Source organism: Dama dama, chromosome 1, assembly GCF_033118175.1.
Source record: "Dama dama isolate Ldn47 chromosome 1, ASM3311817v1, whole genome shotgun sequence".
Lineage (NCBI taxonomy): Eukaryota > Metazoa > Chordata > Mammalia > Artiodactyla > Cervidae > Dama > Dama dama.
In genome coordinates, this window is record NC_083681.1 from 30248361 (window position 1) to 30307566 (window position 59206).

General features: G+C 56.0%; 2 protein-coding genes across 10 annotated transcripts; one reads left to right on the forward strand and one right to left on the reverse strand.

Annotated features, from left to right (window-relative positions):
- The first annotated feature begins 9554 nt into the window (after positions 1-9554).
- CXCR5 (C-X-C motif chemokine receptor 5) lies at positions 9555-20789 on the forward strand. Its single transcript, XM_061145620.1, has 2 exons — positions 9555-9693; positions 19541-20789. The coding sequence occupies exons 1-2, from the start codon at positions 9637-9639 to the stop codon at positions 20606-20608; spliced, it is 1125 nt and encodes a 374-aa protein (XP_061001603.1). The 5' UTR covers positions 9555-9636; the 3' UTR covers positions 20609-20789.
- Positions 20790-22144: 1355 nt separating this feature from the next.
- On the reverse strand, positions 22145-50643 carry BCL9L (BCL9 like). Of its 9 annotated transcripts, none has more exons than XM_061145580.1 (11): positions 49944-50643; positions 43705-43760; positions 37846-37994; positions 35125-35226; positions 33496-33881; positions 32630-32749; positions 29370-29580; positions 29130-29214; positions 26746-29029; positions 25985-26266; positions 22145-25551 (listed from the first exon to the last, which is right to left on the reverse strand). In XM_061145580.1, the coding sequence occupies exons 4-11, from the start codon at positions 35148-35150 to the stop codon at positions 24458-24460; spliced, it is 4488 nt and encodes a 1495-aa protein (XP_061001563.1). In that variant the 5' UTR covers positions 35151-35226; positions 37846-37994; positions 43705-43760; positions 49944-50643; the 3' UTR covers positions 22145-24457. The 9 variants fall into 9 exon arrangements, with proteins under 9 accessions (XP_061001563.1, XP_061001557.1, XP_061001558.1 ...); XM_061145574.1 differs by having other exon boundaries at positions 37846-38030; XM_061145575.1 differs by having other exon boundaries at positions 37846-38046.
- Positions 50644-59206: the final 8563 nt, after the last annotated feature.

The following is a 59206-nucleotide window of genomic DNA, read 5'->3' on the forward strand; positions in this document are numbered from 1 at the left end:
CCAGACTTCCCACCTCTCCTCCACTGGCCACCCTCTCATACCCTCTTCATTCCTTCGTTCAGTGAGTCAGTCAATCAAAGACAATTACTGAGCACCTACTAGGTGCAAAGCTCTTTGGGACAGTGGGGAAATGGCTCATAAAAGACTTGGTCACCAAAAACTCTCTTAGCCTAATAGAAGAGTATACATAAATAATTATGATGCCAGGTGAAAAGTAAGAAATGTAGATAAAGTGCTAGATCAAGTTCAAGGAGGAAAAAATTACTCTGATTTAGGAGAATCTTTGCAGAGAAGGGGCACTGAGATGGGTCTTGAAGATATTCAGTTTTGGGTCCAGCAGAGATATGGGGAAAGGACTGCTGAGATTAAAGGAAACACATTCAATAAAAGGTGGAGGCAGGAAGGGGTGGAGAAAGGAAGGGGAAAAACTACAGGAGTCTGTGTGGTTGGAAGATGATGTGCCTAAAGGGTAATAGCAGGCTTAAGTTTTAGAAATAGACAGTGGAGGGACTTCTCTGGTGGTCCAATGGTTAAGAATCTGTGCTTCCAATGCAGAGGGCGTGGATTTGATCTCCGGTAGGAAACCGGATCCCACATGCCATGTGGCATGCCCCGCACCTCTAGAAAAAAAGAAATAGACTGTGGACATTCTCTAAATATTTACTACAGAAAAACAGTACATTTGGGCCAGATTACAGAGAACAAAAATGCCAAATTACAGAATCTGGTGCTTGTTTTCTTGTTAACAGGGAGCCATTACGGGATTTTCCCAGCATCCCCCTTTGATGGGTAAGGCCAGGTGTCTGCCCCGTCTTGGCCTCTCCCAGCCTCCTCCTCAGCAGCTGGAACCACAGTGTCAGCAGCCCTGTCCCCCGCTGCTGTGTCATCGTTTACTCTCTTTTAAGTGCCTGGCCCACACCCAGCAGCCCCCACACAGCAGCCCAGAAGGCTTCCTTCCTGGGGCAGCAGGGCCGAGTCATTTGGAAACCTCTCTCTGATGAGCTCCGTGATCAAGGTGCTGATACGGCAGGTGGGCCTGCCTCACCGTGTCCCCAGTCTCGGAGGTGAACGCGGCGGTGAGTTTCGTTGGCCCATCACCTCCGCCTCGGCCTGGTTCACTTTCACTGCTGGAGACGGAGACGGAGAAGGTGTGATGTGGATGCCTTTGACGATGCCCGCTCACGGTCCTGCTTCTTGTTTCCTGCCTTTGCCTTTCAAGGCTGCTCTGTCCTGCCTACCCCATTCTGGGCCATCCCAGGCCAGGCCCCTAATCTACCCCCTTACTGACCACAGTTCCTTGCTGTAGCCTCACTGTAGAGGCTCTGAGAACGTGTAGACAGGGAAAATGAACTTTTTGCCACTTTTCATCTCCTCTAGAACAAGCGGGCTAACTGCCCCACTGGGGGCTGGTTCATCTCTTGCTCCTTGGAGCAGAGCACTGGGTCTGGAGTCAGAAGAACTGACTGAGCTTCCTTTCCTACTGGATGGACTCAAGCAACTCATGAGACTGGCTGAGCCTTGGTTTTCTCAGGACATAAACATACTGTTGACACTACATATAATTAGATAACTAGTAAGAACCCACTGTACAGCTCAGGGAACTCGACTCACTGCTCTCTGGTGACCTAAATGGGAAGGATGATCCAAAAAACAGGGAATGTATGTACATGTATAGCTGATGGCTATGGTTTTTCCAGTGGTCATGTATGGATGTGACAGTTGGACTGTGAAGAAAGCTGAGCGCTGAAGAATCGATGCTTTTGAACTGTGATGTTGGAGAAGACTCTTGAAAGTCCCTTGGACTGCAAGGAAAGCCAACCAGTCCATCCTAAAGGAGATCAGTCCTGGGTGCTCATTGGAAGGACTGATGCTGAAGCTGAAACTCCAATACTTTGGCCACCTCATGCGAAGAGTTGACTCATTGGAAAAGACCCTGATGCTGGGAGGGATTGGGGGCAGGAGGAGAAGGGGACGCCAGAGGATGAGATGGCTGGATGGCATCACCGACTCGATGGGCATGAGTTTGAGTAAACTCCGGGAGTTGGTGATGGACAGGGAGGCCTGGCGTGCTGCGATTCATGGGGTCGAAAAGAGTCAGACACGACTGAGCGATTGAACTGAACTGAACTAACAGCTGATTCACTTTGTCTTCCCTGGTGGCTCAGGGGTAAAAGAATGTGCCTGCGATGCAGGAGACACTAGTTCAATCCTTGAGTCAGGAAGATCCCCTGGAGGGGGAAATGGCACACTCCAGTATTCTTCTCTGGGAAATCCCATGGATAGAGGAGCCTGGCAGGCTACAGTCCATGGGGGTCACAAGAGTCGGACATGACTTAGCAACTAAATCAACCACCACCATAGCTGATTCACTTTGCTGTACAGTAAATACTAACACAATATTCTAAAGCAACTATACTCTAATAAAAATTAATTTAAAAATAAAAGTAAAATAAATAATTAAAAAGTAATTGAGAAAAAAAAAAAAAGAGCTGAAGAACTCCTGGCTGGTTTTCTCCACGGGCTTTAGATGAGGTCCTTCTGAGACAAAGCATGGGGAAGGACTTCATAAACTAAATTAATCTGGGAGTGTTCTGATTGCCGTTATTAGTTTGCAGAGATTGAGTTCACATTATTGTTCTCTTTCTGGGAATCTTGTTACTTTCCTTCAGAGCACTTACAGACTTTTATCAGATACTATAACTACTGAGCAAATTGTTGGCTTGTTGACTGCCGACCTCCCCTCCAGAGTGTAAGTTACGTGTGCAATCAGCAGAAATCATGTTTAGGGTTGTTTCTTTTTATTTTCCCAGTATTGGGTGCAGTGCAAGCCTAAAAAATAATGATTTGAGGAACCATTACCCATCCTCCCAAGAGACATCTGGGAGGCTAGTCTGTCTTGTTCACTGCTTCACCTTGGCATATAGTAGACGATTAAGTGTTTTTTGGAAGCTGAAATGATCAAACTTCCTTAAATTCCATCTTTGTTGTGAAGTTCTGTTGCTGAAGAAGCTATCACGTTTCCCAGTTTCTCCATCTGTGATCCAAATGCCTAGACAGGCTCCCTGTGCCTCCCCAGAACCCACCTTCCCGGCCTCTTGTCCTTCTCACACATCTTCCTTGGCTCCAGTCCAGACAGGCTGCCCACCATCCTTTCCCCAAGATATGCTTGTACCCACCTACGGACCTCTGCTGGGGCTCAGGCATTCCCCATTCCCTTCCCTCAAAGTCCTGCCTAAACCTCCTTCCTTTCCAAGCCCCTTTAACAAGCGTGTGTGTGTGTGTGTGTGTGTGTGTGTGTGTGTGTGTTTTGGCTGCACCAGGTCTTAATTGCAGTGCACAAACTCTTAGCTGCAGCTTGTGAGATCTAGTTCCCTGACCAGGCATCAAACCCAGCCCTATCTGCATTGGGAGCACAGAGTCTTAGCCGCTGGACCACCAAGGAAGTCAGAATGTGTGTGTTTAATAGCAGTTTGTACCTATGCAGGATTTCTATTTGGAAAAAAGAGACATTTTACATATATGATATCATTCAAGATAAATAGTAGCAAGATTGGCAGTATAGGCACTTCATAAGCATACAGATTAGGAAGTTAGGCTCAGAGAAGTTTTATTTGTAATTTCTATACCCAGGGAGTGTACTTAACTTGTGGATGCATTAAAGCAATTTGGTGGATTGAGTTCCACTGAAGAAAAAAAGGAACAAGGAGAGATAGACTAACAGACTGAGAGAGAAGCAGAGACAGAGGCAAGAGACCCAGAGGGAGGTGGGGAGGAAGAAAGGAAGGGTAGAAAATATGAGTGTGTCACACATACTAAGAATAAGTAAAGAATAAGTATTATTTGGGAAACATGTGTGTGTGTACACATGCCAACAAGTCTGTGATATAAGATATATTTCATACTATGGGCCACGGTCAAAGTGACTGGGTTACACAGTGTGCTGAAGGGTTAACCAGAAGGACTTAAGCTTCACAAATTCTTGTGGAGGCCGAGATGGACAAGAAAGGGGCCAGAGATGGGAGCCATGACCTAAATTTCAGCAGTGCCAGCTTGGGGCCCAGGGAAGCCAGTGCTCTGGGGGAAACCAACTGTGGGTTGTGGTTCCTACTGTGTGAGGTGAGTTGTTCTAGAGAAGCCTTAGCCATGGCAGTGTTTGTGTGGAGAGGCTGAGAGCCGTGCTGGGTGGGTTGGGCTGTGTCAAGGCCAGCCATCTCCAGGTGCCTATGCCATGTAGCCTAGGGCAGCAGTTCTCAAAGTGTGGGTCCCAGGCCAGCAACATCAACATCACCTGGTCACTTGGTAGGAATTCGAATTCCCAGGTCCCATCCCAGACCTCGGGAATCAGAAAACCTGAGGGAGGGCCCAGCCATCTTTTTAACAAGCCTTCCTGGTGACTCTGAGGCAGGATGTTTGAGAACCACTTTCCTAAGGATGCCCTGTTTGGCATTCTGTATTTTATGTGTCTTGGAATATCTAGGCAGATCTGGTCTAAAAGCAGACTTGTTGGAAAATGGAAATGCTGGGCCTCCAGTCCAGGCCTTTTGCTACAAAACTTGGCTTTCTTTCCACAGTTTACGCAGCATATTCACACACAGGACATGTAAAGGAATACTGGGTATATACTTCCTACACTGTGTACCTTCCAGACTGCTGGACTTGGCCTGCACTGGGTTCAAATGCATGCATGTATGTTGCTTTGAAGACGTTCTCAAGTTACACGTGTAGATGAATGTGCGGACGGGTGCATGCTGGACAAGGTTCTCCCAGCGCAGAGCCTGAATCCCACCTCCCTCCATCTTCACATCACCCCTCTGGATGGGGCTCAGCCGTGCTCAGCATGCAAACACCTGATCCAGGCACCTGACTCCCTCTCTAACCCTGGTCACAGAGCCCGCCCCAGACAGAAGTTTCCCAGACACGCTCAAGGCCCCTATAACCTTGAGGCAACCTTGATGTACCTCCCCAGCACCTGCAGCTCATTTCCTCCCCGCAGGACTCCTACCTGTTACCTAATGAGAGAGGAGCTATGCGTGGGTGCTGGCTCCAGCACTGAGAACCTTCACCACCCCACTTCCTGTGTTGATTTTTATTGTGCTTTTGGGTCACTGGTGACTGAGTGAGCTGTTAACACTCACAACTACTTCCCACTACTGCCTGAAGCTCAGTTTCCACATGTGTGATAATGTGATAAAAATACCTAACATATAAAGACTGTTCAGAGGACCATAGGAAATGATGTGTGCGAAGAGCTTAGCAGTTCATGGCACACAGTAAGTACCTGATAAACAGCCCATAAATTTACGTGGAATTTTCCCCTCAGATGGCCAGGTACGTGCCTGTCCTTTGCAAAACTGAATCTCTGAGAGAGGGTTGTGTGGTCTGGTGGAGACACTCCCGGGTTTGGTTTCAGGCCCTGTCTCTTTGCCCATTACTCTCCCTGTACTCACAAGGGAGGAACTGAGGCTCTGTTTCCTCATACCTCCCCCACCATAAAGTATGGCCACGGGTGATGCATTACCTGCACAAGGAGTTTTGAGGATTAAATAGAGTTAAATGTGAAGGTAAGGATAAAGGTTAAGGAAAGCGAAATATTAAAATTGTGCGACTTTGTAGATTGGTAAATACTGTCTGAAAGTTACTGTCCTATCCTAGACAGATACCCAACACTTCCTTGGGCTGATTTGCTAGGTGGGGACCCGTGGAGCTTTGTTCTGAACTGCTGGGGGAGACCCAGAGAAAGAAGAGAGCAAGATCTCAGTCCAGGTCAGAGAGAGGCAGCATCCCAGGATAGTGAAAGAATAGGGGAAAACCCCAACCCATTCCTTGCCCCCCAGACACTCTGCTGCACAACTTAACTTTTCTGTGGAATATAGGAAATGAACTCCAAGACAAGTGATGGAGTCTAATATCGGAAATAAAGAGAAGCAATTAATCCATGAACTGTGAAGCAAAAATCACTGAGAAAAATCTGCCTGAGCTGGTATTAAGCCACCATCTTGCCTAAGGCAGACACAAGTCTACTCTTGTCAGAACCATCAGTGGTTGTTTTGTTGAGAAGACTGGAAAACAACACTGCCTTGGGTAGGCTACCCATGGGTGGGGACTGGGATCCCACATGAAGAAATATAAGCAAGTTGCACGTTGAAATGAAGTTTGGGCTGCCTTATCTGGAAATGTCCCCCTCACACACTGGTGGAACTCCTGCCAGCTCCTCTTTAAAATCAAGGGGTCACAGGCTAGGCATTGCCCTCTCAATTCTAGGGGGCTTAGTCTGACTTTATCTGTTTGAAGATCACCTTTTCTCCTAGAGGCAGTTACTCTCTGAACCTTCTAAGATAACATTAGAACTCATAGTCAGCAGGTATTTATTCATTTAGGGCAAACCCAGCTGACCATCAAAGGTCAGTGACTGGGACAAGTGGGCCCTGGGCACCTGAAGTATCTTCCAGCATCTGGAGAGACGGGAAGGGCCATCTGGATGGCCCAAGATGCACAGTAAGATAAGGGACTGCAGAGGAGTTCGGGAAACAGGCACAGGTTTCTCGTCTCCATGAAACCCAGGTCAGTCACTGAGAAGTCAGATGCCTTGCTGCCCACAGCATCATGGGGCAACCACAGTCATAGCCTGCTGCCACATCTGAGGAGTTATCCTGAGCCTCTTACCAAATTCCTCTTCTGAGCCTGCCACACATCAAAGTGAATGGAAAACCCTGGGAAGAATAAGCGAGAAGGCCATGAGAGCAATTCCTACCTTGTCCAATGTACACTCCAACGTCCTCCATCTTCTTGCTGCTGCCGCCCCCCCCCCACCCCCCGCCATACCATCATCATCATCACCACCACAACCACACCCATTACATCTTGAGTAATTATTTCCACACACTTCTTCATGCAGTCCTCATCATCTCCCACGCCCCCTACCTCACACCCTCCCCTCCAAGCACATCAGGTCACTCTATCCAACCCTCCAGAGTCTAGCTCATGTCCTTCTTCATCCATGAAATCTTCCCTGACTTTTGAGAATGGTAGGTCTCTAATGGCATGAAGCAGGCTTCTGTTTTGGGCATTGTTCTGTCAATATTTCCCATCAGGACTTAGATAGACCTAAGGATAGCAGGCTTATCTAAGTTAGCATCATATCAACAAAGGACTGAATCAGGATTTCAAGTTTCCCTTTATAAGCTGAGATGATGGACTGTGTGTGCGTGCTAAGTCACTTCAGTCATGTCCGACTCTGTGACCCTATGGATTGGGGCCCGCCAGGCTCCTCTGTCCATGGGATTCTCCAGGCAATAATTCTGGAGTGGGTTACCATGTCCTTCTCCAGGGGATCTTCCTGACCTAGGGATTGAAACTGCATCTCTTGCGACTCCTGTTTTGCAGGTGGATTCTTTAGTGCTGAGCCAACAGGGAAGCCCGATGATGGATTGAAACCATTGAAATGAAATTTGTTAGGCATTTTGTCAAGGGGAATGGGAGCCCCCTAGAAAGACCATTTTAATTGCAGTTATGTAGTATGGAACAAGAAAACTTATCTTCCTATATTTTGTCCTAGTGAGATTGTATCAAAACCATTAACCAGAAGTCACACAGAGGTCAAAGAATAGATTAAGTCATCCTGTATTAAAACACGATCTCTTGAAAGGACCAAACTTCTCACCCTTGTTGATGTTTGACTAATACTGGGTGACCATCTGATGAGGATGTAGTGACAGGAAACGTGAATTTGCTGGGGGTGGGGGAGGGGAGAATGAGAATGGAATGGTTGCTCTTCCAAATTCCCTTCCTATTCCTACATGATTCTGGACATGTGTGTGTGTTAGTCACTCAGTCGTGTCTGACTCTTTGCACCAAGGACTGTAGCCCACCAGGCTCCTGTGACCATGGGATTCTCCAAGCAAGAATACTGGAGTAGGTTGCCAATTCCTTCTGCAGGGGATCTTCCCTGGCCCGCTGATTGAAACTGGTCTCCCACATTGCAGGCAGATTCTTTACCAACTGAGCCACCAGGGAGATTCTGACCAGTTTCCTTAGAGTAGCACAAGCTAAATGGAATATATCCATGGACTGGAGGGGCAGAGATATTGGGATGGGGGACTGGAAGAATGGGAAGCACGCAGGCAACACTGGAGCAACCCCCTCCTGATGATTTCAGGAACGGAAATGCAGAAGAGGAACTCCGGCCCCTCGTCCTGAAATTCTTCCTCTTTCAAAAGCTGTTACTGAAGGCACTGAATGGAGATTGAGGAAAGAAAGACCTCAACACTAAATAGAGAGGCTGAAAACTCCTCAGGTTGTTGAATTCCAAGGAAGACATATCTGTTGGGGATGATGTGGGGGAGAGAAAAGGGGAAGATGAATATGGAAGAAAAGGAGAAGGAGGACACTAGAACAAGTAGAATCCCAGCAAATGGCAATTTGGCTGGAAGGGGAGGATGAGGTGGGGCCAGAAGGAGCACATCATGTGTAGGTGCCTCTGTGTGTGTTCTCACTGATTCTGGATCATTGTGGACCTTTCCTGGAAGAAAAAGCGCAAAGGTGAGCCTTGGAGAAGTTGATCCCTGTCTACAAAGGAGCTTCTTAAAGGTAGGGGTCCACAGAACCCTTCAACTGCCCTTCAACTCAGGGCAGAGTTGAAGGAAAGGAAAAGGGTTCTGACAAGCCTGTAAGAGCAGCAGCCTGGTGCATTAGAGATAATACTGAATATGGAGTCAGGAGGCCTGGGTTTCAAGTCCCAGCTCTGCCACTGGTTACCTGTAGGTCCTGAGCATCAGGGTCCTCCCCTGTAAAAGTCTACTCTAGCTGGGAAGTCTATGACATTTATCATTTATGTGCCAACCAAGTTCATTTATAGCTGGAACATCATTATTTTTGAGTCAGAAAATGACTCTTCTGTGGCTGTTTTGGTGCTTGGTGATTCGGGTAATTTCATTTTTGTCTGCCAGTAATATTATAGTGTTGTTCCCTTTGAAAATTTCTAACCTATCTCTTTTGAACTTGAGCTGGAAAGGGAAGGGGTTTTGCCCCTGTGTGGACAAAAGGATGATGGCAAATAGGGTGTCCCAGTCTGCCTTGGACTGAGGGGTTTCCCAGGACCAGGGACTTTCGGTCCCAGGCACACTGGAGGCTGGGTTGCCATAGTGGTGAGAAAGATGAGGGCTGGGAGGCAGCTTGGAGGAGGGGGCCTGCAAGAGCTCACCTCCTGTTCCCTTTCTACGTGGAGTTTCCCACGAAGCACCCCTGCCCAACCGGTGTGGCAGTTTTCATTACCAGGCGTAACTAACTCCCTGCTGGGAGGCTGGTGGAGATACAGGGAGGAGAAGTGAGGGGCAGCCTTCAGACCAGTCATAAGCCCCACCTGAGATAACTATTGCCAGGAAAGAAGCTGAAATGCTTGACTAGCACTGATGCTGTGGGGATTTTCCCTTTTTCTTCAAAAAAACAGAAAAGACCCAGTGGAAAAAAAAAAAAGTGATGAGTTGTGAGACAGGCTTTGGGCCCTATGCAGCCCCAGGAGACAGTGCGCAGTTCATTTGTTTAAATTTGCAGCTGACGGCTGCCACCTCTCTATAGGCTCCAAGCGGAGAAGCTCTCAAAATCAGAGAGTGGCCAGTCTGCTGACATACGGCTACAACCATGAACTACCCCCTCACCCTGGACATGGACCTCATGAACTACAACCTGGAGGACCTGGTGAGTACAGACAGGTTGCCCAGGAATTCTAAATATCCTGGGCCTGGGGCCCAAGGGAAGATGGGATAGTCCCCTCTCACAGTGGATCGGCAGACTCTAGACAGGCTCCCTGGCCCCTGCCTTTTAAGGTTTGATTTCTCATTCCATGGATGCAGCAGATAAATAGAGCTTATGGTTTACATAGACATCCTTTATTTAAAGGGAACTGGAAGGATGGGTTTAGGTCTTGCATCCTCCCTGGCATGTTCTGGGACCTAGAACAAGTCACTTTGCCTCTCAACTCTTCAATAGGATCTCCTCTTCTCATCCCTTAGGGCTGGAATAAGGGGTAGGTGGGAAAGTATGTTGGAACTTTTCTTCATGTCCAGAGGCTGGCACTGCTAGCTGACCGATCAGTGTATATTGAGTCATCTCTTGCTATATGATTGTCTTTGGGGCACAACACACTCTCTTGGGTAGAGAAGTTGAGAACCTGGTGTTGGCCCTTAAATAGCTTACGGGCTAGCCAAAAAGTAAAAATGACTCACTGGAAGCTTGTAGACAAGGATTATGTGCTTAAACTGAGGAGATGGTTGGCAAAGGAGAGGACCCCAGTGGGCTGGGGCAGGTGGTACTGAGCTGGTATCAAGTGCATGGAAGAATCTTGTGTTAATCCTAGAAATGTCTTAGAGTATGTTGTGGTCTCCCTTTGAAGACTGGGCTCTCTAGAGACAAGGTATTCTTGGGTGGGCTGAAAAAAACAGTCCCCAGCATCACTCTCTCACACCCACCCATGCCTGTCCTGTGAAACCGAGGAGCCCAGTTGGCTTGGTCATCACTGGGTCCACGGAAGATGTATGTAGGGGACCACTCAACCAGAGACCGGAGGCGTCTGTGTGAGGGCAGCAGAGGATGGTTTGTACGGATCTTTTAGAAACTTCCTTGTGGCCTTTTCTTCCTTTCCCCCATGGCCAAGGACACTTCTAGGGGAAGAATTTCTCACTCAGTCTGGATTGGATCATGAAAGGTCCAAACCCTTTCTCCTCTACCCACCAGCTCTCCTGGCCCTAAACTCACCCTGAGATGATCCCTGACTCCCTCTCGCTCCCCTGACTGGAGTCTATACTGTAAATCCATCAACTGTGTTCCCACACTTGCTTGGAAAGTTCTGCCTCTCACTTGCCTAGACCCCAAGACTTGGAAGTATACGTAGAACATGGGGAGGCAGGGGAAGGGCTAATTACCCAAAGTCTGGCTTCTCAGATCCTAACCCCCAGATAAAAGCAGAGTCAGAACCATCAGTCTGATCAGACCTGCTGCTTAATTTGTGGGACCCGATGCAACCTGAACATGTAGGTCTCCTATTAAGAGATCTGATGCAACCTAAACGTGTAGGGATCCTATTAAGAATTTCAAGACCGTGACAACAGAGCACCAAGCCATGCATGGGGCTCCTCTAAGTGCTGGGTGCTGCGTGACTGTCCTGGTAGCACACCCATAAAGCTGGCCCTGAGTCCAATCAGATTAAAACCCCACAGCCCTGACAAGGCAACATGCTCTCGCCCTGGCCCCCAGCCCTGGCCCCTGGCCTTCCCTGATTAGGTTACAGGGCATCTTCCTTTGCCCGCAGCTTCAAGCTGACCACGAGCCCTGACCCAGTTGGATATCACAGTAACCAACCCGAGGCCTGGCTGGTTCTGGCTTCTGAGAAACCTCAAGAGTTCCCCTAACAGCACGCCTCACTCCACTGCGTGACCTACTAGAGACAGGTGGTGGCAGGGGGCAGGGGGACAGTGGGGCACATCCCACATACCAAAGAAAACCCGCAGGCCGGGGAGAGAAACCGGCGACTCACTTCATGTCATACCTCAGCTGGGTGGTCTCGGGCCAGGGAACCCAGTGGGCCTGAACCACCCCATCCCCATCAGAGTCCGGCCAGGAGCCAGGAATCCCAGGACCGTCCGGGCCCTGGACTCATCTTTAGCCAGCTCCTAGTGCTTCATCCCACCTATGCTCACCTCCTATATATTCTCTCTCTAGGGCTGTTGTCTTCTCAGAAGCACAGACCCTCTCTCCACCCCCACCCCCTCACAGCAGGACCTTGAGCAGTTTCGACAGCCTACCCCACAGCATCTCCCCACCCAGGGGCCCTGGGATGTCAGGGTGGCAGAAGAGTCTTGTATGCACCTGCCTCTCACCAAGTGTGTGCTGATTCGTGCTATTCTGCTGGGGGTCTCAGCTCCCCATCTCCCTCTGGAGTTAGTCTGGCTTCTATTCTTTTTGTTTCCTGTTCCCTTCCTTCTCCTTGTCCAAATCAAGTATCAGTTCAGCTTCCCAGAACACTGAGTTCTAGACTCCAATGCTGGGTTAAGATCAGTGCAGGGACAGGGGGGCTCTTGACCATAAACCAAGTGTTGGCCATTCTGTCTTCCCTCCCTCTACTTGCATCTATTTTAAACATCTATCAACTGTTTAAAATGTCCATTTTCTTGAGATGGATCGCTAATTTTCGTGAATGGAGGATCCAAATGGAAGACATCTAGATAGCTAGGTGCCAGAAACAAGTAGCCAGGTCCCTGGAGTGGGCACGCCAGGGACCCATCCTGCTGGGAAGGCAGATCTAGGCAGACCGGGAAAAGCCTCTATCCACAGGAAGCTGGACCTGAAAGCATGGAGCCTCCTCTAGATAGAACTAGGACCTGAGGCACCTCCAGGGGCCAGTCATAAGCTGCATCTCCAGCCCCACCCTGCACACCAATCATAGAGTAGGGGGAGCCTGGCCCAGCCCCAGGGCCTGGATTCCCCGACCCCTCCCCAGGGATGACCCCCACAAACTATGACTTCAGCGTGATCAGAGCATCACAGGATGCAAAGGCCGTTCACACGCACTGTCCCATTTCATCAAGGAGGTGTCAAGAAGAGGAACCAAAACCAGTTCAGGCTGTTTCTGGGGTTTACCTTGGGGGAGGGGAGGCTCACCCCCCTCCCAAACCAATCAGAAATTCCCAGAGGAACCCCAGTGGAAGGGGCCCCGCCTGGGGGTGATTGGCAGGGTCCGATAAGGGGGAGACCCAGGGCCAGCCTGGGGAGGGGTTGGTGTGGGAGCAAACCTGGACTCAGGCACACAGACCACAGTTTCCATCAGGAATTCTCGCCTTCAGGGAAGAAGCAGACTGTGGCTGGTCCACTCCTCTGGCAGATTGGCTGAAAAAGTAGCCCTGAACTCACGCTGAAAATCAGGACATAAGAATGAGTCTTTTTTCAGGAATGATGGGACAAAATGTTTCCAATCAATACTAATTCGGGATGTGATATCCTGTCCCTTGGACAGTGTGCCTCTGTCCCCAAAGTGTAAGTTGATTTGGGGTACCAAGGGGGACCCACTGAAGCCTAGAGACTCAGTGCAGAGGTAGGGGTAGCTTAAAGTCTCCACCCAGAACCACACCCAGAGTAGTGTCTTGTTCCTCATGGCCAAAACCCTCGGGTGGAGATGGAAGAGTAGCCTGGCAGGGCACTCTTGAAGGCTGGGGGTGGGGAAAGGGGGGAGATGTGACAAATGGCAAGCCAGAGTCTCAGATGGTCTTTAGGGAGTGTGGGCCCTCTGAAAGAAGAGTGGGTACAGACCTCCACCCTTGCCCCTCCCCCAGTCTCCTTCCTCCAGAACCCCCACCAGATCCCTCAAGCCACTGAAAGTTAGAATAAGAGACGGCCTGGCTGGCCCCACTCACGGCTCCTGACTCTGGCTTGGGAATGTCCAGCCAGGGACATAAAAGGAGATGGAGCCTGTGTGTGCTCCCCACACCTCTTACAGTCAGTATGACTCAGGCCCTTGGAGCCCTGGGCTCGGGCCTGGACTAGCCAAGCCCTCAGCAGCCCTGCCCCCCTCTTGGGGGCTGAGAAGCAAAGTTAGGCTGAGCCATTCCCTCCCTGCAGGCCAGACAACCTGGAGAAGCAACGACTCCCAAGCAAATGAAGATAAGGCTGGGAACCAGCTCAGGGCAGAGCATGACAGCCCAAGACGTGGAGCGTCTGTGAGCTGTGAGCAAGGCGCATCTGAGAGCAGCGCCCAGCCTCCTTTCCAGGCAGGAATGCCTTCCACACACTTGGCCTCAAATATTCCTCTTCCTCCCAAGGGCCCCAACCCATTGTTGGATAGCTAGAACCTGTTAGAAGTTTCTTTCTCCTTTGACTGAAACACCCCTGACCCCAACCTCAGCCCGTTCCTCCCAGTCTACCCTCTAGAACCTCACACAATAAGTCCATCCTACCCTCTTGCCATGGGGGCTCTTTACAGTCCTTGAAGGAGCCGGCTCTCTTTGACTCAAGTCTTCTCTTCCATGGATGCCACAGCCAGCGACCTGGAAGCTTCCTCCCAGGGCGGGGATTTCCAGACCCCTTAACCAGTGGTCACCCTGGTCCAGCCCAAAGGAACTGGGTTGGTGGCAGTTGCCCACCTACAGGTTTCTGTTCACCTAGATAAGGTAACGGAGCCGGCCTGGCAGCCACATCAGTCTGTTGACTCATCTGAAGCTTGCTGTCAACAAACTCTCGGGTCTTTTTTCTCATAAACATTTAAGTCAGGTCTTCCCTCATCTGTCCCTGAAGAGTTAGTTTGAAACCCCATCTCGGTCTCTACATTTTTCCTGATCAATTTCATCTGGTCAGTTTGGGCCTGTAGTTCTGGGTTGTAGCGAGCTCTGCATCGTCTGAACATGTCCCCGAGCTGTGTCACCCAGGACAGGGCTGAGAGTGAGAACAAAGAAAGGATCCAGGACAGACCCCTGGGGAGGGTCCGAGACACTGCCTCCCCCCCCCCGCCCCCCCCCGCCTGCCTGCTGACACAGAGACCCGTCAGCAAATGTTTGTGAGCTTCACACAGGCGAGGGCAGGGCAGCAAGGTAGCCTCTTTATTTAAAGAAGTCAGATGGGGCCTGGGGGCCTTAATTATCCAGGGAGAGGCCTGGGTCCCACAGGGGATCCAGAGGAAGGAAAGAAGGGCGGAGTGGGGAAGGAAGAGTAACATTTGCAATCCCAAGCATTTTTTAAAAAATTTGTATTGATTCACTTTTGAGTGCGCTGGGTCTTCATTGCTGCATGGGCTTTCTCTAGTTGCAGCGAGTGGGGACTACTCTAGTTGAGGTGTGAGGACTTCTCGTTGCAGTGGCTTCTCTTGTTGCAGAGCATGGGCTCTACTGCGCTTGAGCTTCAGTAGTTGCGGCTCGTGGGCTCAGTAGTTGTGGCCCATGGGCTTAACTGCCCTGCAGCCTGTGGGATCTTCTGGGACCAGAGATTGAATCCATGTCCCCTGCACTGGCAGGTGGATGCTTAACCACTGGACCACCAGGCAAGTCTGCAACCCCAAGCACTGCAATCCCACCCTCCCTTCTCCTGGCACCTCAATACCAGGACACAGAATGTTCTAGCCCCCACTCCTGCCCCTCCCCAGTGGTCATAGCAATTTTCTACCTAGATTCCTGGCTCTTTGCTCAGCTTCATCCCAGTCACTGTGTTCTCTTGCCTCCTTTGAGGCCTGGTCCCCAGCCTTTGTTAGGCTGCTATCCCCTGGGCACCTACTCATGCTACATGCTGTCATGGCCCCACCTGGCTCATGTCTGAGGCTATACAGGGTACACACCGCTGTCAGAGGGTGTGTGTGCCTGAGGGCTGTGGGTTCCAGAAACTTGTCATAGCAAAGAATAAGGCCATATCACCCACAATGAACTCCCTCTGGGTGTGAGTCTTGGGGGGTCCCTCCATGCCCCATTCCCCATGACATTCAGGATTCCCAATTTCCGATTTCCCGCTGGGCCAGAGTCAGCCTTGTGCGATTACCTCTGTCCATGATTTGGGGAAGGGTGAGGGTGCCGGATCCCCTGGCTGTGGGAAATGGTTTAACACGTGCCACTCCCGGGCCCCAAAAACCATCTGTTTGACACCTCCTGCTGAGCGGTATCGCAGCCTCTCAGCACTCCTCAAACCAGCTTCCTCCATCTTCTCCTCTCTGCCTGAGCGTTCTGAACAACCACCTCTCAGCAAGAAAGAAGAGACAGTCACCCACTCCCCTAACTCCCTACTCCCATGTGTGCATGCTAAGTCACTTCAGTTGTGTTCGACTCTGTGTGACCCCATGGGCTGAAGCCCACCAGGCTCCTCTGTCCATGGGATTCTCCAGGCAAGAATACTGGAGTGGGTTTGCATGCCCTCCTCCAGGGGATCAAATCTGGGTCTCTTACGTCTCCTGCATTGGCAGGCAGATTCTTTACCACTAGCGCCACCTGGGAATCCCTCCCTCAACCCCCTACCCCAGCCATCCTTCTCTAAACCTGGTTCAGGAAATGGGGGCTCTGGGGTCCAAGGGACACATCTCTCTGTGTTGACTTTAACCCATCAACCTAGATGCTTTAGCCAGAAGGTCTTGAGTGGTCCTGGGCCAGGTAGGCTGGCTGTACTGGGCGGTGGGACCGCCAGGCTCCCACCACGAGGTAGATGGAGTCCAGCCCAGTCCCACTGGCTGCCAAACCCTGCACCTGTGCTTCTGTCTCCATTGCTTTGTTCTGCGTGAAGACAGCTCATCTCACTGCTTTCTCCTTAACTCCTGCTGAATTCCAGGATGAATCAAAGGGTTGTATTCAATGACAATGTTGGAAATAGCTCCCAGTATGGATAGAGAACTCAATAGGCTTGAGGCTGTCAAGAATTTTGGAAGGAGGCAAGACCTGAAGAAGGGTAAGAAGGAGTGTCTGAGTCTCTGCTGGGGCACAGAGAGGAACTGCCTTGAAGTCCTGGAATATGAGGGTCTCTGGTCTTCTTTTGAAACTGCTCTCTGAAGCCCATCCGGCATGTGCAGAACACACGGCCTTGTAAGGGGGACACAGAAGGCCTGCATCCAGGAGCTCGCCCTGTACCGAGGCCATGGACATCCCGGCCCTGAGTGATGTAATAAAGGCACTTGTGACAGAAGAAGAGAGAATGTACTGGGAGGGCCCAAAAGCTTGTTCAGCTTTTTCCATAAGACAGTACAGAAAAACCTGAACAAAGTTTTAGGCCAACCCAATAATTCCAACCAGAAGAGTTAGGAAGGACATAGGAAGGTGGGATTGAGTGGGGCCTTGACAGAAGCATAGAAACAGGTAAGCTTTTGGAAGAAAGGACTCCTCAGCACAAGGAAGAATTTTAGAGAGAGGACTATATTGGAGTGATGGGGGCAGACAGTCAGGAGAGGACTCTAAAGGAGAGGAATAAAGCTATGAAGAGGAAGAGATGAGGTTTGAAAGGTCAGGGAAATATACATTTTGCAACTATGTAAAGGTCCTGTAAGGGAGTTTAGACCTCACCCTACTTCCCACGTGCTACTAGCAGTAAAGAACCCACCTGCCAATGCAGAAGACACGAGGCGTGGGTTCGACGTGGCTTCTTCTTCCTGGGTTGAGAAGATCCCTTGGAGAAGGGCATGGCAATCCACTCCAGTATTCTTGCCTGGAGAATCCAAAGGACAGAGAAGCCTGGTGGGCTACCGTCCAGAGGGTCACAAAGAGTCAGACACGACTAAATTGACTTGGCACACTGGTACTGCAAGCTTATGGCTTTTGAATGAAAGCAGAAGCATATTCTTAAACAAAATCTAGTATGTGAAACACTGCATGTGACAAGGGTGTCCTGGTTTCAAGGAGGCTCTCTCCTTGCCCTCCACCCCATCCCTGGTAAAACCTGCAGAGAAAGTCATGGACTCGTCCTCTATGGGATGCCCTCCAATTAGTTCTGAAATTGAGGGATGTAAGGTACACATCTCTCCCTAAGAAAACATACAGATAAACCTCATCTGGTTTTGAGCACTGCATTGTATTCTGCTGTGTGAATGCACGCATGTTGGTGTCTTCCAACCTTCTATTGATGAACTTGATCCCAAACATGACTTTTTCTTATAATTGGCTTTGCTATTAAATAAGGCTAACACATTTTAAATCAACTATACTCCAACAAATTTTTTTTAAGTATGAAACTGGGGGAAAAAAAAGATAAGAAAATCACTGCTTAGAGGTACCAGGGAACAGTAAAAGATTTTAAGCAGGACACTGATGTAATGAGGTTCGTGGGTTGGAAAATCCATCCTGCCCTCTGTGTAAGAGCTGGACAAGAGTGGAGAAGTTGGTGGGAATGGGACTGTGGGGAGATTCAGACCTGAGCATGAGCATGAAGAAGAGCTGGGGCTTTGGTAGAGGATGCTGAGATTGGGGCAAGCCTATGGCTCTGCCACTAAACTTATGTATCCCCCCAACCCCTTCTTCCAGAACCACCTGCCCCAGGAACCAGAAGGAAAGACCCAGGCTGGAGAATGGGTCTTCCCAACCATTGAGAGCAAGTGGAGGACCCCCAGCTGGGGTCCTGGTTAGCAGTGCAGCCACCCCCGCTTGTGGGGAGACCCTCACTCTCCAGGAAGGAGGGCACCCAGAGCCTGGGTGCCGAGTCCCTGCTCCCATCCTCTCTCTCCCAGGGGTTCATCATTTCTAGAAGTGTCTTTTTGAGCCCACATAAGTTGGTTATGAGTGGTTTTGAAATGCCGTGGAGGGGGGTCTGGTTAGGGGAGGGGTGGGAAGAACAGAGCTGGGAAGTGAGGAGGAGCAGGTGCAGGGGGACAGCTGTGAGTGAAAGGTATGAAAACAGGCACCCTGCCTTCCTTTGCGGTTTGCTCGGTAAACAACCTGAGTGCTGGCAGAGGGGGGGAGGGGGGGAGGAGTGAGCTTCCGGAAACAGAGTGGGCACATGCCCTTCACTTGGAGCCCTCCCCAGCCCCCCCACCACCCCTCTGCTGCAGGTATCCACACCCACACCCCACCACCACCCTCGTGCCTCCCTTACTTCCTCCTATCGCTCTCCTCTGCCTCTGGGCTCTCTGCTTCCGAACTGAGAAGGGCGCAGAGCAAGGAGTGTGCAGGTGACAGGGAGTAGCAGGCAGGGCAGCCCAGGCAGTGCCGTGTATTGGTAGAAGTTACATCAACATGGGTTCAAGCAGACCTGTTCTCTAGCAAAATATCAGTGAAACAGAGATATTACATACCTGAGCTTGTTGTGCACGTTAAACAAAACAAGAGGCTCTCACAACAATTTCAGTTATAAGGAAGGCACTCAGGAAGAAGGGGACAAAATGAGAGGAAGCCAACAGCCCATATCCGCATCCACCCCTTCAGCAGGACCCTGGGCTTTAGTAGGGCTTCCAAGGTGGCTCAGTCGTAAAGGACCCACCTGCCAGTGCAGGAGCCACAGGAGATGCAGGTTCCATCCCTGGGTCAGGAAGATCCGCTGGAGAAGGAAATGACAACCCACTCCAGCATTCTTGCCTGGGAAATCCCATGGACAGAGGAGCTATACAGTCCATGGGGTCACAAAGAGTCGGATGCAACTGAGCAACTGGGCGCACACGCACGCAGGCTTTAGTGCCCCCTGTCCCGTCCAGAATTGGAACTCCTTATCCCAACCAGATTCATTCCCCAAATGGAAGTCCTGATCCCAGGCCCCCGAGCCTGCAGCCTTCCACACCTGAGGACTCAGAGATGAGAAATGACGCTCAGGTGCACGCCCTCCAGAGTTCATGTTCCCGTGCCATGTTCTCTCCTTTAGTCTTCGTCACTACCCAGTGAGGGATGTTTACAGACAAAAACTGAAGTTGGAAAAAGCAAAGTGATTTGTTGGAGGAACACGAAGGGAAACTGGGATTTGACTTGTGGGCAGCCTGGGGGTGCAGGGACAAAAGCAGTTAGCTTGCAGGGTTGCGGGGGAAGGGAACAGGATAACTCTACCAGGGAGTCAGGATCCCTCTCCGAGAGGAAAGACTGGTTCTCAGTTTCTGCTCTCCTGTCTCCTGTCCTTGAAGTACAAGGAATTAGGGAGCTACAATGACAGTACGGAGACCCCCATAAAGGAAAACCACGTCTGCCTCACCGTCGAGGGGCCCCTGCTGACCTCCTTCAAGGCCGTGTTCATGCCCGTGGCCTATGGCCTCATCTTCCTCCTCGGTATGATGGGCAACATTCTGGTCCTGGTGATCCTGGAGCGTCACCGGCAGACGCGCAGCTCCACGGAGACCTTCCTGTTCCACCTGGCAGTGGCCGACCTCCTCCTGGTCTTCATCCTGCCCTTCGCCGTGGCCGAGAGCTCCGTGGGCTGGGTCCTGGGCACCTTCCTCTGCAAAACTGTGATTTCTCTGCACAAGATCAACTTCTACTGCAGCAGCCTGCTCCTGGCCTGCATCGCCGTGGACCGCTACCTGGCCATCGTCCATGCCGTCCACGCCTACCGCCACCGCCGCCTCCTCTCCATCCATATCACCTGTGCGACCATCTGGCTGGCGGGCTTCTTCTTCGCCTTGCCGGAGATCCTCTTCGCCAAGGTCAGTGAACCCCATTACAATGACTCCCTGCCGCACTGCACCTTCTCCCAGGAGAACCAAGCAGAAACCAATGCCTGGTTCACCTCTCGCTTTCTCTACCACATCGGAGGATTCCTGCTGCCGATGCTGGTAATGGCCTGGTGCTACGTTGGGGTGGTGCACAGGCTGTGCCAGGCCCAGCGGCGCCCTCAGCGGCAGAAGGCGGTCAGAGTGGCCATTCTGGTGACAAGCGTCTTCTTTCTCTGCTGGTCACCCTACCAAATCATTATCTTCCTGGACACCCTAGCGAGGCTGAAGATGCTGGGCAGCAGCTGTGAGCTGGACAGCTATCTCTCCATGGCCATCACCATGAGCGAGTTTCTGGGCCTGGCCCACTGCTGCCTCAACCCCATGCTCTACACCTTCGCCGGTGTGAAGTTCCGCAGTGACCTGTCACGGCTCCTGACCAAGCTGGGCTGCAGCGGCCCTGCCTCCCTTTGCCAGTTCTTCCCTAGCTGGCGCAAGAGCAGCCTCTCAGAGTCAGAGAACGCCACCTCCCTCACCACCTTTTAGGTCCCAGCCCCCTCCCCTTTATTTCTGCTTTCCTTGGGGCAGGCAGAGATGCTGGGATCACAGGAGCTGGGATCTGAAGAGCTCGCCTTGGCCAGTATCCTCATATGGGGCAGCTGGAGGAACCAACCCCTCTTTCCAGGACATCCTTACCGGCTCTTCTCCCAGCCCCACATCTAGGCTGGGGTCCAGGGAGGGGACAGCGTCCCAAAGGCAGAGCCAAGGATACCTGTGCCCTTGGGCTGAGAGGACCACACTTGCCTTCACTCATCCTATCCATCCAGAGCTCAGGGAACAACTTTTACTTCTGCCCCTGCCAATAGGGAAAGTCATTCCTCTTCCAGAACGTAGTCTGTCATCTTATGGACCACATACCTCCACAACCACTCGAATCTCCTCACCTCACCTGCCAAAAGAAACTAGAAGCTGAGCACCAGGGGGTGGATGGAGGTTAAAGCCAAAGAAAGGTCAGTTGGCAACAGAGCGTGTGTGGCCTTGACATGTCTCGGTGACTAAGAAGCCCAGACATTCTTTCAGGTCACCAGCCCTGCGGAAAGCTCAGGCTGACCCGGTCCACGTGGCTGCCTGGCTCTGTTCAACATGGCGCTGGGCCAGCCCCACGTCACTGGGCCCTGGGAGGTCTACAGACTGAGGACAGACTCCAGGCACCCTCGGAGACCAGCCAGCGTCCTAGAGAAGATGTAAGGGCAGCCGAGAGGAGCCCAACCAAGGAAAGGAAAAGACTCTCCTTCCCCAGCTCCAAGGAGGCCCAAGTATTCACCAAAGCCAGCTGTCTTCTCTGCCCAGGGCAGAGAGCTCCCAGTGTGGTCCAGGGCCCTGATGGGTCTGGGAGCTGATGCGGAAGGAGAGAGATGCGTTCCCTCCACCCCTCTCCCCGCAAACTATGCTGCCAGGGAAAACCCCTGGAGCCGCAGAGAGAATCCGACCACAGCAGAGGGAGCACTTAGCCAAGAGTCAGTGGAGAGAGAGACCTCCTGAGGAGAGAGACAGACCTAAAGGGTCCCTGGGGGTATCTCACCCAGCCCCCTGCCTGCAGGCCAGGCCATCTCTCTGGGCCTCAGTGAGAGCTGAGGAGCACCCCCTTGGGCTGGGCAGTGTGACAAGCAGGCCTGGGCAGGGAAGTCCCCAGGCTCCAGGAAGCTGAGCCCTGCCCTGAGAGGGTACTACTCAAATGGAACCGGAGGAAGCAGCTCCGCACCTGTCCTGCCCCTGCCCCCTGCCTGCCACCCAGGGAGGGCTCTCCTGCCTCCTCCCCGGCCTCTGGCCTGACCAGATGGGACATCAGGGACTTCTGCACTTGCCAAGGGCACACGTTGGCTGCTCAGGCCCACTCAAGCCCGTCAGCAGAGGTTCCTAAGAAGCCTCTCTGCAGGGAAGATTAGATCTATAACCCAGGGGACTCTTGTCTTCACCGTGGAATACTGGAGAACCCTGGGGTCCCCTGTTCCTCCCAGCCTCCAGTAGTAAGCTGGGCAGTGGAGGAGCCAGACATGAAAGAAGAAAGCAAGAAACTAGATGTTTAATTTTGTCTTTTTAATAAAAAGGCACCTATAAAACAGGTCAATACAGTACAGGCAGCACAGAGAGCCCCGGAACAAGCCTAAAAATTGTCTCAAAATAAAAACGAAGAAGATGTCTTCACATATTGTATTTATATATTTATATTTATATATATATATTTATATAATGGTACAAAATGGCTGGGGGTGTGGCCACGGATGGAGGGAAGCTGGCCTGTGGAGTTCACCTTGGAAAGCTAGTCTGGTGGCAGAGGTGGGACGAGAGGGACAGGGGGAGGGCGTCAGGCCCTTTTCAGTTTGACCTGTCTCTCCTCTGGGCAGGAAACACTTAAAAGAGTCGGCTTGGGGAGTCTTGGGTTAGGGGTGGGAGGCTCAAGGGCAGGGGGCCCAGGTTGGACACAGGGCGGGAACACGTCTGGGGGGCGGAGGGCAGGTGGCCCCTGAACCCAGAGTCCCAGGCCCTGGCCCCCTGGAGAGGGGCTGGGGGAGGCAGGAGCCCACAGCCAGCCCTGGAGGAAGCGCATGACCTGGCCGACGGGGGACTGAGGACAGCACCAGACTGGGAGAAGCGAGGACAAATTCCCTTTGTATCACAGCTGCCAAAGGGAGACCAGGCCCCCTCAGGTCAGGAAGGCCAGGGGCGGGCCATGGCAGAAGACACCTCACCGAGAAACGGCCCTGGGTCCTGGAGGCAGGCACGGAAGGCCTCAGCCAGGGAACTGCCCCGCCACCTCACAAGGCAGGGAAGGAAGTAAGAAAAGGAGAAGTGTTTTACTCCTGGGGCCAAGCGGGGCGGGGGCAAAACACCCAACCGTGTATGGCTTCAGCTCTGACCAGAGGAGGGGGGAGCTCTTCTGGGAAAGGGCCGGGGGCTGACTGGAAGGCAGTGGCTGCGCCTGGGTGGGCAGGGAGCCCCGAGCTCTGGGCAGAGGGACCGTGCCAGTGAACCGGGAGGCAGAGAGACGCGGAGGACACGGCCCTGCTCCGCGCCGAACACTTTCTCTATTCTGTCCTCAGCAGGTGGAGGGAGACAGACTGACTGGGCCTAACCTTTTTCCTTCCTCCTTTGGTGATAGGAAGTAGGTGGCAGCCTGGGGAAAGAGTCAGGGCCCTGGGGGCTACCTGGCCCGGACCCACTGCAGCAGAGGATGCTCACGGCCCCCAGGCTACTCCTCCAAGGCTCCATGCCCGGGGTGGGGGGCCGCCTGCTCAGCCTCTGCCTCATCCTTCTTTCCTTCAGCCCAGACTGGGGACCAAGGACTTCAAGTTCTGGCTTAAGATGTAGCAGCAGGGGACACCAGACATCCACAGCTGGGAAGCCAGGGCCCCCGGGTCACCTGTGTGGGGCAAACACGTGTGCACCTGCACACGCTCTCCTGAATCACTCAGCAGCAGACAGGCTGCTGCCCTGGGAGGTCTCAGCCCTGCTGGGGCCCACCAGGTGGTAGCCTAAGGTGGTCTGACCTCAGTTCAGGTGTGGGGGTAGTAGCTATGTCATTTCACCGCTGGAAGAGGGCACGGGAATGGTATCCTTTCTGGACCCAGAGACACTGCCCTGCAGAGGGTAGGTGTGTTGGACTGCATGTCCCTGGGTCCAGGGGAAATGGAAAGGGCAATCATTTGAAGGGGCGGGGGGTGGGCACGGGGAGGGTTTCTTTTATCCTTTTTTTTTTTTTTTCTGAGTGACTTCTATCAAAACACAGAAATACAGCACACGCACAAACCGGCACAAAAGCGCAGCGCTCTATTTACAGCTACAGTTGGCGCCTGCCCACCTGGCCAGCCGCCTGCAGGTTGGGGTGGGAGAGGGGGTCAGCCACAGCAGGAAGAGGAACCGAGGCAGGAGAAGACAGAAGGAAAAAAATGGGGTGGAGGGGGGCAGAGAAACCAAGAGGAGGAAAGTGAAGCTCCAAGAGGAGAGAGCAGTGGGATGGGGAGAGAGAAGACGGGGAGACTTCTCTCCTTCCAATCCGGCCAAGGATTTGATACAGGGATACAGGATACAGGACTCGGACAGCAAAGCTGAAGAGGGTGGGTGCAGAGAAACAGGAAAGGCTCCATAGGACTTGGGAGAAGGGAAGCGGCGGTCCTGGCGGCCAAAATGGAACCAACCCCACCCCGATCCCCCACCCCACTCTGCCACTTCTCGTAAGCTGCCAGCACATCTGGTTTCCACAAATGCCGCTCCCTACACAAGCCCCCTCCTCCCCACCCCTTGACCCAGGCCATCCCAACACTGGAGGGGAAGAAACTTTTTTTCAGGTTATCATATTTGCAACATGGCCCCAGCTCCAGCCCCTCGCCGGGCCCGCTAGAAGGGCAGGTTGGCCATGCCGCCTGGGGCTGGGAGGTAGCCCATCTGGTTGTCCAGAGACACACTGCGCTGCCGCAGGGGGTGGGACACCATGAGGTTCTGCTGGGGCGGGGGGCCCAGGAGGGAGCCTTGTGGGGAGAGCATGTGGGGGGGCTGGCTGTAGACCTCACCCCCCACGCCCCGTTGCTTCATCAGCATGAAATTCTGCTGGGTCATGAGGCCCTGCGGGGGGGACATGACCCCCTGGTGCAGGCCGTGGGGCACCATGCCCTGCTGCGGGGGCACACCTGTCCTGCCCAGCAAGGACATCTGTCCGGGGTGGCACATGGACATGTTGAGCCCCCGCTGGACGCCCTGCTGGCCCGGGAGGTTGGGGGGCCGGGAGGGGGTCTGCTCCGCCATCATGTTCTGCAGGTTCATGAGATGCAGATTGGGGGGCTGGGCCTTGGGGGGGTGGCTCTCGCTCTTGGGGAAGTACTGGAGGGTGCTGCTTGGCTTCTCCGAGGGGATGATCCTGGACAAGTCGAACTCGGGGATCCCCGTCGGAGTGGGCCGGATCACCTCGCTCAGCTCAGGGTCATTCAGCACTGATGCCACCCCGGGGAGCACACCCGGGGGGTACGTGTCGCCCATGCGGCCGGCCATGCTTTTGCCCATCAGGTGCTGCTGGGGGGGCATGGGGCCTGGCGGCTGGCTGGGCAGGTCCTCTGGGGGCAGGGCCATGCCTGAGGGGTAGTGCTGCTGCAGGCCAGGGCCCCCACCCCCACCCCCACTGGGGGCCATGGCACCGTGGGGCTGCTGCAGCCGAGGGGGAAAGGGCATCATCTGGGAGGAGCTGGGCACAGGCCCGCAGGGGGCACTCAAGGAGTCTGGGGCCCCTGGAGCCATCATCATCGAGTTCTGAGGGGGCCCTCCTGTCCCCTGTGCGTTGGGGTGCAGTGGAATGTTGGAGCCCAGAGGGGTGGGGGAGGGCAGCATGGCAGGTGGGGGCTCATGGGACAGGGGCTGCTGGCCTGGCAGGTTCATGCCCATGGGGCTCTGGGCAGCAGCTGAATTCAGGTGCATCTGGTTGGGCTGGTTATTGCTGATCCCTGTGGGGAAAGAGAAACGGGGGTCAGGAACTGGGTGTACCCAGCTGGGGCAGATTACAGAACTCAGTCCTTTCTCCATGCCCCAGCCAGGCTGGTGCCAGGGATGTCGGCTTTCATCACTGGCCTGCCCTAGCCGCGAGGGCAGGGACTCGAGGCATTTAGGTGAGAAGCCAAGAGACCCAAGCTCTGGCCCAGTTACCCAGGGACACATCAGTAGATGTTGGAAAGACCACTCCAGTGCACCGGGCTTGGTTTCACTGAATGACCAGTGGGAACTGTGTCCCAGGACATCACACCCCCTGATGCCCAGGGCCCTCTGGAAGCACAAAAAAGCCAGCGTGACCACAGGGGCGATCGCTGGCCATGGCCACTCTTCGCCCTCCCAGAGCCCGCCTGGGCTCTTCTCCCTGGGACCCCCTCCCTGTCCTCGCACCTGGCCCAGAGCCCTGCGGCGGTGCCGGCGGGGGTAGCAGGGGCCGGTCGGGCAGCAGCTCGTCGTCTGAGGTGGCGATGGTCTTGATGGCATTGTGGTAGAGCGGGGTGGAGCTGGGCATGGCGTACTTGGACATCTGGGACATCATCAGAGACAGGGGGTTCTGGGATGGCGTGGGGTCTGGGGAGGAAGTGAACGGCAGGCTGGGGTTCACAAGGCCGCCGGGGGGGTTGGCGGGAGGTGCTGAGGAGCTGCTCCGGGGGCCGCTGGGTGGGAGGGCACCTACAGAAGCAGGGAGACAGAGAGAGCAGGGGGGTGGTGACTGGGGAGGCCGGGATGAATTTGGCTGCTCACACTGCGGCTTTAGGAAGAGGTCAGCTCCCAGACCTCCACCTGACTCCCAGGCACAGGTGTCCCGTCCATTTGGGTTCCCCCATGATCACTACAGCCCACCCATCTCTAGGCAGTTCCTGTAGCCTCAGGGCCCTGAACAGAAAGGAGATCCTAAATATGACACTCCCCCCTTGAAATCCCTGCTAGATGAACATGGTGCTCCCTGTGGAAGCTCACACATGGCGGCCAGCAGCTGCTCCTCCAGCAGAGCCATCCCGCTTCTGGGCCCCAGCACAGACCCCTTAACTCACTCACTCACACACACACACACGCACACGCACACGCACACACACACACACACACCGGGCAAGAACACACCCACCTGGGAGGCGAGTCCAGGGCCCGCCTGTCCAGCCCCATTGACTCACCCTGTTCCATGTTGCCCAGGGTGGTGGAAGAGCTCATGTTCAGAGGCGGCTGCTTGTTCTGGGGGACTCCAGGGCTAGGCATGGCTGTCTTGGGTGAGGCGACCCAGCCTGGAGAAGGCACCGCCATGGAGGGAGACTTGAGCCTGCTGGGTGAGCCAGTGGGCGAACGGACGCTGAGGGAGGAGCTGAGGACCTGGGGCGACTTAAGAGGTCCTGGCGGGTTGGCCGAAGGCAAGGGCACCATCTGTGAGGGAGTCTGGGGTGACTTGAGGTTGGCAGAGGGCGAGGTGACCATGGGTGAGTGTACCTGGCTGAGGGTGGGCGACTTCAGGTGCCCCATGCCCGGCGAGCCCATCTGATTAATACTGATGGTGAGGTCTGAAGGCCGTCTGCCCAGCCCCCGGTTCGGGGCTGAATGCACAGAGCCCGGAGGATTGGACGCAGGAGGCAGGGGCATGTGGCTGAGCCGGGTGGTACCCACGTTTCCCATGGGCATTGAGCTCTGGTCGGGGCTGAACATGTCTTGAGTGTTGCCCATGTCCTGGGGCATGGCTTGGTAGGGTCCCTGTCCCCCGGAGAATCCTTGCTGGCCCTGGCTGGGAAACTGCGAGGGCATAAGCATCTTCTGCGGGCCTCCCATCATTCCACCGCTGTTCTGGGCCCGCACCCGGGCCATCTCCTCAGGACTGAGGCCCTGAGGCCCCATCATGTCCCCAGGGCCCCGCATCTTCTGCGACATAAGCATCTGCTGCTGCGGGGTCATCTGCACGTTCAGGTTCATGTTCATGTTCATGTTCACGTTCATGTTCATGTTGAGGTTGCCAGGCCCCATGGGCGGGTCCACCTCTCTTAGCCCAGACTGCCCCATGGGGGGGCTCAGGAGGCCCCGACCTCCGGCAAACTCCATGCCCATGGGAGTGCCCGCCAGGCCCTCGCCGCCGGCCATTTGCCCAGGGAACATGGCCGGATCCATCTGCCGGTGCGCCTGCATCATCCGCTCCACCTCCATGCCCTGCCCCATGCCACTGCCGGCCATGCCCAGGGGCCGCTGCATGCCCATCGACCGCTTCTCCAGCAGCTGGTGCCGCAGCAGCTCCTCACGAACCCGAGGGGTCATAAATCGCTCTGCTTCACCCTGCCCACCTGGGTAGGGCACCGCATTCTGGGCAAAATTGCCAGGCCCCCCCATAGGGGGCAAGTCTTCGGTCCAGCCCATGCCTGGCCTCACAGGCCTCTGCATGGCATTCATGGGCACCTCCATGGGCATACCCTGCATGCCCCCAAACCCTGGCACCCGCTGCATCTGGTTGCCTGGGAAACGGGGGCCGGGGAAGGGGGGTCCAGCCCGGACCTGCATGGGATCTTGGACATCCATGGGCCCCCGCAGCTGGGCGCCCATTCCAGGGGGCCACTGATCCCCCGGCTTGCTGTGGTAGGGGGGCGGCGGCCCCCTCACCATCATGCCCCCCATGCCCATCATGTCCTGCAGCGCGCGGCCCCCGTGCAGCCCGATCTGCTCCTCCTTCCTCCGTTTCTCCTCGTAGTACTCTTCCTGCAGCTTGCGCCAGGCCACCTGCTCGGGGGTCAGGCTGTCCTGGCCCAGCCTCTGCATCATCACGTTCATCTGCCCCACGTCCCCACCTGGGGGGTGCCCCGGCACTTCATGCTCCAGCGGAGGGCCCCCGAGGCTCTGAGTCTGAGAAATCATGGACTGCAAGGGCTCCTCGTATTTCTTCAGCCCGCTGGGCGGGGCCGTGGGTGGCTGCTGGGGCACGGGAGGGGCTGGTGCTGGTGGTCCCCCCTCACCTGCTCCTCCGGGGGGCCCCTTGAGGAAGGGCTCAGTCTCCCCGCTGCGGAGCAGCAGCCGCTCAATGTCTCGAAGCGTCTGCAGGGAGCGCTCCCGGTGCTCCAGCTGCTCCTTGGACAGGCCCTCTGAGCCCACCAGGCTCCGCTGCCCATTACCGGTGGGGGCCTCCCCGAGCAGGGCGGGGCCGGGGGCGTTGCTGGGGTCTCCTCCAGGAGGCAGCGGGTTGTTGGCGGTGGAAGCTGTAGGGGTGTTGGGGTGGGTCCCCCCGGTTCCGCCGCCCGTGCTGGCAGCTCCCACTGAGTTGGGTGTCAGGTCCTGACTGGCATCCTCAGGAGGCCCCTCAGAAGGCAGAGCAGGGGGCGCGCTGCCTGGAGCTGGGGGTGGCGGTGGTGGCAGAGGTGGAGGCTGGGACTGAGGGGTGCCCGCTGATGGCGTGCTCAGGGGTAGCGGTTCCGGGGTGGGCGGCACTTTGGGGGCCTGCGAGAGGACAAAGGCAGACCCATGAGATGGGTCAGGGGAGGCCGTGGCCAGTCCACTGCTCACGGAGCCCCGTGCCCGGACCGGGCGACACACTCACCTGGTCCAGCTTGGCCCGTGGCACATTCTGCTGGTGGTAGGCGAGGATGGAGTCGGCTCGGCCCTGCAGCACAGCCTCCGCAGCCCTGCACGGGAGGGTCAGGCACAGCCAGCTCAGAGCGCTGGGCGAGACGGAGCCCTCCACCTCGCCCACCCCACCCCCAGCCAGCCCTGAACCCCCGCAGGCAGCCAGGACCCCGGGCTGAGGGGTGCTGGGCAAACGGTGGCTGGGGCCACTTACGTGTTGGCCAGGTGGGTGGTGAAGACATACACAAACTGGGAGGGGGGCTTTCCGGGGACACCGCCGCCTCCGCCCCCAGGGGCGTCAGGCCGAAGGCCAGGCGGGGGCCCATGCGGAGGGCCTGGCGCGCTGCTCTCACTGAGGGGCAGTTGGGGGGCTTGGCCGGGACCCAGCTGTGGGGCCGCCATGGCTGGGTCTGCTACATTACAATCTGCACAAGAGAGGAACAGGAAAGAGGCCCAGGTTTAGAGAGAAAAGCCAAGGGGAGTCCCCGCCCCGCTGTCGCATCCCAGAGGTGCCCAGGGACAGAGAGGCTAATGCCCACGGGGTCATCTGGTGCCACCATCTGGCATTTTCTCTAGTCTCGCTTCCAGAGACTTGCCCGAGTCCAGTCTTTGACAAGGATGGCAACTGTGCGGACCGCGTAGAGAAGAGACGGAAACCAATAGGCCCCCATGTGCCTGGCACGCCCTGACTATGCCTCTGGAAGTGACTCCACCTTACCATCACACCCTGGGAGGAAGGAGTCGGTGCACTCCACTCGAGAGAGTAGGAAACAGCCTCGGAAGGGCGAGAGTACCCCCCAAGGTGACAGACAGGCGGTGCAGAGCCCTGCACTTGGCCCGGCTCCGACCCCTCCCGTGGTCTGTGCAGCGGGTGTGTGTTTATGTGTGCACGCCGGCCAGGTGAGGGAAGCAGGCAAAGAGCTCGTACAACTGATGGTCCAAAAGCTGAATGGTGTTCATTCTAGCCTTACCACTAACTGATTGGCAACCTTATCAACAAGACACTTCCTCCCTCAAGGAGTCATTCCTTCATCTGTAAAATGAAACACTAAACTCTAGTCCGGCAGGAGTGGGGAGGGGCTGGCCAAAGAAACGTACTTTTACAGCAAATTCACAACTGGGTCACAAACTAAAACAACTGAGGAACAGAGAGTTACAAACACCTAACACACTGGGTTCATTCCCCGGGATAGACTGGCCACCCACAGCACTGAGGGAGGTTTTCATCCACAGTCACCAACTTGACAGTAAGTCCTAGCCTAGAAAAGATCTACACTTGGTCATTACTGCTTCCCTTGTGGCTCAGCTGGTAAAGAATCCGTCTGCAATGCAGGATACCTAGGTTCGATCCCTGGGTTGGGAAGATCCCGTGGAGAAGGGAAAGGTTACCCACTCCAGAATTCTGGCCTGGAGAATTCCATGGACTGTATAGTCCATGGGGTCGCAAAGAGTTGGACACAACCGAGCGACTTTCACTTCACTTGGTCATTACGGGGTCTAGTGAGTGGGTGGGCCCTTTGCCACCAGTACACGTGTGGCCCATAGACAGCGCCAGGACTTACTATTCCAAGTGGACTCCCTTGAACTGGGAAAGTAGCCACTTTCCCACAGCTCAGCGGCAGGCTCCTATCCTTGCAGAAATCTGCTCTGACTCTCCTACCTCATAACGGCCCTGATCTGGACCCTGTCCCTCCAATTTTACATAGAGCCAAAAGTTTGGGGGGTGGGGGACTTGAGAGCCAACCTCAATGTGTGAGGGCTCTCCTGGAGAAGAGGAAGATGCATACTCAATACACAGAACTAGGACTCCTGGGAAAAAGCTATAGGGAGAGAGGCAGGCCTTGTTTTAGTCTTTCTTTCTTTGTTCTTTCGGCTGCGCCACATAGCACGTGGGATCTTAGTTCCCCAACCAGGGATCAAACCTGTGCATCCTGCGTTGGAAGTACAGAGTCCTAACCACTGGCAATCACTGGACCAGCAGGGAAGTCCCCGGGCTTTATTTCAATATGAAAACTTCTAATACAATGATAACAACAAAAAAAGCTAACACTGTTCTAAGTGTGTTGCATGTATCAACTTATTGACTCCTCATAACAACCCTAAGAGGGAAATATAATTTTTATAGATGAGGAAACGGAGGCCCTTTTCCATCCTTATACAAATGATAAGTAGAAGATCCAGGATATAATCCAAGGGGGGTCTGATTACACAGTCTGTGCTCTTAATTTCTACATTAACTTCTTAACTTCTTCTTAACTTCTGCCCTACCGTTAAAAAGAACTCTTCAAGAATCTAATATCAGTATAACTAAAACAGTAACTGATTGCCGTGGTACTCGGTATGGGATATTAGCAACTTCTTTGATTTCCTTGTGTCTTCATGTTTCTACGATGGTACAGCCTAGTCGTTGTAAAAGTGAACTGAGGAAGGTCTGTCCTAGGAAGCAGTGTCTACCCCCATCTACCACAGAAGGGTTTGGCCAGGGTTTCTGAACCACTAGTCAGTCCCCTGGGGGGTGGGGGTACTGGGACCAGGTGATGTTTAAAGTACCGGCCAGCTGACAGGCTGTGTCTGATCCCAAACGCCATCTCCACAGACATGATCTACTCCTTCTAAAAACATCTGCTGAGTCTGTCTCCTCTTTTGCTTCCTAATAACACCTACCTCACAGCACTGCTATCACAATTAAATAAAACAAAGCAACAAAGTGTCCGGCATAATTTCTCTTCTTCCTTTCTACAGTCCCAGCCTTGGAAAAGTTCCCAGTGTAACATTCTCTGACTAGTTCTTAAGCACTGAGTTGTTGCTCCCCACACACAGATGCAAGCGTGGAGGAAAAGCATCAGATCAACATGCACAGGCTTCCCAAGGGCAGGAGTATGTCTGGTTCTCCCCCATCACTTGTGCAAGGCCCAAATATACACTGATCAGTGCAAGAATGAGAGAGGTGGGCGCCCACCCACACTCACTCCTCGTCTTGGTGATGAGGTGGTCAATTAGAGGTTAGGGAAGGGCGCCAGAAACACAGTCAATGTCAGCTCACACCCAGGCTTCTTTAGCACAGCTTTGCAGGGTCCAGCCAGCTGTCCAGCTCCCAGAGATGCTGAACCCTCACTGCCCTCCCTCTACTGACCAGTAGGTGGCAGCAGAGGCCAGGAAATCACGGGAGGAGGTGTAGCCAGTGTGGCTGGAGAGGCCACCTAAGGTTCCATCTACCCCACCCAGGTCCCTAAGGACAGGGGGCTACTGAGCACCTGGAAGGCGGGGATTGAGCTGTCGGTGCCGGGACGCCGGGAGGGACTGAGTCAGAGATGGGAGAGGAGGAGGGGAGGAGCCCAGGCCCCTGAGTCCTTGCTCCTTTTGGCCCAGCCTGGGTCCTCGAAAGCCCTAGGTGAAGAGAGGGAGGCTCCCTCAGGGCAACTGTTCCCCGGGGACGCCATGGGCCACAGCATCCTGGCAAGGATGGGCACTCACTGTGGGCGGCCCCAAGGGGCTTGTCGTCCTCCTCGCTGTCCGGGCCTGAGCACCATTCGTCCCCGCTGTACGGCTGCTTCCGCTCCAGCACACAGCGCCGCTTACTCCGGGGTGCCACCTCTGCCCAGGCAGGCAGGCAGGGGTCAGGGTGAGACAGCGAGTATCCGCGAGGGCCGGTCCTCCCACACCCGGGGGCCTCCCCAAGCCCATTCCCCCAGATGGCCTCTGCCCAAGGGGCACTGCCCAGGCCACAGGCCACAGTGGGCACTTTGCCAGCCCCTGGCCCCCACCATAACACCATTTGTTTCTGATTTCTCTCTACAGCCTGGCTGCCTGTCTCCCCTCCCCCACCCAGCACCAAGCCCAACGTAATCCCCAACCACAACTGGTTCTAATTAGGACTGGGGGGGGAGGGGGAAGCTGCTGCTACTCTTCCAGGCCCCAGTGCCTGCTCCCACCAGCTGGAACACCAGGAGGTTCCTGGGAGGTGTATGGGTCTGCGCCTCACCCCAGAGCACCTCCCGCCTCACCCCAGAGCACCTCCCGTTTCCCCTCTGGGGGCTTTGGTGGGAAAGCAGGAGAGGCCTGAGGCTGACCGACAGTGACTGACGGGAGGCCCCATCACTCTGTGTGGCCCTAAGGATGAAACATCTCCACCCAGTCCTGAGAGAATGAGCAGATGGGTGGGTATAACCGGGGTGGGGAGGGGTGGGGGGGTGGTAGAGAAAGAGGCTGCCCCTGCATAAACGCTGGAGAGGAATGGCAAGTGAGGATTAGGCCAGGGGTGCAGAAAGATCCTCTCCGAGCCCCTGTGTGTCTAGGACGGTGGACGATGCTGGGGTCTTAGGCATCAGGAAATGGGGTACCTTTGGCCTCTGAATCCAGGGATGGGGTCCCAGCCTCTCGCTGCTCGCCGGAGTCCACAGACACGCTCCGCTCCCTCTTCACCTTGCCCTTGAGCGAGCTGAAAGGGGGTACCCCTGCCTGGGGGTTCTTCAGACTTGAGTTGCTAGGTGAGATCTGGTTGGCCTTGGCCCCATGGTTCCCCGCCCCCACGCCCTTCGAGCCCAGGTTGCAGGTGGGTCCTTGGTTCACATTCTGGTGCTGAGATTGGGCCCCGCCATTCCCTGTCTTGCCATGATTGGTCAACTTATTTTCTGGGTGCATTGGCTTGGCTGGGGCAGGGGGGCAGTGGCCGCGGGGGGACAGCGGCGGGCTCCCTGGAGCTTCTCTCCTCCTGGGGTGGGGTAACCTGGGAGGTGGAAGAGACATGAAAAGTTAATCGCAGTGCCAGGGGTGTAGCAAGCCTGGATTTTCATCACCTCATCCTGCCTCACCTAATGGTTGGGGAGGTGGGAGCTGAGTGGCATCTTAAGACCACCAGCTATCCCCTATCTCCCTCCATGGCTCCTCGGACAAGGGCTAATGCCCTTCTCCACTTGGGGAATGAAGATGGGGCAACCCCTCCACCCCTCCAGTCCCCAAATGAAAACCCGGGCCTTATGTTGGCAGAATCCAACCCAGCCCCTAAGCCCCAGCATCCATCAGATTGCAAGCCTCCATGGCAACCCCCTCCACTAGCAACTGGCCAACTCTTAAGCATTCTCTCTTCAAGGGTTTGCTGTCTTCACATTCCTTCCAAGGCCCCCCAACCTCAACTTCCATGTGTCCCAACACCAGCAGGGAAGGAACCCAGGACCTGGGGGTTACTGCTCCTGGCCCAGCCCCATTTCCCCTTGGGGAAGTGGGAGAAAGCACACCAGACTGTGGTGCCCACTGGTCCAGACAGCTCCCCAGGGCAGGAGGGGAATGCCTTTAGAGGGTGCACCAGCAGGTCTGGCCGGCAGGCAGGAGCAAGAGGAAAGGGGGAGGGGACTGGTGCATGGAGCAGACTGAAACCAAGGATTCCTGCAGCCTAGGCTGCGGGCCCTTTAAGCTCCAGCCCGCTCCCCCCACCGCCTCCCCCTCCCCGGAGACCTATTAATAGCCGCTGGAAAGATCACATCACGGGAGAGGATATTTATCCCCCCTCATTCCACACCAGCTCAGATTTATTTCAGCTCTGCTGTCCTGCTGCTGCCGCCTGGCCCTGTCTGCCGGCTTCTCCCGGGGAAGGGGAGGGAGGCAAGCACCGCCCCTCCAGCTCCCACCCCCAGCTAGACCGAGGCCAGAGGGCGCCAGCGGACCCGACAGCGGGGCCGGCGGGGGTCTGCTCAAACCGTTTTTAAGAGGAAAGGACTGGAAGGGACTAGAACTGCAAGCTTAGCTGCTTGCCATTCCCTTCTGTCCCCTGGGCTCAGGCGCTAAAGCTGTAGGCTCCTGCCTGGGGGCAGGCATTCCGATTCTGACCCCCCCTTTAGCCCACCGGTGGCCGGGAAGCCAGGTACCCAGGGGGTCTTGCTCTCCAAGCCTGCACGGTTCAGCCCCATCAACACTGGGCCCATCCCTTCCCCTCACTCCACACACACATCCCGCCCTCCACGACACCCACACACCTTGTCTTGTTAGCCAGGATCCTCATGGCTCCCACACACAGTGGGGCTACGGCCCCTGTGCGTGCCCAGGGCCCAGCCAGGTACTCGGTACTGGAGCAGGGACTGCAGCAACAAGCCCCAAAGAGAAAACTTGTGACTTGGGGAGGGAGTGCGAGGAGGGGAGGGGAGACGGGAGGACCCAACAGCCCTGGGACTAGGGTACTGGACAGGGTAGGGTGGGAACTGCCAGGAAGGATTCCAGGTCGGGGTCTGAATCCATCCCTCCCGCACTTTACCCTCAGGGAGCTTGCAGTCCCTAGCAAGGCCCCCGGGGCCGCAGGGGCAGAATTCACTAAAAAGATAGGTTGCCAAGGTGCCCGCGTGGGGCGGCTGAGAGGTCTGTCAGGCCCCCGGGGAGGGGGGGGGGACTCCCGCCCCCAGGCACGCCCCTCACCCGGGGGAGGGGGCGGGGGAACCCCTGGCACCCCGCCCCAGCGCTGCGCCCTTCCCCCGGGCGCCGGGGCGGGAAGGGGGCCGGGGGTGGGGGCGATGCCCCGCCCCCAGCTCGAGGCCTAGCCCGTGCCCATCCCAGCAGGCCCGGGCGGGCAGCTAGAGGCCTGGCGGGGCCTCGGGGCTGCAGCTGGGCTCTTCTGGAGACCAGTAACGCTGGCTCAGATTCCTCCCCGACCGCAAGAATGCAGGAGCCTCCCCTCCCCCCGCCCCGGCACCCCACCCCGCCCCCTCCGGCAGAGCCCGAGCGCAGAGGCAGAGCGAGCGAGCTAGCGAGCGACAGAGCCAGCGAGCCGGGGAGCGGGCCACGGGCAGGGCTGCAGCGTGCCTCTCCCGGCCCCGCACGCGCCGCCCCGACAGACCCACGGCCAAGGGCGGCGAGGGGCCGGGCGCGCGCCGCGGCGGGGCCCAGGTTCAGCTCCGCGCCGGGCGCCGCCAGGCAGAAGCCCCGGGAACCCACCAGCACCCGAACTCTAGACTCACACGCACACACACACACTCGCAGCTCACACGTGGACGGGGAGACAAAGACACGCACGGAGCCCAGGAAACTAGAGGCGCGCTCAAACGCCGGCCCGCGGAGGTGTGCGGGATGGCTAGGGAGGCGCTGGCCGAAGCAGGAGCGCAGAAATAGCCGGGGGCGCACGTTTCCAGAGGCGGCCAGAAGGCAGAGAGGGGGCGCGTCGACTCATTGGACAGATGAAAAGACTGAGGCCCGACAACAAGGGAGCCACAGAGAGCTGAGCCCGGTAGTGACAAAGGAACACACACGGGGCCAGAGATACACCAGCCAACAGACTTACACAAACACGGAAGCCTCACCCGACTGCCCCCGGTCCTGTCCCCCCGCCCCTCCCGCAGATCCCAGGAAGGGGTGGGGGAGGGGAGGAGCCTTGGGCCGGGAGCTCCGTCCCGGTGACAGGCCCAGCCAGACACCGGGGCACATTCCCTGGCGGGCTGCTGCAGGCCGGGCTGGGACCTAGGAGGCCCTGTGGGACACCAGGGACCCTGTGGGAGTCTCACCCTAACTTAACCCCAGGGCACATTGGCCTTCTCAGCGGAAGCTTGCTCCGGTTCCAGGCCTGGCTGAACAGCAGCCGGCGGCCAGTCCCCAGGCCAGTCACCTCGGGGGAGAGGTTAGGTGGAGAGAGCCGGAGGGCACCTGGTCTTAGGGGCAGGCCCATGACAGACAGGTGTCCCAGGCTTCCCCCTTCCCCACCTCGCTGATCCTCAAAACTACCAACCACCTGCCACGGCAGTATTTCTATCCCCACTTCACAAAGAGGAAACTGAGATCTGGGAGAAGGAAGTCAGAGGCCCCTGGGTCGCATGACCATTACATGGGCCTACCAAGACCCTGTTCCCCCGGTGTTTCCCCCACACTGCTGTGTCCTCCCCTTCAGTCATGACGGCGTGTCTGTGCCTGCATCAGACAGATGGGCTTCCAGTAGGGCAAAGGCTACCCACTTTACTTTCCTCTGTTTACAGCTTCAAATATTGGGGCATTTAGTAGTCTGGGAAGGGGCTGTTAGAAAATTCATCCTCTCCAGGGTACCCAGTGGGGCCAAGGCTCCTCTCCAGAAGAATCTTTGAGTTGCCCTCCCTTCTAGGACTCCACCCCCTCGCTCCCACCCAGCAGGACGAGCTGAGTCAAGTACAGATGAGTCAGGACTTTCCCATCTCACACCTCCCCCTTTTGCCCCTCAGCAGCCCGCCCCAGATCACAGAGACCCTCCTGCTCTATGTACTTAGAGTCCCCGGAAGAGACCTGGAAAGCCCTGGGGATGGAGGCAGGAACAAAGTGAGGGGGGCTTCTTGGCACCAGGCCAGGAGCCCATGAGGGGGGTGAAAGGGATGCAGCTCTGCAAACACAGACCTGGGCTCCTCTTAGGGGGTGGAATGGGGTGGGGAGCAGTGACATGCTTACAAACAGGGAGCAGGTGCCAGTCACCCGAGTGAAGGGCCAGGAGCAGACCCATGAGAATGGAGCCCAGGAAGGAGGCTGCTGAGACAAAGCCTGCCTGAGATCTTGCCATCCTGGTGCAACGTGGGGGGGCAGGCCGAGGTGGGGGGGGGGAGCAGTGACCTAAGGGTCAAAGTGGACCTGACCTTAGGTGGGGGAGGGAGACCAGGAAGGATTTGATGGATGCCCAGGACCTCCAGGTGGGACAGGCCAGCTCCCTGCTCAACACAGAACTGCCACAGGTATAGCACACAGCAGTGGCCACTTACCTCTGTTCAGCGGCTCCCACCTTGGGAGCCTTTGCTTGATTTGCCTACCAGCACACCAGTCTCAAAGCCCAGCTCCAAACCACCCCAAAAGAGGCACTGAAAACACTGCTTGGAGGGTCCATGCTTCCGCAGGCAGTGGGCAGACGCCTCTAGAGAGGAAATGGGCAGCTAGGAACCCTGTGTGGCTGAAAGAACAGAGACCTGCTGGGAGTGTTAGGGGTGGGATCCTTGGCCACTGGCCTAGGGAGAGGCAGCCCCCAAGACAACAAGGTTCTGAGTCCCCTTTCTCCAGGGTCCCTAGAAGCTCTCCTCTATCACCCAGGTCACTTCCTCTTCCTGAGGTGGTGACTCAGCGGGGTGGGGAGGTCAAGGATTCCTAGCCCAGCAGGAAATCTGCTCAAGAACCAAGGTGTTGCTGGGGACCCTCTGTGTGGGGACTTCCAGGGTTGGGGGGGCCTTCCCCTCAGCCTGGTTCCTAGCAGTTCTCCCCACTTCCTCCCACCTCCTGCCAAAGGAGACCATGCAAATCAACCATTTTTGTCTGGGAGTTTCCAGCCCCACCCCACCTGAAGCCCCAAGGTGATGTCTGGCAACCCCAGCCCTGCTGGGACATGGAAATTCCTGGCCCCAGACCCTCCAGTCTGGGGTCTTTGAAGGGTGCTTCAGGGGTGAGGGGTGGATTCTGCCCTTGTGGGGACCACCAGGCTAAGTAGCATTGCCTAGAGAAGCTAGAGGTCGCCTCACTTGGCTCCCGTAGCCAGGGCCCCTGTGGCCAGGCCTCAAGAAGCAGTCATAGCCTGGCAGTGGGGTGCCCCCAAAGGCTACTGCCCAATCCCTGGCTGCTCCCTCCCCCCAGGGGGGAGGCGGGGGAGGAGGTGGGGGGCACAAGGAAACAAGACGGGGCAGGAAGCCCAGGCAGGCGGCGGGCACTCTGGGCCAGGCACAAACAGCCAACACAGGAAACCACAGCCCACCCCCGCCCACCCCACCCGCCCAAAGCTCTGGAGAAAGGAGTGCCAAAAGCCTGGTACCCCCGCGGGGGCAAGGGCCAGGGGTTAGCCCGGGGCAAGGGAGGGGCAGAGGTTCTCCAGCCTTCTCTCGGCCCCAGACCCCACCTGGGGAGGGGGGAGAGGAAGCCGGGCTGCCAGGGAGGGTGCTGCCTCTTTAAATCCACCGAAATCCTGAGCTAGGCCCAACCCAGCTCTGGTTTCACAGGAAGGAAAGGCGCTCTGGAGCCAGTAGGGCAGGAGGTGGTGGCTGGAATTAGCCCCACCGGCCCAAATATATCTGGTCTCCGCCTGCCACCCCTCCGGCACTTCCTGCCCCCTGGCACCTGCACCCCCGTGGGGGTGGGAGAGAGTCTAGGGGCTACTCCCTCCCCTGTGGGGGACCCCGGGCTCTCCAGGTGCCCTGTTGCTGCGGACACGTGGTAGGAGGTGGTGTCCCCAGCCCATCCCCAGAAGAGACAAATGGACAGGATAGCTCCCTGGGGACCCTCACCTGGCCTCTATCCTCCAAGGGGTTAATCGGACCCTTTTTTGGGGGGGGGGATTAGGGGTGGCCCAGGAACCTCCTCCAAACTGCCTGGCGGCTGGGAACAATGGGGCCATTGTGGGAGTTGCGGAGTGCGGGCAGACTGCTGGCACAGGCAGCGCACCAGGGGCGGGCCCTCACCCAGAGCCCGCCTGCCCGCTGGGCTCTCTCCCCCAGGTGCTGCCGGCGACAGAGACATCCTCCCAGCCCTCACCTCGCCAGCCGGCCCCAGACTCCTGGCACCGGCAGCACCTGGAGGGCCCTCCAGCCCTGCCCACGTTGCCATCCAGACTGCCATGACCCTACAGGAAGCAGGGGCATGTGCACCAGGACGGGGTGGGGGTGGGGGCTGACGAGACAGGATGTGTGCCTGTGATCCTCCTGCAGGGAAGACAGGAAGGCCACATGGGGTTTCTGGTGTCAGTCCTGGCACCCTCAGACCAGAAGGGCTTAGGGGATTCTGAGAGTGGTGACAGGCAGGGCCCCCTGCCCCCAGGCCTCAGTTCCTAGGCTCATTTCAGACCTGCTCCCTGAGGAGGCCTAGCCCTGGCAGCCTTGCTGCCCTCTGGGGCCACGACATGGCAGGCAGTGAGTGATGCAGTGGAATGAGAGGTGGGTTTGCAGTCAGGCTGACAAGGTTGCCAATCACATCCCACCAGCTCTGAATGACAGGACTTTATCCATCCCTTCAGCCCTTAGAGCCTCAGTTTCCTCATCTGCATAATGAGGATCAATGTATCAAGTGAGATGCTAATAGTGAAACTAGCCAACAGAATGCCTGTGCCATAGCCCTCAACAAACCACCTCTGGCCATGATGCCCCCTTATCTACCCCCAACATGGCACCCAAATCCATGGGCATTTGGTAAAGATGGGCACTGTCGAGAGATTTGCTCTTGATGGCTCAGTCGATAAAGGATCTGCCTGCAATGCAGGAGACCTGGGTTCGATCCTTGGGTTGGAATGATCCCCTGCAGAAAGGAATGATTACCTACTCCGGTATTCTTGCCTGGAGAACTCCATGGACAGAGGAGCCTGGCAGGCTGTAGTCGATAGGGTCACAAAGAGTCGGACATGACTGAGTGACTTTCAAGACATCGGGCCCACAGGCATCATCTCAGTGGTATCAAGTACAAAAACTTGGCTCCTCCTCTGTCCTCACAGAGGCCAGGTCCCTCGGGCGAGGACTCCTCTGGGCCTCACTGGGTTTATCAACATTCAAACCCAGAGCCTGAATCCAGAGAGCAGTTATCCACTCTCTTACCCTCAGGGCTGTCTCAGAACCCCAGGAGAAAAGCAAAGGGGAGTTTCTTTCCAACAGTGGCCACATCCTGTCCAACAGCCACCCCAAACCCTTGGCAGTCTCCCTTCAGGATCTAGGCTGGGAGGAAGAAGGAGCCTACTTTGTTACCATGGGCCTCTTTAAAGAGTGGAGGGTCTGAGAAGGTAAGAAGAGCAACTGGGACACGCAGTTCTGAAAGTAGAGATCCAGAGAGAAGACCTATCCTCTTCTCAGCTAAAGAGGGCTGTCCCTCTTGGGGTGGCTCCACAGCCCCCAAAGGGTTAACAAGGCCCTAAAAATAACCTCTCCCAGCAGGACCCACTGATTGGAGCCCTCCAGCCATCTGTTCCCATTTTCTCCTGTTCACATTGGAACATCTGAAACCAGCCCCAGAGCCCCAGCCCGATCCCAAAAATAGCCCCAGCCTGCCCAAGGAACAGGCCCCAGGGGCTGGGCAAAGGCGGCATGGCCGGCCCAGCAGTTAGGCATGGCTCAGGCCAACACTGATGCCTCACTCCCAGGCCCATGGAAGGGAAGAGATTCCTCTGTTCCCAGAAAGACGTGGTGAGTAGAGCCAGGGGCTCCAGCCCACCCGCCTTGGTACCAGGCCAGAGAAGATCCCCAGGAGTCCTGGAATCCCAGGCACTCTGCCACATCTGATCACTTTTACTCCCGAAGAGACCAAACCACGTGCCTGCAGAGCTTCCCTCCTGGTGGGCATGCCTGCTACCCTGGATCCTCACCCAAAAGTTCCCAAGCCTTAGCCCCTCCATCATCCCACTCTCATCCCAGGGCCTTTGGGAGCCTTGCTCACCCAGAGTCACTCAGCATTCTCCCCTGGCCTGCCCCAGGGCACACAGGGTTGAAACAGAACGTTTCCCAGCCTTGCCCACATGTACTCATGTGGGCTACCCATGCGTGGGTAGCAGAGGAAAGGGTTCCAGGGTTGTCCTCTGGATGCCGATATGACCCCACCCCTCCTCTGGGCTTCAGGATGGACTTCCTGCCCATCTGTGTGCAGCAGGTGCTGGGCCTGCCCATCTGGGCTTCTACACATATCAGAGACCTTGGCATTGCCCCGCCACACTCAGGGAAAATGCCGTGGGCCCCAAGGCAGGCCTGACAGCTGCCATCCGTGTCACAGCTCCTCATGCTAGTCTTCTCCCCAAGGAAGGTCCCGGACCCCTCAGGCCAGGAAAGAGAGGAGGCAGCCATTTAAGCCACTGAAGGAATGTGTGTTAAGGGCTGTTCAGCCCGGTAAAGGAACAGAGCAGCAGGAGATGGGATGGTGGGAGGGGTGTTGAAGCGGATCTGAGCTAATAGCCTGGGGGAGGAGGGGCTCAGCCCTGAGAAGTGCTGGGTGATGGGGAGGCAGGCAGGCCCTAAGCCCTCAGACCCTTCTCCAGGCCACAGCTATTTCCCAAACTTGCAATCATGATGCCTGCCAGCACCAGCAGTGGGGAAACTGAGGCAGCAAGAAGGTGGGTCTGGAAGGCTATTAGAATCTAGGAATCTCAAGCATTGGAAAGGCTGTTTCTTCCCCACCCCTATCTCTCCCTGCTAAAGCCTCTGGGAGGATGAGGGGTTCCTATGACTAATAATAATTAGGAAAATCTCTAATATTTATTGAGCATTTACTGTGTAACATCAAGCTGCTAATCATAGCCATTATCTAATTTAATTCTCTAATTTAGTACTCCACAAGAAAAGTCTCTTATCCCCACTTTACAGAGAAGAAAACCGAGGCACAGGGACATTTAATGACTTGCCTAAGGCAGACAGTCCAAACTTAGAAGAGTCAGGATTTACACCCAGATACTCCAGCCATTTGCTCTTAACCATTTCACAATACAGGTTCGCCCTGGTGCCTCACTCCCTCATTCCAGACTCCCTCCAAACCTGAAGCGCAGCAGGTCCTAGCCAGAGGCCACAGTTCCTACTCCGGACGAGATCAAAGAGAGGCCACAACTCCCCGCCCCCTCAATCCAGGTGCCTGGCCTGCTGGGGCTCTGAGAGTAAAGTTCTTGGGCCACCCCAGCCCCGCCCACCCCCAACCTGTCACCCGTCACCCATCCTGGTCCCTAAGAGTCTAGGGAGGGAGCCCAGCCCAGCAAGTTACCATGACAATAGCACAGGCCCCTGCTGAGAGGCCCAGAGGCTGAGGAGTCTGTGGCCCCTCCCACTTCGCAGGTGGGGGTCAAAGGTCAAGTGGGACTCCACTAGTGATGGGTGGAGTCTCAGCCCTGCCCCCCACCTGCTCGGCCACACCTGGCCACTGCCCCCCAGTGTTTTCACTGCCTGATTGGAAGCAGGACCACTTTCCTCCCAGCCCCTGGGTGGTGGTTGCCTCCAACAGGGAGGGTGGGGGGATTCGAAGCCCTTCTCTCCTGAGGACAGTCTAGAAGGGCCTCCTCCCAGTCCTGTACTTTCTCCAGCTTTCCCTAGTCTGGGATCCTACAGGCATGTTTGTTGTGAATTCAGGGAGTTGTTGCTAAGTAAGGAAGAAAGGGAGGGAGGGAGGAGGGAAGGAGGGGGTGGGGTGGCAATAGGGAGAAAGTGTGCGTGTGCCTGCGTGCGTGCGTGCGTGCGTGTGTGTGTGTGTGTGTGTGTGTATCTAGGAGCCAGGGCAGAAACCACATACCGTGGCTGGTGGCCACCCTGGCTTTGACTCAGCCAGCTCAGGCCAAAGCCAGCAGGCAGGGGGTAGCAGGCACTTGGGATGACCAGGAAGGAAACCATACCTTGCCCTCCAGGGGTGACTGGGCTGGGGCTCCCCACCACCTACCCCGGCCGGGACTTTCACTGGAACTGCGGCTTCGGCGCTTTAACCCTTCCTGCCCGGGCCCCGCCCCCATCCCCACTGGGTCCCAGGTTGTAAGCTGTCGGCACCCCCTCCTCTGGGGGAGGAAAATGAAAGGAGAAGTGGGGGCAGAGAGCCAGGAGGAGGGCGCTCAAGACAAACAGCCAAGCAGGAGGCTCCGGCAGAGGCAGGCAGAGCTGAGCGCAGAGGGTGTGAGGACACACACAAGCACACAGACCTCTCACCTCGGGATAACGCGTGTCGGGCTCGGGCTCAAGGGTGTGATCGGGGCTGGGGCTCCCTGTGGAGAGAGGGTCACAGCTCGAAGCCCCGGGCCAGCAATCTCTACCCCTGCTCCTCCCAGAACCCCAGCCCCACCCCCCGCACGCACACCGCTAAGCATGTACACAGACGGGCTTGTAGCTCCAGGAAGTCCCGGGGCTACTCGGACACCACCCCCCCTCCACGGCTTCTGTGGATTGGCCGGGAGCCAGGCCTGACCCAGCCGCCCCACCGCACGGCTCCCCCTCCCTCCCCTGGAAGCAGGAAAGGAGCAGGCCCTGGAGATGCCTTAGGGCTCAGCCCCAGGGTCGGGGGTGGGGTGGGCAGGACTCCCTCGTCCTGGCCTGAGGACTTGGGTGTGAGGGATGGATGAGAGGAGGCCTGAGGACCCCAGCTTCCAGCACCCGCCACCCCGGGATTATCCTGTGTCAGGAAAAAGAATGGCGTGGGTCCTCTGTCCCTGTGTGGCCTCCCTTGTCCCCGGAAGACTCCAGTCCTGGGGACTGGGCCTAGCTGGGAGGGCCTGGAGGGAGAGAATTGGGCTTAGCAGTTCAGCAGGAGGGGGCTGGGTGAAGCTCCCACAGGCAGGCAGGCGGGAGGGAGGCTGGTGGCTCGGCTCAGTTTGTACTGGGGGTCAAAGGGGAGTTCTTTTCCGAAGAATTCTGGGACAGAAGCCAACTAGAGCAAGCTGCTAACTACCCCTCCCTCCCTCTCTCACTGCAATGGTGGGGGGGGGGGGGGTGCTGTCCCTGCCAACCAGACTTAACCCTCTCCAGCCTGTGGTGTGCCCAGGCCCAGGACAGGGGGTTTGGGGAGGGGACCTCCTGCTGGGCCCAGCTTCCCATTCTAGGGGGGAAAGCATAGCGTGCCTGCCAGAACATGGGACCACCTGTCCCCACCTGGTACCGCCCTGTCCTACCATCACCTGGGTGACTTTTCTGGGCTCATCTCCTGAAGGTGTCTGCAGTGACGGGCGTGCAGGTCTCAGAGACAGAGATTGAGAAACAAACTGAAGATTCCTTGCCAAGGCCCTCCCCCTGCTGGGTCACTGAGCACTGTACCAACCTGTGCCCTTACCCCTCCCCTCCTCCCAGAGGCCATGGGAAGGGGGGTTAGAAGGAGACAGCTTCTCTCTCTGCTCACCTCTGCTGCTGTCTCCATAGGCCCTAGACTCCAACAACCAGCCCCTGTCCCAGCCCTCTTCCTCTTCACTGACTTGCTACAAGTGCTTCTAGAAGAAAGTAGTCAATTATAGCCTGAGGTCCCAGGATGGGAAACTGAGTCATAGCAAGGCATCAGAGTTCCAAGTGCCTGTATCCCGTGCAAACATGACCATCACAATTTTAGCTTTGGCACAAAAAAGAAAGAAAGAAAGAAAGCTCCCCCTAACAACCTCTCATCCTGTAGAACACGATAAAGGACCGTAGAACAAGAAGGACTTCTCAGGGTCAAGGCTACAATGGCAGCTGGCCCCATACCCAATGCTTCATATTTCTGGGGTGGTATAACCCCCCAAGAGACCAGGCCCCTCTGTCTTCTGCTCAGGCTGGAAACATGAGTGTCTTGTTTTGTTTTGCTGTCTGCCCCTAACTAGCAAAGTCAACTTTTCTGAAAGCTCCCAGGTCTGGTGAGGCTGGCTGTTTCTTGTCTCCAGTGAAGCAAGCTACCCCAAGGGCGGGGGTGGGGGGGTTAAGTCCCTTCCCCCATCCCTTTCTGGAGAGCACTGGGCCTCCCTGTCACAATCCCTCCGATAGCACCAGGACAAGAAGAGGGTGGACTGGGAGCATCAGACCCCTTGAGATGCTGGGTGGCTGGGGAGGGCAGAGGAGAAGAGTCCAGCTCTGGGGACAGTTTATCCCAAAGTCTCCCCACTGCACACTTTCTCTCCAAGGACCACAGAATTGCCAGAAGTCTTGGCCTCCCTCCAGAAAACCTCCCTTTCAAAGGACAGAGGACTTCATGTCCCAGGGTGCTGTGGGGAGACCTGTGGCTACACCCCCAGACGTGTTCTGAGGGAGGAGGATAGAGGCGGGAACAGAGTGAGCTGAGTGTGTGCATGTGCACACACACACACACACACACACGTGTATCAAAGACACAACCCCAGGCACACACACTCCTCAGACATGTGTACCTGGGAGAGAAACAGACGCAACCCCCAAACACACACAACCAAGATACCTCTTTAAAATAACACAAACTCTCCAAAACTGACTCCTTCAGACACACAGAGGTGCCCACGCTCATAGAGAAAGCCCAAAGGGGCCCAGGAAACACAAATGACGTCGGCCGGTCACACAGAACTGCTGACAGAAGGTAGACCCACATTGGGATACACGCGCACACACACACAGAGTAGTATGCACATGGCCATGTGCTAGCACAAACTCTCTCTCTCTCACACACCCAGGCAATGCACAGCATGAAGCCAGATTAGAGCACTAAATTCTGGGCTAGTGGGGAGGAGGGGAGTCAGAGGAGGGTGGAGAAGTGCTCAGGGATTTCAAAACAATCCTGGTTTCGAAATGCTGGAAATGCTGGATTCAGGGCCATTCTCAGTTGAGGCTGGGGGTGGGGGGAGGGGAGGAGGAGGGGAAGACAGGCCAGCACAGGGCCACCAGCCTGTGGGAGGAGGGACTTGGACAGAGGGCATCCCAGCCCCCAGGGATGGGGACTCAGCCAGACACCAAGGTTAGGAGGGGCAGGTGGCCAGGGCCCAGCTGGGAGGGCCCGGGGTGGAAAGGAGGCGGAGGAGGGGAGGCCTCTGCTCCAGCCACTGCCTGGAGAAGTCGGAAGGCAGCGGGGAAACTGCCTGGGCCCTCCCTGTCTACCTGGGGGTGGTGGTGGCTACCTTCTCCCCGGCACAGTGGCAGCTGGTTCCCCTTGGCTGCCGGCTAGCAGAGCCCCGAGGCAGGCCTCAAGCTACGGGGCAGAGAGTGTGGGAGGACAGCAAGGGCCTGCGGCGGGTCAGGGACCCTCCTTGGGACCCAGGGCCGCCCCCCCCCCCAACACACACACTCAGGGCAGGGTAGGGGACATCTCCCAGGGAACCCGGAGCTTCTCCCCTCTCCATGGGGAGGGCCAGCCCTTACTTAGGAGGCTGAGGCAGTACTACAGACCCCCACACCCAGGAAGTCACCCCTCTCCTCCCAGGGCACCAGAATGTCCTTACCGCCCCTCCCCCAACCCCCAGGGAAAGTCTCTCCCAGGGAGGGGAGGTCAGGCCAGGCTGGGGGTGGGGCTCTGGAGGCCCGGCCCTGGCACCCAGTGGAGGAAATTCCAGGCGGTAACTCCAGGCTGCCTTCAGGGCGGCCCCAGTGACCGGCAGCGGATCCAGCGCTGTAGCTTTCTTCACCTCGCCCCTTCGCTCCTAGCTCTGGCTACCCGGCCCTCCAACTGGGAGTTAGAGGGTAAGACCTGGGGAAGCTTGGCATACCCTGGAGGAACCTCTGGAGGAGCCTCGACTGGCCCCTTGGCCTGTCAGAGCCTTCTGGCAACAGATCCGTAGGGGGACAGCCCCCGCAGTATGGCTGCGGGTGGGCAGCTGGCGGGGCTGGCAGGCAGGGACACAGATGCCAGGTTAGAGCAGCCAGGTGCTCAACAGGTTGAGCCAGTCCCTGGAACAACCAGCCCCACCCTGGGGAGAGCAGGCCTGGCAGAGGCTCCCTGCCCGCGGCACCCAGCCTGTGCCCGCTTGGCTCCCACGGCTGCCCACTTTCCCACGGTGTCATCCCCTCTGCCCCCTCCCCCCACCAAGTCAGCAACCTAGCAGAGTCCAGGACTCCTGGCACCGGGAAAGGGTGTTGTTTTCCAGCACCCCTGGGTGCCCAAGCTCTCAGGGTGCCTCACTACCAGCAACCCAGGAGCCCCCAGAAGAGTCAACATGGAATCAGGCCAACGAGAACCCCCAAGCACCCCCCACCTCCTTGGAGGCCTCTTCCAGTCCTGGGCAGACTGGACACCCAGACACCCTGGCTCCCCGCAGCTGCCCGCCCAGGGCACTGGGACAGAGCAGCAGCCTGTGGCGCCAGAGGCCTTGCGGAGGGCCCCCAGTTCCCGCCTTGGACTCCCTGGAGGTGGGGCTGCTGTTCTGGGTGGCTCCCTCCACTCCTGCCAGAGCTGTCTGCAACCCTGGTCCTTTCCTTCCACCCCACTCCTGGGCTCCACAGAGCTCCATCCCAGCCCCTCCCCCTGCAGGCAGGCAGCCCCCTTTGCAGGCATCTCCTTTAATCTAAAGCAGGTGCCAGGCATTCCAGCCCTTGCTGAGTCGACACTGCCACCCACTAGGCCTGTGCCCAGAAGGCTATTGCCCTGCCTGTTCATGGAAGTTGAGTCCCCAGCCCAGGGCTCCTGTTTAACTCACGTACCCAGAAGTTGGGAGGCAGAAACTATCCAGAGAAAGCATGAGTGCCCAACACAGACTCAAAAAGCAAGTTCACTAGGTCCCACATCATCACTGTTGTGATCACAAACACTAGCCCCTCTCTGGGACTCCGTCATCTCTTCCCACCTGGACCCTCAACCTCAGTACCTGGAGACTCACCCTGAGTCTCCATATGGCCCTCCAGAAGCTGTGTCCAGCCTGAGAGCCCTGCTAGCCCAACCACAGGAGTTACTCTGTATCCAAGACTATATATAGTCTCCCCTTCAGGAAAGAATTCTCCCCAACATTAACCCCTGCCCCACCCCAATCTGTAGCAACACAGGTTAGCAAAGAACCTCCAGAGGGAACTGGCCAGAAGGCTGATCTTCCAGGCCTGGTGCTCTAAGGCCAAGGAACCTGATCAGCTGAGGGAAGGCAGCACCTTCCGTCCTGATACCAGACCTCCCTGCCCCTTACCTTTCTCTCCCATTCTCACTCTGTCCTGAGGCTTCTATCAGCAGGCGCCTCAGAGCTGATACCAGAAAGACAGGGCCTGAACATGCTCTTCCCCTGGGGCCATGAAATCACGGTCCTGACCTAGAGAAGGCAGCCAAGCCAGTGCTGGGGGGCAGCAGACAAGCCAGGCAGCCCCAGCACAGAAGTGGCTGATCCTTGGAGAGGCTGAAGATGGGGGAAGAGCAAGGGGAGTGGAAGCCCACCCACCCTGCAGGTCTCATTCAGAGATCTGACCTCCTCCAGAGGCATCAGCAGGGTTACAGCAGACACTGTGTGAAGACAGCTTTCCTAGGTAAAACAGGAAACCAAGGCCAAAGATCAAGGGGGCCTCCAGGCCCCTTTCCCAGGGCTCAATCACATGCCCAGCTCACCTCTCCCAGAATAACACTTTTCCTCCCTGCATCAGAGGCCCCCCTAGACACAGACACAGACCCACACCCCAAGCAGCAGACAGACAGAAGGAGGAGGGAGGAGGGGGTGTCAGAAAAACCCGGAAGGAAGGAAGCTGGACAGACAGACAGAAGCTGATCCTGGCTTCCCTGCTCCAGAGAGACACCCTCCGAACTCCCTGACCGTCAGGGACACCCTCTCTCTCAGCTCCTAAGAGGACCTCAGTGTCCCCCGAAACCAAATTCCAACAGCCCTGGCACAGGGCATACTCCAGCCAAGCAAGAAGCCCTAAGCCTCCCTTCTCTTCATCATGTTCCTCTCCCAAGAGCTCTCGGGACCAAGGCAGGGGCCATCCCCTCTGAGCCTATGCAGAGACACCTCCAAGGAACTGTGTGACTGCCCCACCCCCCAACCAAGCCCACACCAGAGTCTTGGGGAGACTTCTCTAGTCACAGCCCCTGATGCTCCTAGACAGTGCTTGGGGGCAGAGGGGGACCCCCAGCAATCTCCAATCCCAGTGCACCTCCTTCCGGAGGATCTTATCAGCCAGGAGAGGAGTGCTGGGGGCTGAGACCCAAGGGGTTGGTGAGCCTGGGAGGGGGACTACATCTCCCAGAAGCCCCCAGGGCAGGGTTGCTGCTCCAGCTGGCCCAAGGCCGGCCTTGTTCTCTGCGCTAGGGTGGCAGGGTCCCCGGGCTGCCCCTAAGCCCTCCCCACTGTGCTCTGGGGCTGCCAACCTGATTGGGGACCCAAGAGTAGCCTCCGCTAACCCTGGGGGCGTCTCCCACCCCTTATACAGCCTGAGGGTGCGTGCCAGAGGGCCAGAGACAATCAAACTGTGTCCCCCCCTCCCCAGTTCGAACTGGATCTCCCTCCTCGCACCTCAGCTGGCCTGACATGACTTTTCGCCCTCGATCCCAGCCCACCCCTCACCTCGCGCGGGTCGGGGGTCCTCACGCCAGGCCGGAGTTGGACGCCATGACCAGGTCAGGGTCGGTGGGTGGATTGGGGTCCTCCTGCTCGCCAGGTGGAGGTGCGGAGGAAGGCGGGCAGGTGGTGATCTTTTGATCCTGGACGCCTTGATCTCAATACCAGCCCGGCCCGGGAGTGGGTATCCGGGGGTCGCTGGGAGCCTGGGTTCCTGCCTCCCAACCGCGGAGCATGGTCGTGGGCGCCGGGCAGCGGCTGGAGAGCGCGCACACCCGCCCGGCTCGGGGCTCGGGGCTGGGGTCTCGGCCCCAACCTCACGGCTCCGGCTCCTGCTCCTCCTCCCTTCCTTCCTTCCTTCCTTCCTTCGCCTCCTCCTTTCACTTTCCCCGAGGCCCGCGGGGAAGGCGGGCGCGGGGCGGGGAGGGGTCTGTCTGGGCGCTTATTGTTGGTCGGACGCGGAGGGTCCGGGTCGCAGCCCCCGGGCGGCGCGGCGCCGGGGGACCCAGGCGTGCGGGTGTCCGGCCGGCTGGCTCCGGGCGGCGGCGGTGGTGCAGCGGCCCCGAGTCCGGGGCATGTCCGGCCACTGGCTCCGCCGCTCGCCGCCGCCTTCCCGGGCTCCCCTGCGCTGCCGGAGCCTCGCTCGCCCCTCCACTCGGCTCCGCTCCCCAGCCTGAATAAGCATCGGGGCTCTCTGGCTGCCTCCTTCTGCCTTCATACCAGAGCCCGGAGAGGCCCCTGTCAAAATAAGAGCTCCCCCATCTCGCTCGCCTCCTCGCCCAACCCGGCTCCCCCAGCCTCCCAGTGGTCTGACTCGGTAAGGCGCCCGGCCGGCTAGCGGGAGGCTGGTTGGCCGGGGGGCGGGGTGGGGGCTTCTATCCCTCCCTCCACCCCATTCCCAAGGACTGGGGAGGAGACGTGCTAACATCTCAGGCTGGGGAGAGGTTTGACTAGCCTACCTGCCTATCTACAGTGCTTGGAAGCAGTGGGAGTTGCCTAGACCTCCCCACCCCACAACACACACACACACACACACACACACACACACACACGCGCGCGCGCACACACACACGCACGCACTCCACTAGGTCCCCTCTTCATTGTACCCACCCACATTCATTATGCGCTGAACATCTCTTTATTCACTTTCCTATATACTCTTTCCTAGTAGACCATGAGGTCCTTGAGGAGGTGGACTGAATTTTTTTCATCTCAATTCTCAGCAGAGTGCAATGTGGATACTAATAAAGTGTTTGTGAAAATGAAACCTTTGTTTTCCCAAAAGAATTCTATCCCAGTCTCAAAGTGCTACACAAAAACACCCAAGACCCTACAGGAGAATAGATCCAATGAAAAAGAAGTAAAGGGCTTTAAAAAAGCATTTCACATAGGTTATATCAATGTTTGCCAAAAACCTGTGGGAAAGATGTTATGGCCCTAAGACACTGATGAGGACACCAAGGCTTGCATTAATTAAGGACTTCCTCAGGGTTACACTGATAGAAAGTGGCAAGCTCAGGACTAGAGTTTGGGTCTCTTTATCCCAGGGTACTTTCCCTGGATCCCGCTGTCCCCAAGCACCCAGAATTAATACCAAGACGGAATAAGCATGGACACTTCAGAAAGGAAGGACACTAGCAAGCCCCTTTGCTCATGCTATTTGATTCCTCTGAGCTCTCCCCTGCCCCTGACCTCCTACACTTTTGACCAACTATTACATCTACGTCACCCAACTGAGTACCTACTTGCATGTTTTATCTTGACTCTCCTGTGTGCATGTCTAGTTGACCCAAAAGATTCTTGAGGGCCCAGACCATGCCTTCTCTGCCTCTACATAAACCCATAGCACTCAAGTGCTGGGTTCATAATAGGGATCCAGTAAATACTCACTTGATGGGTTGATGGTACCTGGAGTTGAGCGCTGAGCAAGGTCTGGGGAGGCCCAGGTAGAAAAGGGGGAGAAACCCTGAGAGAAGATAACACTCCCTGTGGGTGCCTAACATTGACATTTACAAAGCATTTTCATACACACTATCTCTTGATCCTGCTTTGAGCCAATCAACAAAACTTTGACAAGTGTCTATTATCTGCTATGCTAAGATCAAGCTGGGTCAGGGATTGAATCATCACAGCTCTATGAGGTAGGTATTATTCTCACGTAAAGGAAAAGAAAACTAAAGCCCAGAGAGGCTCAGCTCTGGTATAAAAGATCTCGAGCCTAGGATGGTACCTGACCCATAGAAGTAGGGTTTCACCTCCTCTCCCCTCTCTAGGTCCTGAGGGTATAAGATGAGCCACAAGACAAGAGGGTTGTTTCTCAAAGAGGATTTGCTTGTTAGAAGGAAGGGTCCATTCAGTTACTTGGGTCAGTTTCCCATTTACTTACGTGACAAGACACACGGGCTTGTGATTATCTATTTGGCACCATGCGGCTTCATAGCAGGTCCAGAAAACAATGTTTGTAGCAGGGAGTGATGGCCATGTTGCAAGGGGTCAGTTAATTGTGGCACACCGTAAGTTTCAGCGTATTCGGCACGTCCCGTGGAGCAGTCATGTAGAGCACTCCCTTGGGTGGGGCTGTGACTCATTGCCCCAGCGTAGGTTCCAGGTTGGGATGCGGAGCCCTAGCTCTGGGCAGCCACGAGTTCTGGGTGGAACCCCGGAGTGAGCGAAGAGGAGAGGAGGCCCGTGGCCCATTGCTGGAATAGAGTGGCTCCCTCTACTGGCGAGTTCTGGGAATCACCGTGTGTTTTCCCTTAGCTCTGTGTCACTATGTCACGAGGAGTGTCACAGGTGTGTCAGCGAGTGTCGGTGGAAGTTCGGGCATGTTCGTTGTGTGAGTGCCTGTTCATTCGTGGTGCAGTGTGGGTGAGCCAGCGTTACGCGGGTCGGTTTCTGGAAACACAACGTGTACACACAACCACATTTTGTAATGCAATTAACTTTTGGGGTGGGGGTAGAGGGTGGGCGGTGTTAGGTCTATTGATTGATTATCTGGGATTTCTACACGGGACGACGAGGACGAAAGGACCCTCCAGCTGGTACTCATCGCCGACCTCGGGCAGGTGGGAGGAATTCTGAACTAGGGAACAGTTCCTGGGAAGGGACTCTAGCCCCTAAGCTACGAAAAATCCAAGAAAGGGTTAACTTTGAACCCCCACAGTGACTTCAACCATTGGCTCAGGGCACTGTCAGTCAGATTTCTGGGGCGGGGCTTGTGGGGGCCGCCTTCAGACTGCCCAGCGCCCCTCACTTGCCCCTAGACCCCCAACTTGGTTTCACCTCTGGGCTGCTGCCACACCCCCCACCTTGATGAAGACACCTTCCTGAGCCCTGGAGAAGGAGCGGATCTGGGCATCCTGGCTTCTCCACTCACTCCAGCTGCCTGGCTTCCTGATAGATGGTGATTATTATATAATAGACCTGCTGGACAGAGCCGTGCCAGAGCTCGGAACACTCTGCCCCTCCTCGAAGCCTGCCCCAGGGCCTGGCACCAGCAGCACAGGGCCAGCCGCCCAGCTCGACCGGCGCCCCCGGCACCGCCTCCACTCCGGGGCGGGAGACCCCTGGGCCACCCTCCCTGGTGGCCTTTGGGGCCACGTCCTGGGATGGGGCGGGCGTCAGGCTGGGAGTCCGGCGGGCGCCCAGCAGGTCTCAGGGTTGGCCCGCGGAGTAAGGTTTTACCAGCTCCTCTCCAGAATTGTGGGACCCACTTGGCCCCTTCCAACCTGAACTTGGAACTTGGGGGCCAATAGAGGTGGGGATTGGGGGCGCAGGGGCCAGGGTCGGATTGGGGAAGGAGTTTGGAAAACGTGCGGGGGGCAGGGAGAGAGGGAGGCTGGGAAAGGGGGCCGGCAGGGGCAGTGGGGGAGGGACTCTTATCCTGACAGGGCTCCCGCCTTCCCCGACTGGAGGGTTTGGAAAAACTGAGCAGGCAGCCAAGGCTTGGCTGGAAATTCTGCAGCCCACCCTCCTGGGGACACAAAGCTGGAGGGTGGAGGCAGGGCTGCGGGGAGAGAGCACGACCCCGGGGAGGGCAGGGCCTCTTTTGGGGCTGGGGGCCCAGGGGCCAGGTCCCTGGGGAGGGGGTTCCTGGCGCTGTCTCCCTGCAGTCTGCTTACCCTTGTCCTCTACCCCCTCCTTCCCCCTCCTCCCCCTCCGCGGCTCCAGTCTTTGCAGATTGCGGGCAGACTTAACTCCTTGAGCGCCAGCCCGGTGGACTCTTAGGTGGTGACGCTTGTGAGGGAGGGCAAGAGGGAGGGACTCCAGACCCCACTCCCACCCACGGCTTAACACCTTATGGTCCAGAACGCAGTCTCTGGAACTCGGTCTTGTCAGAGCCCTGGAAAGCTGCCTAGTCCTCGAAAAGCGACCCACAAAAACCGGCACCTGAGAGCTGCGTAACGCAGCCCGCTCTCAGGCCAAATCTTAACTGTCTTACCCTCCCCCGCCACCCTAACCCTCGGTGCCTCTTCCTCCTCCCTTCGGCCGCCCTCCCGCCGCCACCCCCACTAGTTGCTGCAAAGAGCCCTGACAGATAGAAGGCTGCGGGGAACCCGGAAGTCTGGGTGCCGTGGCGGCCTCGGCGTTCTCCTCATCCCGCCCGCGAGGCCCCGCGCAGGTGACCGCAGCCCGGGGCCTCTGGATTCCAGAGGGCGCCTTCACCCATCTTCGGGAGTAGCTACCCAACCGAGGCGGGGAATGCTAGCCTCCCCCAGCCCCAGCTAGGACAAGAGCCCGAGGAGCCGGAAACCCTGACTTCACTTCCACCCTAGCCCCTCTCCTAAGCAGCACTTCCTCCGCCGTCAGATTTGCGCGCCCAGTTCGGCCACGGAAGACTCCGCCTGAAGGCAGTGCCTCAGTCTAGGCAGGAAGGGGTTAACGGAGCTTCCAGGCGCCCTGTGAGAGCCAGGTGAGGCACCGCCCATCTTGGCCTTCAGGTGAGCGAGTGGGGAAGCGGAGAGACGCGGACCTCGGGGCTGCTCCTTTGCCCCCTGGTGGCTAGACCTGGACTAGCAGTCTCTGGCAAAAGATGCGCTCAGGTGGGGATTGGTGGAAGGAAACTTTGGAGACTGCTCAAGTACTCCTGCAGGAACAGAACCTTCGGAGAGACATTGGATCCTCTGGGGAGGCTGGTGGAGCTTCCACAATCCCTGCCATGCCACCCCCACTTATCAGGCTGCCTCAGTCACTTCCAGATGTTTGTCCTAGGGACTCTACTTGTGGGTCCCAGGTGCCCAGACACCTGGAGGAGGATAGGCAAAAATAGAAGACACCCTATCCTGCCAGAGTCTCAACCTAATGAAGGGGGGGGGGGGGGCAGTAGAGGGAAGCTGTCGCTCATCTTTTCTATGCTCCAGGCCTTCCCAGAAGCCCCTGCAGTCTGCTTCCCTCCAGACCCCAGCAGCAAAAGCAGACCTCTAGCCAGGCTTCAACACTCCCATCAGCTACATTGTCCCCCATCAGTGTCCCTCCCCTCAAGCTCAGTTGCCTTCAGATTTCTCCCCCATAAAGAAGGCCTCCTGATGGATTCGAGGTGCTCACAACCATTTCCTCCTATCGCAGGCAGGGCTAACGCCCTTCCTCCTCTCTACCCAGAAACCCTCCCAGGTTAGCAAAGGTTATGACCTTCAAGGGTTCCTGTCTCCTTTTTTCCCCCTAATTGCCCCACTTCCTTCCCTCTCCTATTTCCCATTATCTTCTATCTAAGACTTCCTTTCCCATAAGCAGTTCACCCAACCAAGGACAATCCCATCCTACTTGGAGGCTATGATACCTGACTCCTCCAGGAATCCTTCTCTAACATCTACTTATTAAAAAACTATCTATTGAGAACTTCCCTGGTGGTCCAGAGGTTAAGAATCTGAAGGCCAAGGCAGGGCACATGGGTTTTATTGCTTGTCGATCCCTGGTCTGGGAAGATACCACATGCAGCGGAACAGCTAAGCCGGTGCACCACGACTACTGAGCCAGTGTCCAGAGCCCTTGCTCTGAAACAAGGTCCGCCGCCGAAATGAGAAGCCCGCCCACTGCAGCTACAGTAGCCCCTGCTCATCAGCCAACATGTGCAGTGGCAAAGACCCAGGCCAGGTAAAAATAAAAATGAATTTTAAAAATAAATAAATAAGTTTTTTAAAAAGAGAGAGATCGCCAAGGCTGCATTCCCCAACAATCCATTTCTATTAAGTTCTCCAAGTTCCAAAAGAAAGGAGACTGGCCTGAAAGCCAAGAGCATATGACCTTGGACTAGTCAGCCTCATCTCTGGACCTTAGTTTCTTCAAAAAACAAGGGAGTTGGATGAGCTTATCTGCAGGCTCTCTTTTTATCAGGAAGATAGTGGTTAAATAGCAGGCTTAGTTTGTTCAGAGAAAAACAATCACATGGCTCTGGCCAGCTTGGGAATAGAAGGCAGAGTTCATAAGCCTAGGAGAGGCCGGCGGAGACAGGGCCCAGAGAAAGCCACTCGAGTCACCTCCTACTCCTCACTTCCCAGGTCGCCTGGCAGTTGTGAGTCCTGGGAACATTTAATTCTTGTCATCAACTCAAAGCAAGCGCTTTTCTGAGGTTGTGCTAGGAGGGGTGAGCCCTGGGTGACAGCACCCCCTAAATATCAATATAATGCAGCTGCATTAATTTGCTCTTCCCTCACTCGGCTATGTCCAACTCTTTGTGATCCCTTGGACTGCAGCCTGCCAGGCTCCTCTGTCCATGGGAATTTTCCAGGCAAGAATACTGGAGTGGGTTGCCATTCCCTTCTCCAGGGATCTTCTTGACCCAGGGATGGAACCTGCAACTCCTGTGTCTCCTGCATTGCAGGCAGATTCTTTACCATCTGAGCTACCAGGGAAGCCCATGTAGCACCATAGAGCTTTTATTTTGAAGAGATAGGATGTTCAGAGGTAAGGAAACTGAGGTAGAGGGTGGTAAAAGGACAGGCCTAAAATCACATGGCTGGTGAGTGACAGCTGGAAGGGGTGCTCGGGTCTCCTCATTCCCAGTCCAGACTCTTTCCACGACACCACTGCAGCACTTGCTTCCAACTTTCCATTGGACTTCTTCCTGCATCTGGCTCATTTCCCTGTGAGGCCATAAGATCTGGGAAGGCAGGCTTGGCCTCCTTATCTGGACGTCCCCCAGAGCCTGGTACATGGCTCTGAACAGAGGGAGGGGTGTTCAGAACTCCCAGTCTCCCAGCCGCCCTTTCCTCTCTCATCATGACCCTATTTACATGCACGTAGGTCTCTGACTCAATCTAAAAAGGCATCCCAGGATTGCGGACAGAGCCTTGGGCCAGGCATATTCCCAGGCCTAAAACCTGCTCTGTGACTCTGAGCAAGTTGATTAACTTCCCTGGGCCTCATTTTCACCATCCGTCGAGACCTATAGCAAATTCTAACTCCTGGAGCATTTGTAACTTGAAATCTCAGATTACGATGTGTTTTTAAAAGCTATAACTCTGAGGTAGGGTAAAAGCTTAACCTTTCTGCCTTTTTGGGCTTCCCCAGTGGCTCAGATGGTAAAGAGTCTGCCTGCAATGCAGGAGACCTGGGTTGAATCCCTGGGTCAGGAAGATCCCCTGGAGAAGGAAATGGCAATCCACTCCAGTATTCTTGCCTGGAAAAATCCCATGGACAGAGGAGCCTGGCAGGCAACAGTCCATGGGGTCTCAAAGAGTCAGACACAACTGAGCAACTAACACTTTCACTTCACTTTCTGCCTTTTTGCAGGACCCCATAACCCCAGGACTGTCTGCTCTATCCGCAGAAACTAGGTGCTGCTTGATGCAGGCACTGATACCTTGACACCATGCCAGGTCTTATGAAAGTGACAAACTTGTAGCCTTGAGTATATTCTGGGGTCCCAAATAACAAGAATAAGTTCGAAAAGGAATCACAATTTTTACTTGTATCTCTTTTTTTTTTTCTTTTAAAAAATTTTTATTGGACTATGGTTGCTTTATAATGTTATTTTAGTCTCTACTGTGGCACTACTGGTAAAGAACCCACCTGCCAATGCAGGTTAGATGTAAGAGACTCCAGTTTGATCCCCGGGCCAGGAAGATACCCTGGAGAAGGGCATGGCAACCCACTCCAGTGTTCTTGCCTGGAGAATCCCGTGGACAGAGGATCCTGGGGGCTACAGTCCACGGGGGTCACAAAGAGTCGTACAGGTCTGAAGCGACTTAGAACAGCACTGTACAGCAAAGTGAATCAGCTGTATGTATACACATAGCCCCTCCCTTTTGGACTTCCTTCCCATTCAGGTAACCACAGAGCATTATTTACTTTTATCTCTTGAAAGTGATCCAGTTCTTAAACTACAGCACATCTTGTTCAAATTCCCTTTCCTCTTTTTTTTTTCCCCTTTCCTCTTCTATTCTGCTAAACTTTACAACAGTTAAATGGCTCTCTGCAAACCCTAAATCAGCCCCCTTCTCTGCCTTTCTCTGTTCTTTGTATTCAAAAAGGTTTTCTGTCTCTTTCACCAGTCACCTTCTTTTTCCTTTTTCATAGAGTAGTTTAGCATCTCCGGTTTCATTATTTTCTTTTTTCCTTCACCCATTACCCAGATTCTCCCTAACACACAAGAAAGTTACCTGTCTCTGTCTCTCTAGTCTTATCTGTCACCTCCTATTCTCCCAGCTCTATGTTACAAAAGCCCTGAGCAGGCCACAACAAGATTTCCAACAGCAAGTGAGGGATAAAATTATCTCGGGGGTGAGGGGCTGCAGGGCAGAGGGCATCTGAGAACAGTCATTGGTTAATAAGTTTTCATCCTGTAACAGATAATAAAGGCACTTGCCCTAAAGGAGCTTATAAAATGGGGACAACTAAAGAACAATAAAAGATGCTAAATCATTAAACGATGTGGGGTTGATGCAACCAGTGCAGGTTGCATCCTTTGGTAGACATGGAAGAGAAACAGGAAACTGACCTCTGGTACGGGGGAGCACAGCGGCCTCGGTGAGGGGCGCAGATGGAACCGAAGCAGGAGGAATCACAGATCCTGGCGGGAAGGGGTCTCAAAGACCAACTACCTAGCTCTAATTCTTTCTGATTCTCAACTCTCTGTTAACATCCCAAGCAAGCAGCATATCAGCATCTTGATGAAGATCTCCAGTAATGGGGCAGTCCGTTCCACTTTTGAACATCTGTTTTTCCTTCCTTTGAGCTGAATTCTATCTCCTAGTGGTCTCTATTCATTAGTCCATGAATTATCTCCTGGCCCTTCATATATCTAAGCTCTAATGATTTCAGACTCTTCTTTT

What these genes read in the sequence shown, in the direction of transcription:
- BCL9L (XM_061145559.1), bottom strand. Translation starts at nt 36,797, where the DNA reads ATGGGCCTGCCCCTAAGACCAGGTGCCCTCCGGCTCTCTCCACCTAAC. An exon ending in ATCCTGGCTAACAAGACAAG is followed by an intron (nt 33,882 to 35,124) that starts GTGTGTGGGTGT and finishes TCCACCTCCCAG; the next exon opens with GTTACCCCACCCCAGGAGGA. An exon ending in ACCACCCACCTGGCCAACAC is followed by an intron (nt 29,215 to 29,369) that starts GTAAGTGGCCCC and finishes CCTCCCGTGCAG; the next exon opens with GGCTGCGGAGGCTGTGCTGC.
- CXCR5 (XM_061145620.1), top strand. Translation starts at nt 9,637, where the DNA reads ATGAACTACCCCCTCACCCTGGACATGGACCTCATGAACTACAACCTG. An exon ending in ACTACAACCTGGAGGACCTG is followed by an intron (nt 9,694 to 19,540) that starts GTGAGTACAGAC and finishes CTGTCCTTGAAG; the next exon opens with TACAAGGAATTAGGGAGCTA.